This window comes from Thalassophryne amazonica, chromosome 12 (assembly GCF_902500255.1).
Source record: "Thalassophryne amazonica chromosome 12, fThaAma1.1, whole genome shotgun sequence".
Taxonomy (NCBI): Eukaryota; Metazoa; Chordata; class Actinopteri; order Batrachoidiformes; family Batrachoididae; genus Thalassophryne; species Thalassophryne amazonica.
This window is the reverse complement of record NC_047114.1, coordinates 32,431,015-32,489,756: the sequence shown is the minus strand read 5'-3', so window position 1 is coordinate 32,489,756 and position 58,742 is coordinate 32,431,015. Positions and strand designations below refer to the sequence as shown.

Here is a 58,742-nt window from a genome sequence, read left to right as displayed (position 1 = left end):
TCGGCAGAGACCGCTGCTCCCCTCTTTTAGCTCCAGGTGATGGCGTAGTATGTGGGCCTGCAGATTTAAAGTGTTTCCGAAGTTCTTGACTTTCATTTTGCAGATTTTGCACACTGCATAAGTCAAATAATAAAATCCAAAATGTGCCCAAACATTTGCCTTCAGCAAAGACAGTGCTGGCTGAATTAGCTCTTTGTCCGCCATGCTAAGCTGCAGCTCACGAATGTTTGAAGCACGCCGGACCCTCCCCTCGGGGGGATGCTGTAGTACGGAAGCTGTTACCTGACAAACAGCACACGCAGGAAGTAAGCAAGAAAATGTTTAAAAAAAATGCTTTTTAAAAATCGATTCTTGAACATTTTGGATTGATTCAGAATCGTAATAAATAAGAATCGCGATTCGGATGTGAATCGATTTCTTTTTTTTTCCGGCGCCAATACCAGTTATGGAACACTGTGGATCTGACAGTGCTGGTTTAACATGGCTTAAATATGCTAATTTAACTCTAAGTGTTAGATATCACACACTTGATTGATGTGGCTTTGTTTCTGAACGTGGGTAACTGAACTTTGACCAGAATATTTGTTATGGTGCATGTGTGGATGACGCTGATTTGGCTTATTCCACAATATCAATTCCATTATAACTTGCTGCTGTCAGGCCACCCTCACCCTTGTGCTGCCAAAAACAATGCTGCTACATTGTTATTGTTATGAATGTTATTAATTTTATGATGAATTTAATTACTTCTTTACAGACATGGTGCAGCTGTTGGTGATTAAAGAAGAAATGCTCCCAGGAGTTGAATCTGAGTGTTGACCAGACAGACATGAATGAGGTGCAAGAGGAACTTTGGACAAGTCAAGATGAACAGCAGCATCCCAGGCTACAGGAGGAGGGTGATGGCACTAAGTTACCTTTCACTCTTGTTCCTGTCAAAAATGAAACCGATGAAGAAAAACCCCAATCAACAGAGGTTCATCAAATCCAAATAGAGGAGAACATAGAGGCAAAGCCTCTGGCCAGCAGCTCAGCTGCATACAAAAGACTGACAGCACAAGCTGATGAAGGTGACTATGAAGAACCAGAAACAGTGAGAAACTTGTGTCATTATAGTTGGTTACAACCAGATACAGATAGTAGGAATTCCTGCAGTTCTGAAACTGAAACTGATGATAGTTACGAATGGAAGCAGACCAGGAATTTTTGTTCAGATTTAAACTATGTGCAAAACAGCGATGCCTTTGAAAGTGATAGCAAGTTTAACATTTCTAGGAAACAGTTTAACTGCTCTGAATGTGGAAAAGATATTGATTACATGAGCTATTTAGAGCAAAACAAGAGAATTCAAGCAAGTAAGAAAGCCTTTAACTGTCCTGATTGTGTTAACAGGTCAAGCCAAAAGGACATTCTGAACTCAAATACAAGAAATTATACAGAAAGGAAAACATTTTGCTGCTGTGAATGTGGTAAAAGATTTGGAAGACAGAGGAATCTGGATAGACACAGGAGAATTCATACTGGGGAGAAACCATTTGGTTGTTCTGAGTGTGGTAAAACATTTGGACAAGAGAGTAGTCTGAACATACACATGGCAATTCATACCGGTATGAGACCGTTTGGCTGTCCAGATTGTGGTGAACGATTTGGACAAAAGACCAATCTGTACAGACACATGAGAATTCATACAGGTGAGAAACCATTTGTCTGTTCGGAGTGTGGTAGAAGGTTTGGACGAGAGAGCAGTCTCAAGGTACACATGAGAATACATACAGGAGAGAAACCATTTGGCTGTTCTGAGTGTGGTGAAACATTTGTACAAAAAAATGGTCTGAACAGCCATAGGAGAATTCATACAGGAGAGAAACCATTTGGCTGTTCTGAGTGCGGTAAAGGATTTGGTGAGAAAACTGATCTTAAAAGACACATGAGAACTCATACAGGAGAAAAGCCATTTAGCTGTGCTGAGTGTGGCAAAAGATTTGGACGAGAGAGCAGTCTGAATGTACACATGGTAGTTCACACAGGCAAGAAGCCATTTGGCTGTTCTGAGTGTGGTAAAAGATTTGGAGTAAAGAGTACCCTGAATGTACACATGAGAATTCATACAGGAGAGAAACCATTTATTTGTTCTGAGTGTGGTGAAAGATTTGGAGTAAAGTGTAATCTGAATGTACACATGAGAATTCACACAGAGGAGAAGCCATTTCATTGTTCTGAGTGTGGAAAAAGATTTGGAGAAAAAAATGACCTGAAAAGACACATGAGAATTCATACAGGAGAAAAACCATTTAGTTGTTCTCAATGTGGTGAAACGTTTGGTGTAAAGAGTTATTTGAAAAGACACATAAGAATTCATACAGGAGAGAAACCATTTAGTTGTTCTGTGTGTGGTAAAAGATATGGAGAAAAAAGCAGTCTGACCAGGCATATGAGAATTCATACAGGAGAGAAGCCATTTGGCTGTTCTGTATGTGGTAAAAGATTTGGTGACAAAAGCAGTCTGAACAGACACATGCGAATTCATACAGGACGGTGGGTTGGAGTTCCTACTGGACATTTGCCTCAAATGTCCTCGGTCCCACTGTGAAGAGGGTTTGCGGGGAGAGATCTCTGTATGAGGACGTTTCAGTGAAAACGAACCCTAGCTAAAAACTCCACAAAGCAAATATGGAAAAGTCGGAAAATGGCAAATTGTACTGGCCGGATGTCTCCCAGGATAAAAAGGTCCCCAAATCATGCCTAGGCACCAGGGTGTGTGAGGAAAGTAATGGTGCAACTTCTCTTAGTGCTGCAGGGAATGATCTCCCCTGCGAGAGCACTCAACTGGATAACCCATCAGATCAGCATAGCTCTGATCCTGGACTCCAGCAGCAACAGCCTCAAAGGCCAAAAAGACATCTACGAAAATACGCCACTGTTACTTGGACCATTGAAGAGAAGAAAACAATCTTCTACTGCTTCGCTTACTCAAGACATGAGAAGTGGGGCAGGAGAAAAAAGGCAGTATTTGAGGAGAAGATAAAAGAAGCGGATTTACCAATGGACAGTGGGACATTCATACAGGACACCTGCAACAACACTAGCAAGACAGGCCAGGGAAAAATACAGCAAAAGAGAATACAGGAATACATAGACAAAGAAGAATCTATGCGGTGGCTTACAAATGGAGAACTTGGTTTTGATGGAGAAAGAATTATAGTTGGAGCGCAAGATCAGGGACTACTAACAAATGGCTTCAAAAAAATGGCAGGAATTTCACAGAATGATCAATGCCGATTCTGTCATGCAGCTGTTGAGAGTGTAAACCACTTAGTATCAGCATGTCAGATCCTCATGGCAGACAGACATTACACAAGCCGGCATAACAAGATCTGTAAATATCTACATTGGAAAGTATGCAAGGAACTGGAGGTGGAAGTAGAGGGACACGTTTGGGAGTATGAGCCAGCACCAGTCTCATCCAATGGAAAAGTGACTGTCTTTTATGACAAAGAGATCCCAGCAGGAAGACATATCGAAGGAGGTGCAGTAAAACCTGATATTGTCATTTGGAACAAGCAAGAGAAGACAGTAAAAATTATTGATGTGACAGTCCGCAATGACTATGGCCTGAATAGAGCTGAAAGGGAGAAAATCACGAAATACCAAGACCTTAAAAATGATCTACGAATAACGTGGTCATTGAAAGAAATTGATATCATACCAGTTGTGGTGGGAGCAACAGGGCTTATGAAGAAGAACCTGAAGAAATATCTTGAGGCAATCCCTGGTCACCCAAGTGCCCATGAGGTGCAGATAGTTACCATCTTGAAGAGAGCCCTCGGATACAATGCCAGTAATGATTAATGATTAGGATGCAACTGTAGACCCCAGGTTTGGGGCCCATTGCACTCTGTAAAAAAGAAATTGAAGAGAATTAATAAAAAAAAAAGACAGTTACCTCGAGGCAATCCCTGGTCATCCAAATGCCCATGAGGTGCAGATATCCGACCTATAGACCCTTCGTTTGGGGCCCATTGCACTCTGTAAAAAAAAAAGAAAAAAAAGAAAGAAATTTAAGAGAAATAAAATTTAAAGATTGCAAGAGAAATCAGAAAAAGTATTGATGTAACAGTCCCCAATGACTATGGACAACATGGTCATTGAAAAAAAATAGATATAATGCCAATTGTGTTGGGGGCAACAGGGCTTATGAAGAAGAACTTGAAGAAATACCTTGAGGCAGTCCCTGGTCACCTAAGTGCCAGTGTGGTGCAGTTTTCCGCAATTAAGGGAAAGGTCACCATCTTGAAGAGAGCCCTTGGATACAATGGCAGGAATGTTTAGGATGCAACTATAGACCCCCAGGTCTGGGGCCCATTGCACTCTATTAAAAATGAAAACCAAGAGAAATGGGAAAAAAAGAGAAACCATTTGTTTCTTAGCCTTCCAAATTAAATCTTTAAATACAATTTCACCTCTCAATGGCTTTTGGAGATGGCTAAATTTTTGACTGGCAAGTTGCTGAAAGCTGTTCGACTGGATGTATACAGTGGGGCCAAAAAGTATTTAGTCAGCCCCTGATTGTGCAAGTTCTCCTACTTAGAAAGATGAGAGAGGTCTGTAATTTTCAACATAGGTACACATCAATTATGAGAGACAAAACGAGAAAGAAAAAAATCCAGGAAATTACATTGTAGGATTTTTAAAGAATTTATTTGTAAATTATGGTGGACAATAAGTATTTGGTCAATAACAAAAGTTCAACTCAATACTTTGTAACATAATCTTTGTTGGCAATGACAAAGGTCAAATGTTTCCTGTAAGTCTTCACCAGGTTTGCACACACTGTAGCTGGTATTTTGGCCCATTCCTCCTTGTAGATCTCCTCTAGAGCAGTGATGTTTTGGGGCTGTCGCTGGGCAACATGGACTTTCAACTCCCTCAACAAATTTTCTATGGGGTTGAGGTCTGAGACTGGCTTGGCCACTCCAGGATCTTGAAATGCTTTTTACGGAGCCCCGTTCATTCTTCCCTTAACACAGATCAGTCACCCTGTCCCGTTTGCAGAAAAACAGCCCCAAAGCATGATGTTTCCACTCTCACGCTTCACAGTAGGTATGGTGTTCTTGGACTGCAACTCAGCATTCGTCTTCCTCCAAACACGACGAGTTTAGTTTTTAATAAAAGTTCTATTTTGATTTTATCTGACCACATGCTGTTCTCCCAATCATCTTCTGGATCATCCATATGCTCTCTGGCAAACTTCAGACGGGCCTGGACATGTACTGGCTTAAGCAGGGGGACACACCTGGCACTGCAGGATTTGAGTCCCTCTCTGCGTAGTCTGTAGCAGCGTATAAGCAAGAAAATGTTTAAAAAATGCTTTTTAAAAATTGATTCTTGGACATTTTGGATCGATTCAGAATCTTAATAAATAAGAAATACGATTTGGACGTGAATCGATTTTTTTATTTTTTTTATTTTTATTTTTATTTTTATTTTTTTTGTCGGCACCCCTAATTAATACAGGTAACAGGTGGAGGACAGAAGAGCTTCTCAAAGAAGAAGTTACAGGTCTGTGAGAGCCAGAAATCTTGCTTGTTTGTGGGTGACCAAATACTTATTTTCCACCATAATTTACAAATAAATTATTTAAAAATCCTACAGTGTGATTTCCTGAATTCTTTTTCTCATTTTGTCTCTCATAGTTGGAAGTGTACCTATGTTGAAAATTACAGACCTCTCCATCTTCCTACGTAGGAGAACTTGCACAATCAGGACTGACTAAATACTTTTTGGCCCCACTGTACATTGATTCATTTTGCCAAATGCATATCTTTTAAGTAATTGTGAAATGTACAAGTCTTTTAATAACGACATTTGTAATTAGTGGGGAAAAAAATGGTTTGAGTTTAATAAACTTTCTGTTGACATTCACAGAGGCAGTCGTGTATATAACCATAACAATTGTGTGACAAAAGCATATATTTTGGTAGATTTGCAGCCAAAGCCTCAACCTGTTGTATATAAGAGGGCATATTGGACATAATTAGATTAATCTATTTCAGTCAGACAACAAATGTTTGAGAGAACAGCAGCACATGATTGAGTATAGCATCGAGTCTCTAACTTCTTCACTCCCAGCACTTGTAATATTGCTCAATTTTGATTACATATACACATTTTCCCCAGTCAGAACCCATAGGTGGATGCTGAAGTGGAGTTGAGGCTGCCAGCAGTCAGTGATGTTGATGAGGCAGTGGTGGCATACATAGGCAGAGGGAGAGGTTTGGAATGTGCATCTTAAATCTGCCCAATTTGAAGTGAGTGTTGAGTAGACAGTGTATGTGTGTAATAGATTTTATGGGGTATGTGCAGCAAAGCAGCTTGAGTTGCCTACCTGAACTTGCTCCATTTCAGTAACAGGTGGACAATGACACAATTTTTGATATTTTGTATTTGACAGATGAAAGTGGCCCTCTTCAGAGTTTTTTAAATCACAACTGTAGAAGCCTGTAACTACTTTAGAATTGCCCAGGTGTCTTGGCTTACACCAGTGCTTCTCAATTATTTTCTGCTACGCCCCTCCTAACAAGAAAACATTTTGCGCCCACCCCCATTCTCTGCCGTGACTATAAATAGTGTCATTTGTCAATAAAATTGTTATAAGTACACCTCTGCATAACATTGTATCCTTATTAACATTAAAGAAAACAAAAAAGAAAGAACTTTAGATCAACTTTCAGCAAATCACTTTATTAGCATTGTTTTTTTAGTCTGTAACAGAAAAAAAATTGCATCACTTTGCTTGAAATTAAAAAAAAAAATCCTTAAACTATAAACATTTTTTGATTGACTGCCATTTCATACTGGAAAACAAAATTAAATAAAATCAATAAATAATAATAAATTCAAATTGATCAGAACACTTACTCAGGAGCGCAATATATAAAACACTTTAACAGACAAAACAAAAATGAATAAAGCAATTTGTGCTGATTTTTTATGATTATTTTTTTTTATTATTAGTTTTTTTTTTTGTAGCACTTGCGTCATCCAGCATGACAGAAACCATGTCTACTGCTGCTCAGCTAGGCTTCCTGATTTGCCAATTTTTGAATCATCATCTCTGGGCAAAATGTTTTTCTTCTAGCCCTTCCATGAGAAACAAAAAATTAGATCTTTATTCCAGAAAAACATTGCTACTATTCCTTATGTTATTCATTATTGGAAGCAGTTCGTGTCTGATATTAACTGGACTACTCGTATGGACTTTACCTCATAAATACTTTATTACAAATTTCGAGATGTATGCTTCAAACGTCTCCACAAATGCTACCCCGCAAAGCTGTCTCTTCACAAGGACATGGACTGCAGCTGCTCTTTTTGTTCTCAGGCCAATGAAACTGTCATTCATCTCTTTTGGAAATGCTCTATAACTGTTGCATTTTGGAAAGATGTCATTCGCTTTATACAGTCTAATATACTCTGTAACGTCTAATGTACTCTGATGTGCTTTTTTGTTTCTATCATGTATGTAACTCTAAAAAGAAAGAATATTATCTCATAAATTTCTTAATTTGCTAAATTTCATATTCACAAATGTAAATTTTCAGGAAAAAAAGCCCCTGTGTAAACTCTACTTGCTTGAATTACATCATTACAAAGATTCGATTCAATCATCGCCAAATCCTAAAGCTGTGAAGACTCTTGATATTCTAAATTATTGTAAGTGCTGACAGATTATCTATTTTATATTTATTTATTTTGTTTTTCTTTATTCGTGTATTGACCCCTGGCATACCTTTGTACTTTTGTACTTTGTGTAATTGATAAACTTTAATAAAAAAAAAATGCTGCTGCTCAGCTCCTCTGCTTTGGTGCTATGATGCTGATGGTGTTCACTGGTTTACTGAAGCAGCATTCACAAAGCGGGATGATTATTGGCAATATTCGGCTCGTTTTCGCTGACAAAAACTCAAGCGGCTTATTGGTATGATTGGGGTGTAATGTCTTTAAGTGACACCTTTATTTATTTGGCTTCATGCTATCCGCTGCCACCATTTTAAGACACAGCGGTCTTTCCTTGTCTCCCACTGTAGTGTGAAAAAAACCTACATAGGGCTGTTCCATTATGCTAGAGTCGTCAATAGTCCCTGCGCACACTCTTGACAATGAGAGCGCCACTGCCCCCTACTGTAGTGAATGTGCAATTACACCTTTTTCTAATACAGAAAAAAGTAAGTCCCTTCGGCTCCTCCCTTGTTTTGCACTTGGGGTCACCACAGCAAATCCAAGGTGGATCTGCATGTTGAATTGGCACAGGTTTTACACCGGATGCCCTTCCTGACGCAACTCCACATTACATGGAGAAATGTGGCAGGGGTGGGATTTGAACCCGGAACCTTTTGCAATGAAACCAAGCGCATTAACCACTTGGCCACCACCCCTGCTAAAAAAAACAACAAAAAAAAAAACCATGTTCCCCACGGTCACACATCGCAACTCTGGCAATCATGGAAGTTTCAAAAGTTCCTACCTGTTTACATCCAGGTGACTGGGGTTTTCAATGTTAACTTTAAATGGCCACAAAATCTGTAATCTGGATCAAACTTTGTCAGTCGATAAAGGATACCATCCTACATAATGCTCTGAAATATGAAAGAGATTTGATCTTTTTTCACAGTTATTAATTTTCCTGTCTTTGACCTATGGCCTTGAAAATTTAATCAGTTCTTACCTATCAGGATATGAATCTTGAGTAAAAAATTTCATTGGCAGAGGTGTAAAGTAAATCATGCTTCTCAATCTGAAAATTTGTAAAATTATCTTCCTTAAACTCAAACTCAAAGCAAATCTCTACAACTTGATATAAATTAATTAAAAAAAATATAAAAGCCAAGATGGTGGTTGCATAAGTAATGGGCTCCTTTTGTTATGTGTCGACGCGGGTTGAGGAGCGGACCTGCGTCTGACGGAACCCAGCGCTAAAATAACCAGAAAGCGGTTCCAATAACAATTTATTTTTCCACCCTCTGGTGCATAACAAAGTGTATGAACAAAAAATGCGTCAGTCTGGTGGAGTGAAGGCTGGCACGCTCTCCAGCGCCTTAAAGGATCGAAGCCCGGCGCTTCTGGACCCACGTATTCCGCCAAACACCCCCCAGGTGGACACGACAAACCAACTCTCTGCGAAGGATAGAAAAGGTGAGGTAATTCAGCAGCTACAACCAATATCCTTCAAAAGGCACACACTATCAGCAACACATTCAGGTCTGTATTTAAGCTTTATGTAAATGAGCAGCTTCTCACAACAGGTGGAGGATCACCAGTCCGCACGCCACGGCAGTGAGAAGCGAGCTGCACAATTCTCATCACAATTCAAATATACTGCGTAACAAAATACCAAGTTACTATCAACAATTAGTCAAACAATTAATCACCTCTGATGTGTGCTGACAGCATGTGTCCCTCACCCTTCCTTCTTCACAGGCACGATGTGTCAAACCCAGGCGCGGTCCTCAGCGTCTCACAAACGAACATCACAAGGTCAAGTTCCCGGCAATTCTGCTTGAATCACACATGGCTTAAATGCAGAACGCCATCTCATTATCTGCTTCAGCTGAAAGTCTTTAAGGTTGCACGTGAGCACCATCCACAGGTGCTGCACATAACGTTGATGAGGGTGAAGGACTCTTCTGCCAGCACCTTCGCCACAGACAAATCAGTTTGCATACCACCTGGAGAGCAAAGAAAAGAAAAGAACACCAAAATGTCCTGCCACACCCCCCCCCAACACACAACACCTTTGGTATTATACCTGTAAATGATCAGTTTCATTGCCTTTTTTTATACAAGTCAGGGGATGGATGTGTTGGACTTTGTTTACAGCAATTATGAAGAAATACAAACAGTATGGTACTCTATGATTAATCTGTATGGACTAGACAGTTGTCAAACACTGTGCAGGAAGGAGAAGATTTAGGAAAGCCACCAAGGCACCCAGACAACCCAGAAGAAGTTATAGACTTCTCTGGCTGTTTGCGAAATTGTACATAGTGCATGTTTTGCATTTTTTTATCACCAGTTATACAGCTTCATGATGAAATGGTATAGAGCAGGATTTTCTTTAAAAGAAAACCTGAAAGTTCATGGAGGAGCATTTGGAAGAGGAAAGATTAAAAAAAAAAATGGCTTCAGACAGACAACTTATATTTGATAATCTTTATTAGGGCAGTAGCGTAGTTATTATTTGTAATATTGGAGAATGATGATTAGATACACAAATTATTTCTCCATCGGCAGTGGTTTTTATTATGGGCCATGCGGGCCACCGCCCTGGGTGCCATTTATGGGGGGCACTGTGGGTACGAGCACTTAAAAAATATAAAATAAAATCACCACCGCAAAATGGTTTTCTTGTCACTGTGTTGAATTGGCAAATTGGCGCCCCCTACAGGCAGCTGCTGGTGCCCCTGTTTGCTGTCAGAGAGAGGCAGTGGGTGACAGACGGGAGGGATGCGCCACGTGCGGGAGATAGGTCACCTCTGGGTTTCTCTGACTCGAGTTGGTCGCGGGCTGAGTTCCAGTCGAGAGTGAGAGAGAGAAGTCTATTCACACCCCTCCAGTGGCCTTTTTCTTTTTTTCCCCAAAATAACGACTAGTGAGAAATCTAGTGACTTTTCCTGGTGTTATTGGAGACTGATGTGAAAATACGAGGTCTGTCAATAAAGTAACGGTCCTTTTTATTTTTTTCAAAAACTATATGGATTTCATTCATATGTTTTTACCTCAGACATGCTTGAACCCTCGTGCACACGCGTGAGTTTTTTCACGCCTGTCGGTTACATCATTCGTCTGTGAGCAGGCCTTGTGGAAGGAGTGGTCCCGCCCCCTCATCGGATTTTCATTGTCTGGAAATGGCGGAATGATTTGGACGTTTTTTCCATCAGAATTTTTTCAGAAGCTGTTAGAGACTGGCACCTGGAAACCATTCGAAAAATTTATCTGGCTTTCGGTGAAAATTTTACGAGCTTCACAGAGAATAAGGACTGTTACTACAGCTTTAAGGACGGCTTTAAGGACGCTCGGCGCGCCGCGCTCCATTCCGCCATCGAGCGGCACAAACCACCGGATCATTTCTAAGCTGATGGCTCTGTGGATACGAGACTGTCGTGTGCACTTTCTCTGGTTATCACAAGAGCTGGACATCAGCCATTTTCTGGCAGATTTCAGTTTTAACAAGAGATTTTGTCATGGAAAGCTGTGCGGAGGCTTCGCGCGTCACGACCGATTCGCTGATGAAGCGAGACAAAGGAACACCTCCGTTTTGGAGTGTTAAAAGACAAGTTGGGACATGCCTATCTCGGCTTTCAGTGCTTGCCAGTCGAGTGAGTATAAGACAAATTGTGGAGAGCACTCCTTCCACAAGGCGTGCTCACAGGCGAATGACGTAATCGACAGGCATGGAAAAACTCACGCATGCGCGCGAGGGTTCAAGCTTGTCTGACGTAAAAACATATGAATAAAATCCATATAGTTTTAGAAAAAAATAAAAAGGACCGTTACTTTATTGACAGACCTCGTACATATTTCTCCTCGACCACCCCCCATCTCCACTGTCTGCTCACAGGGAAAAGGAGACAGACATCCAGTAGCAAGTTACTGTATTTCATTGGCTGAGAGGTCCTGAGTGAGTGCTTCTGATTGGCTCCCATAGATGCAACTGCACATTTATTTTTCACCACATATAATTCTATTCATAAATCATTTTTGGCCCACGTGCTGTATTTTCTAGGCAGTTTTTTTTCTTTGTCAAAAATAAATCACTGCGCTAAATACCAGAGTAAATACAACTAAAGCAAAAAAGAAAAAAACCCAAGTAATTTTCTTTATTAAAAATAAATCACTCCACTAAATACCAGACTTTAGAAAACTAAAGCAAAAAAAAAAGAAGAAAAGAAACAAACAAAAATAAAAAAGTTTAATCTTGGCAGATCTCGATACACTGTCAACTTTAAAAGTAGATCTCGGTTCAAAAAAGGTTGGGTACCTCTGCTCTAATGGGGGGGGGATCAGTGCACTGAAGTCATCTTGGTGGTGGTGGTTTATTAGCCTTCTTGCTGTGATGCTTGCTAAGTTGGTTTGCTTATATTACAATAATTCAGTCTTAACAAACACAAGATCTAATTGTACTCAAAATGGTCAGAGTATTTGTCAGGCTTTTTAAAATGATTATTTTACACACTGCTAAATGGCATAAGCTAGACTTTGTCAGAGGGATGCACTAATAATAATTGTAAATTATTAATGAGACATTATGAGGTAAATTGGCTGCAGTTGAGATACAGGGAAATAAAATAATTATTTAATTAGTGTTAACATAAATTTCTATTATTTTTTGGGTGGATTTTTTTAGGGGAGAAATCTCAAATATTAAGGTAGTAATGTGTGTAACACATGCTTCAGTAGAAGAATGACTCATGCTTGTAACAAAACTGTTCCAAGTTCAGTTATTATTTATGTCCATCATTTGGGTTAACGTTGGGGCCTGTAATTAGCCCTGTATTTTCATATCTGTAGGTAGTTTCAAAAACAAACATTTGCTGTTTGCTACAACTCTATTTTGTGACAATGCATAGTTTAACCAGTCATAACTAAAAGTGTACCAAGAATCGAATTCGAGACAGTAACCAAGGAGCTAATTGTTCCTCTCTGAAAGATATAAAGATATGTAGCATGTAAAGGCCCTGTCACACCTTGACGATTTGGCCAGCGTATGCCTACCTTATTAAAAAAACGCTCGCATAAGTCCAGTAAATTTTTTATAAGTTAAGAGCAAGTTGACAAACGTTGAAGTTCGTTCAAACACGCTGCCGCTCATTGATGTCCTGAAAAGCTGAGCTACTCAAAAAATTCTGGACATGCTGAAAATTTTCAATGAGTGCCAGAGTGTGACTCGTACGTCCCGCACATGCTGGACATAAGTTGTAGGTAAGTTATGTGATTGTTGGCAGACGTTTCTTGTAATTTATTTATAAGTCTAAATCCGTCCATTAATGCTGGCCACTGATTGGCCCGAAAGCTGCGGCCCTCGTGCAGACGATTGTTTCATTCACACACCGAGTATCTGACCTGTTCATTTCAGTCCAATTCACCATCACAGACGGACATGAATCCACGTAAAGCTCCTGATTTTTGAAAATGACCTTGGAAAATCCTTTAATTTGTGGTTGGAAATGTAGCATTTTAAAGCAAGTCCCTCTGGTTTTTCCTGCTACAGGTGCGTTTCTCATGTCAGTGCTGCGCCGTGAACACTCCAGTGTTGCCACAGTTACTTTGAAAAAGTAATCCAGTTACTGGTTACTGATTACTCCTTGAAAAGTAACTTAGTTACTTTACTGATTACTCAGTTGTAAAAGTAACTAAGTTAGATTACGAGTTACTCTTTCTTGACCTCATATTTAACTGTTGACAGCACTGTAACAGTAAAACTTGCTATTTCTAACCTACATTGTTTATAAATGTAACTATTAAATTCTTTCTAACATTTAAATTCTCTCTAAACATTTTACTTGTCGAAATTATTATTATTATAAGTAGTATTAGTTGTAGTAAAAAAAAAAAAAGGCTTCAAAACTGGACCTTTAATCTAGGGGTGTTGCGGGGGGAGTACATCCTTGCCCCATGCCCCCATTCCATCTGGATTCACCCCTGCTTTGGCGTTTGAGCACAAAGAATGGATAAGATTTATTTATGCAGAAAACATGACCAGATTTACAGGTAAGAAAGTTTTATTGCGTTTTCACATCATGTGGTCCTCAGAGAGTTTAGGTGCATTTGAGTGGAAAATAGTGTTAGTTGTTGATGTCGCGGAGGATCAGCAGTTTTTAACGAGCAGATACGGAGTGGCTCAGCTCAGAATTCTAAATAAAGGAGAAAAAAAGCATAAAAATGTCTTTGTAAAGCTCAGTGCAGGTGTGCTGTTGTCACCACGCTTTAAGAGGTGAGGATGAGTCGTAGCTGCTGCAGAAAACCGCGGATGAAAAGCTCACAGCTCGCTTAAAGTGGGCAAGTCAGTAGAACCCTGACCTCCTGCCCATGGACCAAGTTTAATGCTGCTATCGACCCACAATGCAAAAATAATAGTAACGCACAGTGACTTGGAGAAGTAACTTTAATCTGATTACTGATTTGGAAAGATTAACGTGTTAGATTGCTCATTACTAAAAAAAGTGGTTAGATTAGAGTAACGTGTTACTAAGTAACGCATTACCGGCATGACTGGAACACACAGAAGTGCTGTGATGATTTAAAGCACTGTCGCTGTGGTGTGATCATCAGATGACCTGCTCGATCGATCAGGGTGATCACGCCTGATTAATGCGCTGTTTAAACATTTAAAGTGCTGTGCCTGTCGGCGATCACCACAGATCACGCCAACTGATCACACAGCACTTCCTTCGGATCTCACACCCGATTGCGGTCGACTGGTGCTTTAAAAGTTTAAATCATCACAGCGTTTCATTATTCAGGTCTGTGATGATCAGCAGATGATCAGGAAGCAGCCGGCACTTTAAAAGTTAAGAATCACAGCCCTCCATTAATTCACGGCAGCATTTTCCACAGCCAGTTTACTCATCATCATTCTGTACACAATGAAAATGCTCCACCAAGATAAAAAAAAAAAAAAAAAAGTTAAGGGTGCAGTACCGGCCAGCACCACTGGGTTGAAACGGGGCTGTCAGCAGACACTAGGTGATCATCAAGGTGTGACAGCTGCATTAATTTTTTAGACATACAACAACATGCACCAGAGTTTTTGATATGGTCGGCATACGCAGGCTAAATCGTCAAGGTGTGACAGGGCCTTAAGGGCATGTTTAATCAAATTTGCAATTCATAGATGTTTTGTATAACAGTTATATTGTAACCTGTGGTCTTTCAATGGCAATTTCAGGGGCACTTCTAAATTATAAAAAATAATAATAAAAAATTGGCTGTTTGTGCACAGTAGTAATTCAGTGTAGAACTGCCACTGTCCATCGGAACCCATAGGTGAATGCTGGGGTAGGGGTGACGCTGTCTGCAAAGAAGCAATGTTGATGCAGCAATAGTGGATTTCACAGGCACAAGGGAGTGTGAGGCATGATAAGAGAACATTAAGCAAGGCAGCTTGAGTTGTCTGTTAGAACTACACTGAACAAAAATATAAATGCAACACTTTTGTCTTTGCTCCCATTTTTCATGAGCCAAACTCAAACATCTAAAACATTTTTCTGTTGAGGTTTATCACACAGCACAATGCCATAGATGTCGCAAGTTTTGAGGGAGCGTGCACTTGGCATGCTGACTGCAGGAGTGTCCACCAGAGCTGTTGACTGTAAATTGAATGTTTATTTCTCTACCATAAGCCGTGTCCAAAAGTGTTTCACAAAATTTGGCAGTACATCCAGCCGGCCTCACAATCGCAGACCACGTGTAACCACACCAGCCCAGGACCTCCACATCCAGCATGTTCACATCCAAGATCTTCTGAGACCAGCTACCCAGACAGCCGCTGCAATAATTGGTTTGCAGAACCGAAGAATTTCTCCACAAACTGTCAGAAACCATCTCAGAGAAGCTCATCTGCATGCATCGTCATTGTAACCAACTTCAGTAAACAAATGCTTACATTCGATGGCGTCTGGCTGCTGAAGGAGATGTGTTGTGCTGCGTGAAGCAAATGGTGGTCACCCCCCCCCCCCCCATGAAGCAAAACTGCACATTTCAGAGTGGCCTTTTATTGTGGCCAGCCTAAGGCACACCTGTGCAATAATCATGTTGTCTAACCAGCATCTTGATATGCCACACCTGTGAGGTGGGATGGATTATCTCAGCAAAGGAGAAGTACTTTAGACAGATTTGTGAACAATATTTCAGAGAAATAGGTCTTTTGTGTATATAGAAAATGTTGGTTGAGTTCAGCTCATGAAAAATGGGAGCAAAAACAAAAGTTTATATTTTTGTTCAGTGTAGCTCATGGGTTTACTTAATTTCTTGGAACAAGATAGCAATATGTGGCTTTTTTAGTCGCTGAAACAGTTTTAAAATGCCATGTTTAAATTTTTAGGTCTGACGTTTTCACAAGATATAGAAACTACAGTCTAAGGTTTTAATTACATAATGTTGCCCATATGACTTACATTTAACCCCCTACCCAAGATCTGAACCATTTATTTTTTTACTGTATGGCCCATGCATGATATATACATGCTACTCGAATCTCTAGAGAGGTGTGGCAACTGTAATAGAAGACAAGTGTTTGGTGTGGCTCTGTGACACTGTATTTACAGTCACTGATTTTCTGTAACCGCTTATTCCAGTCAAAGGCCACGGGGGGCTGGACCTCATCAAACGTAGTCACTGGGTGAGAGATCGAGTACACATTGGACAGGCTGTTAGTCAGCAGACAAACACATTCACAGTTGCGATCAGTTCACCTAATCTGCATGTCTGTGGATGTAGGACAAAGCCGGCGTACTGAACTGAATGCACATGATCGTGCAATCTCAACACATGAATGACCAGGTGGGGAAGCGATCCCAGGACTTTCTCGCTGTGAGGCAACAGTGCCAACCACTAAATGCTGCCTGTGTGTATTTATAGTGTTTATTCAAACTGTTAGGGTCTTTTTTCAAAACTTTTTTCTCCCTTCATTTTTTGTTATTTGTGTTTTGGTGTTCTACGAGGGGTGATTGAAAGGTTTTGAGGCTGACCAAGAAGAAACCACATCCGAATGAATGCAGTGTTGTATTTTTCAACATAATCTTTAAGCCCATACACAGTTTCTGGCATCACGGCGGTGCCTTAATGCTGTTCGTATAGAAGGTCTTATCAGTGTTAGAGTTCCAGCAAGATGCCTTTTCATGTTTGGAAACAGATGAAAGTCAGAAGAAGCTAAATCAGGAAAATAAGATGGCAGCCATTACAATGACCAACGTGTGGACCGAAGCATTGTCCTGGTGAAACAACACCTCGTCGGGCATTCCACACTACTGCTTTATTTTCTCCAGCAGTTGTGATAAAAGGGAAGCATAATAAGCCCCATTGATGGTCTGTGCCTTCTGGAGATAGTGCACCACTATGATGCCTTCAGCATTCCAAAAGACAGAGGCCATGATCTTTCCAGCAGGTGAGACAGCTTTGGCTTCCTTTGGGGGGAACCTACATGTTCCCATTGCTTCAGCTGATGTTTGGACTCCAGTACTTAGTGATTGACCCAGGTCTCGTCCAGGGTCAGGACTCATTGCATGAAGTTATCCAGATCTGCCTCAAAAAGCCAAAGATTCTCCCTGGACATCTTCAACCTCGGGCCTTTCTGATCGGCTGTGAGAAGACTTCAAACCCATCATGCTGAAAGTTTCATCATTCCAAGTTTTTCTGTTAGAACCAAATGAACACTCTCCTGTCTACAGTGATGGCTATGTAATGCTCACGTACAGTGAGGACACTGCACCCAGTGAGTCAAAATTTCACACATTCTCAAGAGAAATGATGGATTCTCAGAATGCAAAACATGGAGAATCACACCCTACTTTTCCTGGGTTCAGGTTCAAAACTTATCACCCCCCACGTGTATATAAGATATGGCAAAAATATGAAAAAGATTATATACTGCTTCTTCTCATAATGAGCGTGAATTTAGGTTCATAAATGTATATTTGCTCAAATGAAAGCTCACGTTTCTATTTTCAAAAAGAAAAAAATGGGCATATATTAAATATTTTTTCTCAGCCAATAAATAAATAGAAATCATCAACAACAGCAAGACCCTGAGACTGTGCTCCCTTTAATGTTCTTATTTTTGGTTTGTGGACCCCTTTTGCTCCCTTGTGTGTTGTAGAGAAGCTTGAATCTTCGACTGGACTGGGTTGCTTGATGTGAGGACGTTTCGCTTCAAATCACAGAAGCTTCCTCAGCTAAAATTCTTGCTCTGGTAGTCTGACTTCTGTCTTGACTCTTGTAGAGAAGAATAAACCAGAAGCCAACAAAAGCTGGAGTTTTTAACCTAACCAGACCCCTCCTACCGAGAGGCCGACTGCTATAGGCTAGTGACTAAACAATAGCTCTAATTAGCACCTATTGTGCTCTAGTTAGCACTCTCCTAATGATGGGATGGAAGCCTCCCCGATGGCTCCCTTGACGACTCTCCTGATGATGTGAATGACTCATTACCATGAACAAAAGACTGAAACTGCTTTGATCTGAGTACCCCATTGTAAACAGGGGACAAAGCGTGTCTGAGACCCGCCCCCCCGGTTAAGGCTGGGTTTCAACTGTTTTACAAAGAATGCTGACTTGACACCTCTCTCAAACCATTTCTTCTCTCTGGCTAACATTTTAACTTCCTTGTCCTCAAACGTGTGGTTAGTGTCTTTCAGGTGGCGATGAACTGCAGACTGAGGTCCACTGGCGACCTCTCTGCGGTGCTGGTATAGCCTCTTGTTTAAAGGTTGCTTAGTCTCACCTATGTAGTGTTCATTACAGTTTTCCTGACATCTGATATAATACACTACATTGGTCTGTTTGTAACTAGGGATCCTGTCCTTAGGGTGAACTAAGTTCTGTCTCAAGGTGTTAACCGGTTTAAAGTAAACTGGGATTTTGTGCTGTCTGAAGATCCTCTGTAGTTTTTCCCCTACTCCTGCTAAATAAAGGAGAGACACTCTTCTTCTTGTCTCCATCTCCTGTCTATCTGGTCTCTTTGTTTTCTGGGACTTCTGCACTTTGTCCAGGGACCATCGTGGGTACCCACATACTGTGAAGGCTTTCCGTACAAGTTGTTCTTTAGCCCTTCCCTCTGCAGTTGTGGGCACCTGTAGGGCTCTGTGTTGAAGAGTCCTGATCACCCAGAGCTTGTGTTCAAGGGGGTGGTTTGAGCCAAAGAACAGATATTGGTCAGTGTGAGTGGGATTTTCTGTAAACCCCTGTCTGGAGCTGCCTGTTTTCTCCAATCGTAACATCACAGTCCAAGAAGGCTAAATGGTTGTTTCTGGCATCCTCACGTGTGAACTTGATATTGGAATCCACCGAATTGATGTGTTCTGTAAAGTCCTCGACCTCCTGTTGCTTGATCTTAACCCATGTGTCATCAACATATCTGAACCAGTGACTGGGAGAGATGCCCCTGAACGACGTCAAGGCTGTCTTCTCCACTCGCTCCATGTACAGATTGGCCGCAATGGGGGATACCGGAGACCCCATCGCACAACCATGGATCTGCCTGTAGTAATTCCCCCTAAACAGGAAATACGTGGTGTTAAGACAGATCTCCAAGAGTTGGCAGATGTGGTCTGGTGTGAGTTTGGTCCTTTCAGGTAGAGACACATCCTCCAGCAGTCTCTGCCTCACAGCTGAGATGGCCTCAGCAGTGGGGATGCAGGTGAACAACGAAGTCACATCAAATGACACCATAGTTTCATCTGCCTCCAGCTGCAGGTCCTTGATCTTGTTCACAAAATCTTGTGTGTTCTCCACATGGTGGTCTGAGTTACCCACTAGAGGAGCCAAAATCCACTTGAGGTGCTTGGCCAAATTGTATGTGATGGAATCTGTGCTACATACAATAGGCCTGAGTGGCACATCCTGTTTGTGGATTTTGGGCAGTCCATAGATGCATGGAGTGGTGTCCCCCGGGTACAGTCTGTAGTATGTCTGCCTGTCGATGAGTCCCTCTTTCTCCAGGTTTTGGAGGTAGCTAATGGTTTTCTTCTTATAGCCACTCATGGGGTCTCTCTTCAGACGTTCGTATGTACTGTAGTCACTGAGCAAGTTGTTGATCTTGGCCTCATAGTCCGATGTGTTCAGGACCACTGTGCATCTGCCTTTATCTGCTGGCAAGATAAGGATGCTTTGGTCCTTCTGCAATGCTGCCAAAGCTCTCTGTTCTTCTCCTGTGATGTTGGACGGAAGGGGCTTAGCACTGTTAAGCACTGCTGTGACTCTTAGTCGGAGGTCCCCAGCTTCTGACTCTGACAAACTGTTATGTTTAATGGCTGACTCTACTGCAATGATGTAATCTACTGTCGGTATATGTTTCGGGGTCACTGAGAAATTTAGTCCTTTGGTGAGCACATCCTTTTCCCTTGTGTGTTGTTTTGTGTTCTTTTTTTAACTTGTGTTTTGCATATTTTGTTCTGTATACACATTTGCATTTCAACATTCTTCTTCTTCTTGTTCTTCAAAAAACAAAAAACAAACAACAACAACAAAAAAAACCATAACCCCAGGAAGCAGTAACTGCCACGCTGTAAAAGGCAGAGTCAGGATGTTGGTCATATGTTTTCTCTTTCCGAGATAAAGATTATAATTGGTTTGAGACTTTGTACAGGTAAATTATTGATTTACGTTACTGATTTAACTCACCCCCACTCATGAACAGACAGTTACATTCCTCTAAGTGGAGGAATCTGTCTGTTCATGAGTGGGGGTAAGTTAAATCATTAATGTAACTCTCCCCTGACCCAGAGGGGACAGTCCACCCTTTTCCAACATTGAACCATGGTCTCAGATTTGGAGGTGCTGATTCTCATCCCAGTCATGTCACAGTCCACTCACCAAACTGGACGCCCATCCGGTCCTTGACTACACCTTGAAATTTCATCCATGAAAATCATGATCAGGATTGGTGATATGGGGCAGCCCTGGCGGAGTCAAAAACATGCGGGAAATGGACCCGATGTAATGCCCAGTATGTGGACACAGCTCCTACTTGGGTCATATAGAGACCAGTTCAAGCATTGCAGTGGTTCCGGTACCCTATACTCCCGCAGCACCCCCCACAGGACACCTCGAGGGACCCTTTTGTATGGCTAGCATACTGGCATAGTATGTTACTATACTTTATACTCTTTTAAATTCATTTTATTAGGAAACGGAGCGGGACGTGGCCTCAACTTTATCTGAATTCTGGGTCTTTTAGTGAAGCTTAGGGCTAGTGGCTGGTGATCACCTTAGTATTTCTTCTGTTTTATTGTTGCTTAATGCTGACAAATTATACTGTATTTGTTGTCTTTCTGATGCCTGATTCAGTTTTTTTCTCTGTTTGAGGTGTGGTTCTATCCAGAGATGGGTGTGGTGTCTGTTTCTGCAACCCTCCTGTCCTGTGCACCGGCAACATTTCTTGTATATTTGTTTTTGTAAATTGTTTTGTCAATTGTGTCGGTAGCATGGCCCAAGCAGAGGGTCACCCCTTTGAGTCTGGTCTGCTTGAGGTTTCTTCCTCAAATCATCAGAGGGAGTTTTTCCTTACCACTGTCACCTGTGTGCTTGCTCTGGGAGTTGGTAAGGTTAGACCTTACTTGTGTGAAGCGCCTTGAGGCAACTTTGTTGTGATTTGGCGCTATATAAATTAAATAAATTGAAATTTAAATACTTATTTAACTGTGTTTAGGTGCAATGATGCAATAGTGCAGTGAGCTGTCATCACCTGGTGTGGTGAGTTGACATCATAGCGCAGTGAGTTGATGTAGACCCATATTACCACATCTGCTACACCACCAAACTGCCTTGGGTCTTGGAAGGCAACCACTCACAGGCAGGCAGATAACCAGTCCTCTCACAAATAATCTATCTGCCTCATTTAGATGAAACATGGGCATCGAATGAGATGACGGTCCAGAGATTAAATCTTGAGACTAGACTGTTAAAATCTGTGTCCCTAATCTTGGAACAGTTTTGACTGTGTTGAGTGCTTGGTCCGAAAAGTAAAGGGTAAACAAAGTCAATGTCCATTGGATTCTATGACGTGACATATGTAACCCTGTAACATGATAACTAAGCGTGACACATGATGCAAACTCTTTGTCTTTAGAACCCTATTAACTCAACCAATAATTTGCATAAATCTTTTACAGAATTAGACCAACTTTAACTTTTGACCCCTGTTGTTGTCCATTCGGCTGCTCCCATTTTGTTCGGGGTTGCCACAGTGGATACAGCCGGATCCGCATAGGTATTTGGCACAAGTTTTATGCCGGATGCCCTTCCTGACGCAACTCCAGTGTAACCTGGAGAAACACACAGCCGCTGGTGTTCCAAAGAGGTCTCCCATCCAAGTACTAACCAGGCCCTGCACTGCTTAGTTTTTGAGATCTGACGGGATCGCACTCACACAGAGCAGACCGGCTGCTAACTTTTGACCCCTGTACAATGTGAAATTGACCTTTGTCACCATTCTTGCTATTTTTTTACCCCATAACTCCATAGCATTCAGTCACAGATCGTCCAAACTGTACCTTCTTGGTATCTCTGTAATCAGGCGACTGTGGTATAATTTTCACTATGATGGAAGCATCTTTTAATTTTAACCCCTGTGTAATTCTTCAATTGACCCCTACCTGGCCATGTATTGAATGTTCAAGTGGCCACCCTGCCTTTTCAAAAGGGTAATGTCTAAGGTGTATTTGTGTTAAATTTGGTGCTTGCATCAACATTTGAAGTATTTTTTTTTCTGTTATCCACTGCACTGTTAGCTGAAATGACAAAATTCTGAAGAACAGAAAATTTTATATCTGGAAAATCAGGTGTCTGACTTGCAGCAGTATTCTTGGATGAACGATGTCATCATCTCTGGACTAAAAGTCAAACCAAGGAATTTTTCACAGGCTGTGATGGGAGTTAGCGCTGAGGACGATATTGGACACAAGGAAACTACAGAGGAACGGGTGACTGCATTCCTTCACAGTAAACATATTGATATTAATAAAGAAAATATTGAGGCCTGTCACACTCTGCCGGCTCAGGCCCGGAAGGATAAGACTTCCATTCCAGCTATTATCAACCGTTTTGCAAACAGAAGGCATAAAGTCAAATTACTCAAGCAGGGCTAGGAAGCTGAAAGGCACAATCCAGTCCACTTTATTTATAGCACATTTAACAACAAAGACATTTCCAAAGTGCTGCACATAGAATCAAGATAGATAAGACCCCAATAATCATGAAATAAATTAAAAATAAGTAAAACAACAATAAAAGGGTGATTCTTTAACTACGGGCACTAATGGCACTAAAAAAGTGTTTCATCCCTCATGATACGAAGCATCATGAGGGATGAAACACTTTTTTTCTTTTCTTTTTTTAAACTCACCCTGACCAAATGTCCAAAATATCAAGTGAAGAATGCATACTCAGTCCAATATTTATTTTCCTTCAGTTCTTGATGGATTTTGATTCTGATGGTTTTGTTTGCTTCATCTAAATGCTGTTCATAATTTTTCCACACACAAGTTGGAAATTTTAAATTGTTGGGAAAGGACTGACGTTGTGTGGTGAAAACTGTAAAATTTACCCATAATGCTGCTTCTGCTTTGGTTTTTGGCAGATTTCGAGTCTGATGGGTTTCTTTGATTCCTCTAAGCACTGTTCACAATTCTTCCTCATGGATATTTGGGGAAAATAGACACTTTTAATGGTGAAAAATTTAAATTCATCTGAAATGCTTCTTCTCCTTCAGTTCTTGATATATTGTGATTCTGATAGTTATGATAGATTCATCTAAGCACTGGTCACAATTATTCCTCAAGAAATTGAGAATTTTGGGAAAATGTAGACTTTATCCTGAAAACAGTGAAATTCAACCAAAACGATTCTTCTCCTATTTGTGATGCACTTGTGTGATTCATCAAAGCACTGTTCACAATTCCTCCTGTTAAAATTTTGAATTTTGGGGAAAATACAGATTTTGTTGTTGAAAACACTGAAATTCAGCCAAAACAGGGAATTGTCCCAAATTGCATGGTTTCATTCATTTATCTTGTATCTCTTTTATTGTGGATTTGTACACGTTTGGCTTTTCTTTTTTTAATGTATTGACCACAATGGAAATAAGCGGTTCCATTTATTGTGTTACTCATGTGTTCTTTGATGTATATACTTTGGTATATGTATTAAATTCAGTCAGTCAATCTGTCTGTAACAGGCTTAGAAGTATATGCGCACGACATTAAAAATAAGTGTTTACCATCATGTTTCAACAATAATCCATTTTTGTTCGCATTATGCTATTGTTTTTTTTTGTTGTTTTTTTTGTTTTGTTTTGTTTTTTTGTCTGTAGATATTGCTTTTGGGGAGCTCTTATTTTGTTAATCACATTGTCAGTGTGCTTTGAAATTTTGCGTCACTTCCTGGAGATTTGTTACACTCAGGTAGTGATGGCAATTTCGAGGCCTCATGAACCAATGAGCCTCTTCAACACAACTGGCTGAAAATTGACACACTGCTTCGAGGCGTTTGATACAGTTTGAAGGGTGACATCTGCTGGATTGTTTTGAGAATTACCCTGAGCGAGTGCTGTGACAAATGTTTGCAGTAATTCATGACTGATGTGGTTTGTCCTTGAAAAATACTAATAAAAAATGTCATCTTCATTATTGTGTCTTTCTTAATGTAATAAATAGTCCCTACAGATGCACACATACTGGTTATGAAAGCCTTTATTGTAGACTATATGTAGATTCATCAGTCCTCAAATAATATTTGGATGGAATGTGACGGGAAAAGTGAGAAAGGCATGTGCTTCTGCAACTTGTGCTTATCATACTGTAATTTGTAAATTAGAATAGAGGGGATAGGAGACGGTGATTGTGCAACTATCAACAATTTTTATTCAAAAAAAGAATCATTTCAACAGTGCTGGGCTTTAATCGGCTCCTCTTCTGCCTCACCACCTCTCCAGCTTTGGAGAAGACCCGCTCGCCAAAATCACAGCTCTTCAGTCAATCAGCTCAGTCTCTGATCTACCTATGAATATATAGTCTAACCTATAACTTGTGTTGATGTACTGTGTGGAAATGTTGTATATGAATGGATGCCTGTTGTGTGTGGTTAGGTCCTATGTGTATGTAGCTAACTATACTAAATGAACTCTAAACTAGACCTAAATATAAACTAATGCTGTCCCTGTCACGTAGTAATTGGCAATAACACTGTCGCTTGCAGTCTCCTCCTCTCACAAACCCACAGTTTGTGCCGCGATTCAGATCTCATTTAAATACTGGGCGGGTCGTATTGACACGCCCAGATTATTCGACTTTCCCGCGAAGCTCGACACCTGGTGTGACGTAACGAGGCCTCGCTCGCAGTGGTCACGTGATGGGGGCGTGCTCGAAACGCTGCTCACCGACACTTCTGGTTCACAAGGCTCGATGCTGTGTCGAGCAGCCTGACTCGAGCTTAACATCACTACACTCAGGCCCTGATGTGGAGAGGTAAGGTTGTATGTTAATGTTAAAACGGATGACACGAAACAAAGGCGTAAAACGTATTTCGTACGAGTCAGAAATGTGTCTCCTTGTTTGCCATTATGTTTATTTGAAGCTAAGCTAACGGGGTGGTGGTTTGTCGTGCGGTTCGTTTCTCCCTTTGTCCTTTCAAGGTCTGTTGCCTGAGCATAGATAATTAAACACTAACGCAGACATCCAGCTACTTTCCGTAATATTTATGTCCGCCATTTTGGGAGAGTGTGTTTTGTACATGGAAGTCCGGTTGTTAAGCGGTGACGTAATGCATCACGTGATAAATCTGTTTACGGGTCCAAAGACCTCCAAGTTTACAATTAAAGTTACGTCTGTTTGATCCTTTTAAGGATTTACAGTTTAAGTTTGTGTTTACATTGTGCGCAAACCTCCTTTCTCCGCCTCCACCTCCGTTAACTTCATTCGTCTGGTTCTATGGTCAGAACACTTAAAACTTTTTTTTTTCTTTTACTTTACATATTTTATTATGCACAGGTAAAATATACATGTCTGTTAATAAAAAAAAATATTTATTACAATAAACAGGACGTTAAAGTGTAAACTTCACTTTCTCCCCGAACGACATGAACAGGAAGCGATCGCAGCTCGCAGCAACTCCCATTGAAAATAATGGAGAAACAACCTGAGCCTCTGACATTTTTTACATAAAACAAACGCGGTAACGATGTCTAAAACCCAGTTAATATATCCAGGAGAGTTTTAGGCACAATATACAAAGAGTTTTATGTTGCGATGTTAATGCTGTTGGTCCGTGTGCAGCGGTGTAAGTGAAGCCTGATCAGATCGTCTCAGTGCAGTTCTCAATGTTAATGACAGCGCGTCTTTTTTGTTTGGGGCCGGAAGTTGAAAATCACACGATGCGTTACGTCACACTTAACAACCGGATAGAGACCTGGAATGGACGTCACGTGACTAGCGGCGTGCTGCACGGCGGCCATGGAGAGAGCCAGTTAAGGTGCCTCTTAAACAAGCACGAACTCCAAAAACAAATTCTCAAATACTAAAATGAACTGTATAAAAGCCTTAATGTAATTATTTAAAACAAATGTCTATTTTAAAATCGTTATGTCGCAATTTAATATCGATATACGGAGACTATAACTCAACGCAATAAGTTCTTTTCATTACGCGTAAGCTGCGTTCACATGCATACAGATATGGAAACAAAAATGTTATATATATATATATATATGCTTGCAGTTGTTTAATATGATATGTACATGGTGGTCACAGGCAGCATTTACATTTTAACAGTGTGGCTGGAGGGGATGGAGGAGGTACTTTTTACCCTGAGGGTCAAAAGTCCTAAATTCTGAATGGCTTTAATCTACTTGGAATAAAATCCTAGTAAAAATCATATATATGTTGTTGTCATTAAAAGACAAGCAATAATATTACAGTGGAAAAAGCAGCAAGGTAATGGACTTAGAGGGCTGAAATTTTCTGTGGCAGTTGTCATGGACACCCAGACTTGGACTATAGTCAAACAACAGACTTTGACTTTATTAATGTTGTGAAAGTCCTACCATCGACATTAACGCCTGTCCGATTGTCCGGGACAAGTGTAAAATGTGATTGGACAAGTAAAAGTTCTAAATCGTTGTCCGACCGGACAAGTGGCATTTTTTTTCTTGGTTTAAAACGTTCAAATCCTTCTCGCACCTCGCGAGAAAGCGTCTTCGGTTTTTCCTGCCACACTCCACGCAGCGGACAATCGGAAAACATGATAACACCGAGTTCTTCCCAGACAGACACACTCTGCCGTTGCTCTCAGGTCGTTTTTAAAAATTCAGCCAGGCTGTTTGTGCAGAAGTGGCCGCCCACCCCCGCAGACGCTGCAGCGGAAAAAAACCCCGTCAGTATTCACATAAAACGAGCTCCTTCTGGATGTATAGCTCCAGAAATTCATTTATAGGCTTTATTTTACTGTTGAAAGTCTTCATGTTTCCAAAGTTTGCTCAAATACGGTGTGTGTGTGTGTGTGAGAGAGAGAGAGAGAGAGAAAGCGAGGGAGAGAGAAATACGTGTATGTGGGATGAGTCACGTGTGTCATTGTGACATGACCACATAGTTTACAAGTTATACAGAGAATGTTGCACATATAGTGAGTCAGGCTCCAGTTTTTGATTTAGGTTTTATGGTTAACTGGTTATGCTAATTGCTTATTTGCAGCAATAAAATACCTCTTTTTTCACCATATATGTATTTTATAACATTTATATGTTTCAATGTTGTTTTATGGCAACTCAGCACTTTGATAGAGCAATGCCATTTGAAATAATTATTTTTGTTCTTTATTATAAACTGTTTTATTCTTTATTATTTTATATTTCAACAGCCAAGGGACATTTGACAATTTGTTGATTTTCAAGTATTTTAAGTTTTCAAATAATGTTCTGTTGTTAAATAAACTGATGAAGGGGGTGTTGGCCAAGTGGCTAATGCGCTTGGTTTCAGTGCAGAAGGTTCCGGGTTCAAATCCCACCCCCTGCCACCTTTCTCCATGTAATGTGGAGTTGCGTCAGGAAGGGCATCCGGCGTAAAACCTGTGCCAATTCAACATGCAGATCCACCTTGGATTTGCTGTGGCGACCCCGAGTGCAAACAAGGGAGAGAAGAAGGAGAGAGAGAGGGAAGGAGAGAAAAATTGTTTCCCTGGCACATTTTTTAAAAATTCCCCGCTAATCCGATTAATCGATTAATCGTGTCGAAACCCCATCAGATTAATCGATTACCCAAATAATCGTTTGTTGCAGCCCTACTGCTGTGCTCGAGTATCTGACCGCTGAGATCCTCGAGCTGGCCGGCAACGCTGCTCGGGACAATAAGAAGACTCGTATCATTCCCCGTCACCTGTAGCTGGATGTCTGCAACGACGAAGAGCTCAACAAACTGCTGGGCAGAGTGACCATCGCTCACGGCGGCGTGCTGTCAAACATTCAGGCTGTTCTGTTGCCCAAAAAAACGAGAAGCCCGCAAAGTCCAAGTAAACTTGTCCTTTGAGCTGGTACAGGCTGGACCCCAAACAATCCCCCTGGCAGATCTATGTGCAAGCTTTCTGGGGTGTGCCATGAATCATATGAATGCAGTGTGTGCACACAATTAAAATGAAATTGTCATTTCAGCACTAGAAATACATTCGCGAGTGCACAAATTAGTCATAACTGGATGTTTAACTTAACCAGGAAGGAGTTTCATGAAGAAGGCCATATTTATAACACATAAAGTAGATATCAATACCTTCAAAATGGAATCAGTTTGAAGAGTTTTATTTACTGCCCACATGAGCTTTTCTTCTAATAAAATTCAACCACAAAATGTTTTTTTTTTTTCAGATTTCAGAGGTTTCTCCCACAATAACTGTTTACCACAGATATGCCAAATTTACATATTTCATAGCCAGTATAGCTGGCATTAAGGAGCCAAGAAATGGAAAGTCTTCTTTGAGTGTAATGGTATGCTTCAGTGTCTCAAACATGGATACTCACAATAGTCAGTGTAATATTTTCCATATTTTGAGCATACATAAACTTCAAAGTTTAGTGTCAATGTCTGTTGTTTGACTATAGTCCAGGTCTGGGTGTCCATGACAGCTGCCACAGAAAATGTCAGGCCTCTAAGTCCATTATTTGCTGAGATATTCTACCTTAAACATGGGTCCAGAAATGACGGCCATAATTTTTGCCTAAAAACGGCAGACCCCATGCAAACTAAATTGGCCATATCTCAGAAACTACTTGGCCTACAGGCCTCAAACTTCAGATTTGTTGTTCTGAATAGTCTGTGAATATTTGATTAAAATTTAAAGAAAATCTGAAACAACGTGCATGAGGCCCTCTTGAATTGACATGGAATGACCCATGCAGCTGTTATGAACACACACAAACACGGCAGAGTGATAATTTTGACACGTGCGTGCTGTGCACTCGTGCGCATGAGGAACACAGCGCTCCCTCTCACTCTGGTCCCGTGTTTGGCATCCAGATGTTTGGACATGGGGCAGTCTTCAGCGCCTTTTATGACCATCTGACAGCAGTCTGTGTCATCTCTCTATTGTCTACATACGCTTTGGATGCCATCGTGCAGGTGTGTAATCTGGCTGCATTCTGACACTGCTGATCACGCCTCTTTCCCTCCTGACTGCATCTGATTGTGGTAATATTTGCCGTTTCAGCCTGGTTCCTGCACATTCTTGGTATGTATGACGGGGGCTTTAATGTTTCAAATCTGCAATGATTAAACCATTACTTAAAAAATCTAATCTTGACCTTAGTGCACTGGTGTCCAAAGTATTGCAGAAAGGGCCAAAAGGGTGCAGGTTTTCTTTGCAGCCACTGACTCCAGCAGGTGATTTCACTGATGAACTCCTCCCATCTGCTCAAAGTGAGCTTAATCAGTGAAATCACCTGCTGGAGTCAGTGGCTGCAAAGAAAACCTGCACCCTTTTGGCCCTTTCTGGAATACTTGGACATCACTGCACTAGTGTCTTGAAAATTATAGGCTGCTGTCAAACCTATAGTTTTGTTCTGAAATTCTGGAAAAAATAATTTCACAGCAGCTTGTGGACCACTTTACTGAGAATAATTTCTTTGAGCCACTGCAGTCTGCATTTAGAACAAGTCATTCAACTGAGACAGCTCTCACTAAAGTGGTAAATGATCTTCTGGTTGCAATGCATTCAGAAACCACTACGGTTCTATTGCTGTTAGATCTTAGTACTGTGTTTGATACGGTGGATCATCGTACTATATTCTACTTGATAGGCTGGAGAATTATTTTGAGATTACTGGTAATGTCCTTGCATGGTAGACATTTTACCTAACCAGTTGCTCTCATTGTGTCCTGTACAACAACTCTACCTCTAACCTTGGTGACATGAAGTATGGGGTAACACAGGGGTCCGTCTTAGGCCGTTCTCCCTTTATATAGCACCCTTTGGACACATACTGTGACTTTATGGGATTACTTTTCATTGCTATGCTGATGACACCCAGTTGTACATGACAATAACTGGTGGTAATCTCATACACATCAAGTCTTTAGAGGATTGCCTTGCGTCAGTAAAAATGTGGATGTCCAGTAATTTCTTACTTTTAAACGCAGACAAGAACTAAGTGATGGTTGGTTCCCGCGAGACATCAGCATCAATTTGTCCAGCTAACTCTTAACCTAGGCTCATGTATCATACATCACACTGACAGTGTGAGGAACCTTAGGGTGATTTTTGATCTCACGCTGTCCTTTGACCTACACATTAGAGATGTCACAAGTACTGCTTTCTTCCACCTGTGAAACATAGCGACGATTTTTCCCATCCTGTCTATGGCTGATGCAGAGACTTTGATCCATGCATTTGTCTCTTCTAGACTGGACTTCTGCAATGTTGTTATTCTCTGGTTTACCGCAGTCCAGCATTAGGGGTCTCCAACTGGTTAAAAATGCTGCTGCCAGACTTTTAACAGGAAACAGAAACTTCAATCACATTACACCCATTTTGTCATCTCTTCACTAACTTCTTGTCTCTGTGAGGTCTGATTTTAAGGTTCCATTGCTAACCTATAAAATTATTCATGGACTAGCACCTCCCTACTTAGCTGACCTAATTAAACTCTACATACCGGCCCAGGCTCTGCGTTCTTAGGATGCAGGACTACTTTGTGTCCTTAGGATGAATAAAAAGTCTATGGGCCACACAGCCTTCTCCTGTCTTGCCTCTATTTTGTGTAATAATTTCCCTATGGAAATAAAATAGTAAGATTCTGTAGAGACATTCAAGTCCAGACTTAAGACGCATCTATTCTTCCTCTTGTTTGGCTATCAAACTGGCATAGTATGGGTCTTCAGATTCAGACATCTTTATTGATCCCTCAAAGGGCAATTCATTTCACACCCAATTACCTCAGACAAAAATACAGTAATTAATCCACAATTATTACTAGTTGAACGTAGTAATGGCACATATCAGAATTAAAACAACCACACATATACATTTGATTGTTTAAGTACACTAAACTTTGAAACAGTCCGTCATCCGAATTGAGGCAATGTGTTGGGGGTGGCGGCAGCAGCACGTGGCTGCACAGCCAAGCTTGGGGGGGAACATGGAGCTGCTGCAGCTAAAGCTGCGCTGCCTCCCGGAGGGGGAAGGGAGTGGCGTGAGCGGGGGCCGGGATGGAGTGGGGGTGGGGACAGAAACACAAAGGCAGGGTAGGAGTGGAGGCGTGCGTCTATGCTTCTTATCCCTATAGCTCATCTTATTACCAACTATACAGGCCTTGGCCTCACTTCATCTAAATTCTGGGTCCTTTAGCGAAGCTTAGGGCTAGCAGCCGTCAATCAAATTAGTATTCTCTCTGCTTCCCTGTTGATTTAGTGCCAGTGAACATATACCTTAGGTGTATTTTTTTTTCCAGCCAACTGATTCTGCTCTTTTTCTCTCTGTCCGAGGTACTGATGATGTCGTACAAGACTGACAGCTGCATACCATAGGACGCTGAACTGACCATGGGATGTCACGTTTGAAGCTGATGCAGCACACTGCAGTCTGCTTTTGACCTGATGGGGATAAAGGTCTGAATTCTCTGACAGTTGGCAGAAAAATAACGCTGCACTCTGATATATACTCACTGCGTACACATTGCAGATGCTAGTGAGTTTGAGTAAGGGTGCTAAAATGAAGTATTAATGCAGTGTGTCATGAAGGGCCACGTAGGTGCAAGATTTGGTAGCAGCTTATCATCTCTGCAAGTATATCCACTGATGCTCTTCTCTCCTTAAATCTGTATTTTCTAAACCTTATCAAACCAAGGACCACCTAACCAATTTAAAAAATTATGATGGACCACCTAACTCCCCAAACACCCAAAAATAACACTAATTTACATCTGAGTTAATAGTGAAAATAATATCTACATATATGTTAGTATCTATTAGACTTCTTTGAAGTCATTCTTTTAAACACTTTGAGAAACATTTTTCAGTTAATTTTTCAGTTAGTATATGATATTAATTTAAAATGTGATATTTTACTTATATTCACACGACCACTAGGGGTCAGTTACATACCACCAGTGGTTTGTGGCCCACTCTGACTGTTTTGGTCCACACTGCATAAATGATCACATGACAGTATTATCAGGCTACTCTTTGCATCTACAGTGTTTGCTGTTTTGTGAAATTGCACCATTATCATGTTAACATTTTACTATGTACATGCAATACAATTTACTTGCTAACTGTTAACATGCTAAATTTAGTTTGCCTTTGCTGTACATTGTTTTTTTTGTATTTATTTTATTTATTTTTTAAAAAGGACAGTTCAAGTTAATGTGCATCACCATACAGTGATGTAAACAAGCCAGATTATAGCCTTTGGATAATTTCCATCTGTTGTCCCTGGTTGAAGTTCCACAGCGTGTTTTTGATTGTGAAAGGACACCGGAACACCTAGAGGAAACCCACCTTCTTGCTGTGAGGCAGCAATGCTAACCACTAAGCCAGTTACAATGAACTGAATATTAAATATATAAGTGTATTAGAGTGTCACAGACGACTAGCCTCACATAGGTGGTCTTGTATACATTTTTCTAGATGCTATGTGCACACATTACACATACCCCTGGCTCCTACACTGTTCAGTGTGTGCATGGACTGGGTGTTTAGTAGGGTTGTGGAAACCAGCGACTTAGGTGCATTTGTTAGTGAAGAAATGCTTACTTACCTCAACTTTGTACATGATGCTTTGATCTTGTCTGAATAAATTTTCACCCTGATTACAGCACTTTTATAAGGTGAGTGAGGAAGCAGAGTGTTTGTAATGGTCCTTGATCAAGTTCTAAGATCCAAGCATTCAATGTCTTCCTGGACGAAGCCAAAAATATTGTGTCTGTCTCCAGTTGTAGGTTGAGAGATGACATGGAATTGCTTACAGTGTCATGAAGAACCGCTGGAATGACTTTGTCATCTGTGGCTTACAGAGATTCAGGTGACACACTTGCCAGAGTTTGTGTGTTTCATCACTGCTGTTATTAACTGTGTTTTGTGCATAAACTGCTCTGTGCACTTCCACAACCACAGTGCCACATAAACCATTGCAAGTTGTGCTGCAATATTGTCGTCAGGATATCAATTGCCTAAAATCACAGATGTGTTGTTTTAGAAATTACAAAGTTGTTTTAACATGTTCAGCTCTGTTCCTGAGCTGTGGGTTTGTGAGCAACAGAAAGTACAATACAGCAGAGATACAGATCACTCAGTTTTCAGTTCTGTTGTTAGTCATGACTCCACTTGTGTTTTACTCCTGGGGGAGGCTGACAACAATTTGGTCCCTAAATGAGCCAGTATGTCTGTTATATGACTTCAAGTGAGATGATCAGGTTCAGAAGATAGAGCCACGAAGATTTGGGGGGAGGCACACCTTTGATTTATCATGTCAGTTAGCACTATTACCTTATTCAACAACATATCAGATATCAGACTGTTTCTCCTGTCGTACAGGCAGAATTATGAATTCATCTTCTTTTGAATAAAACTTGAAAGGTCTTTGGCCTTAAATCAACAGCGACATCAATAATACTGTAAAAGCCACATATACATGTATATGCATCTAAGACCTTGAAGTTGAACTGTCCACATGTTTATATTTATTAGATTTAACATGTTAATATCTTCTAAAACTGACCTAAAGATCACTAAATTGATTCAAATTATTAACTCATTTAATTGACCTACATCTGTATTTAGTATTAGTTTTCGCTTTCTGTCAAAACCAGACAGATTGCCTCTTAATTTGAATAATTTTTAAATACTCAGTTGTACTGTATATGCAGCTTTCTTCATAATTTGTCAATTTATAAAAAAGATTTTCTTAAAAAGAAGACCTGAAAGCTCAGCTACAATTTGCCAGAAGGTACATCTGAGATTCAAGCCTAGATTTGATGTTTTGGTCAAAGAAAATTCTCCTCTTTACCACTTCATCATCAAGCTGATAACTGAAGATCCAAAATGCAAAACATGCACAATGCACAATTTATCCAATCACAGCCACAGAAGCCTGTAACTTCCTATGGGTTGTCTGGGTGTCTTGGTGGCTTTCCTCACTCTTCACTCAGTTTTTGAGAACTGTCTACTCCACACAGATTTACCATAGAGTGTCATACTGTTTGTATTTCTTCATAATTGATGTAAATAAAGTCTAAGACATATTCAGTGACTTGGAAATGTTCATGTATCCATCCCCTGACTTGTCTGAAGAAAACTGGAAATAAAATGGATTATTTACAGATATTATACCAGCACATTCTATTACTTATATAACTGATGATCTGGCCTTTTATATTTGTAATTAATTTGTAATTTGTGGAGATTTGCTTTCAGTTTGAGTTTAAGGAAGATAATTTTAGAATTATGTTTTTAGGATTTCTTTTTTTTTTTGTATTTGAAATGGCATAAACAAATTAAAATGTGTGAAATACCAAGTGTTCCAATATTTTTGGAGGTCACTGTATGACTTTTTTCCAGTCACTGGAATTTTTTTAATTTTATTATGTTTTGTGTGTGTGTGTGTGTGTGTGTGTGTGTGTGTGTGTGTGTGTGTGTGTGTGTGTGTGTGTGTGTGTGTGTGTGTGTGTGTGTGTGTGTGTGTGTGTGTGTGTGTGTGTGTGTGTGTGTCAGTCAGAGAGAAAGATTCTTCTTTCCCAGTCACAGGTTTGTAACTGAGCATTAAGGCCTGCATTCTGAACATAGTCTTGATGTTGTCAGGTCAGACTCACCACTCTGCTACTTTATTTTCATTGTGATGAGTTTAGTACTTAATTTTACTGTGGATTTATTTACTTCTTTGCAGACATGCCACAGCTGTTGGTGAATAAAGAAGAAATGCTTCCTGAACAGCAGGAGTTGAATCTGACTGTTGACCAGAAGGACATTAAAGAGGAACCAGAACACTGGATAAGTCAGAACGGACAGCAGCTTCACTGGTTGGAGGAGGCTGGTGTCACTAAGTTACCATTCACTGTTGTCTCTGTGAAGACTGAAGAAGATGAACCCCAGGCATCAGTGGTTCATCAAACAAAAACTGAGGAAAGCACAGAGGCAGAACCTCAAACGAGCAGCTCAGCTTCCCACAGAACAGCGATATCACAAGTGGATGGCGAGGACTATGGAGAACCAGAACCAGCCAGAAACGTACATCGATATAGTTTACAACCAGATGCTAATGGCAGGAGTTCAGACAGTTCTGAAACTGACACTGATGATAGTTTTGAATGGAAGCAGACCAGGGCATGTAGTTCACGCTTAAACTGTATAATCACCAATCACGCCTCTGTTACAGACAGCGGCTATAACATCGCTGAGAAACAGCTTAATTGCTCTCAGTGTGGAAAAACATTGAGTCATATTGACTATTCAGAAAAAGGCCAGACATTTCAAGGAAGTGAGAAAATCTTTAGCTGTTCGGAATGCAATGAAACGTGGAGACAAATGGGCAGTGCGAACACACACACAAAAACTCATACAGGAAGGAAATCATTTAGTTGTTCTGTGTGTGGTAAAAGATTTGGACTGAAGAACAGTCTGAACGTACACACAAGAATTCATACAGGGGAAAAACCATTTAGCTGTTCTAAGTGTGAAAAAAGATTTGGAACGAAGGGCAATTTGAACACACACATGTTAATTCATATAGGAGATAAACCATTTGGTTGTTCTGAGTGTGGTGAAAAATTTGGAAGAAAAGGCAGTTTGACTGCACACTTTAGAATTCATACAGGAGAGAAACCATTTGGCTGTCCTGAGTGTGGGAAACGATTTGGGCAAAAAGGCAGTCTGGATACACACATGAGAATTCATATAGGAGAGAAACCATTTTGCTGTTCTCAGTGTAACGAAAGATTTGGTAGAAAAAGCTATCTGAACTCCCATATGAGAATTCACACAAGAGAGAAACCATTTGCCTGTCCTGAGTGTGGTAAAGGATTTAGACAAAAGAGCAGTCTGAATGTACACAGAATAATTCATAGTGGCAAGAAACCATTTGGCTGTTCAGAGTGTGATAAAAGGTTTGGACAAAAAAGTAGTCTGAATACACACATGAGAACTCATAAAGGAGAGAAACCATTTGAGTGTTCTGTGTGTGGTAAAAGATTTGTAGCAAGAAGTGATCTCAACAAACATATAAGAATTCATACAGGCGAAAAACCATTTGGTTGTTCGGAGTGTGGTAAAAGATTTGGACAAAAAATTGATCTGAACAGACACATGAGAACTCATACGGGAGAGAAAAAAGAACCTGAAGTAATACCTCAAGGCAACCCCTGGTCACCCAAGTGCTCATGAGGTGCAGATATATGCAATTAAGGGAACGGTCACCATCTTGAAGAGAGCCCTCGGATACAATGCCAGTAATGTTTAGGATGCACCTATAGACCCCAGGTCTGGGGCCCATTGCACTCTGTAAAAGTAAAAAAAAAAAAAAATATCCAACAAATAAAATAAGAGAAACACTTTTGTTAGACTGATCTATTCACTCTGACTGCTCATGACCTTTTGGAGGTAGCTGAAAGAGGTGTAACCCTACATGTACATTTAATAGACATTTTAATATAATTTTGTCACCAGAAATAAATGTAAGTGGTTCTAAAATGTATAAATATGTTAATAACTACATAGAATTATGGTTCAGAAAGCACCGTGGTAGTTTAGAGTTTTGTGATTGTGCCTTATTACAAAGCCATACCACAGTGTGTACAGTATTGTCGTTTTTGGCAGCATGACACTAGAGAGCATCCATAGTGAAAGCTGGGCTGAGACAAAATGTCAGCATCACAGCTGACATTTCCTGCAGTCTTGACAGAACAAGAAGCTAAATGAGATTCACATTCCTCTGCAAGTGCAAGATTAAACAAACTTATTCAGGGTCGTTCCTTCTGAAATCACCTAGTTTTTGAAAAAATTCCCAGGTCAACCCGCAGCAAAATTGGAAATTTTTGTGAATTTTTCACATATCATGAAAATGGTGTTTTCTACCACCTTTGCACATTAATAATGAGCTGGGTAGAACATTGGCATCTGGGGTGAGGAACTTTGGCATATTATGACATTTTTTCATGATTTTTTTTTTTAAACAACTATAAATTTTTTTAAAAACACTGGTGTAATCATTTAAATGTGTAAATATGTTCCATTATATCACAAACCATCATACAAAAGTTCCATAGCCATAGCTAGTATATTTCTTTGATTTTGAACTAATCAAAGATACGAATGACATGTAAACTTTTGGGGTTTTCTACCATTTTGAGGCCTTTGTGGAAGGCAGATCACAATAGATACACCAAAACTTCCAACATTTCCAAACTACACCAAACGTTAGCCTAACATGAGCAGTTTCAAAGCTGTGAGGCATATGGGGAGCTCATTATTGACATGCAAACCTGGTAGAAAACACCATTTTCACGATATGTGAAAAATTCACAAAAATTTCCAAAGGATGTAACTTCAAAAGTTTGCAAGATACAGACCAAATATTTGTCATTTCACCATAACTTTGTAATAGGAATAACATCAAACTGACAGAACAGAACTGAGGGGTGACCTGGGAGCCTCTGGGTGACTTGAGATGGAATGACCCCTTCAGTCAATGAACACTTTTGAACACACTTAAAAATAAGACATTTCTCAAAAGTTCACTCTTAAAGATTTTTTACAGTGTGCACAAATCCAACTGGATGCAGAAAGGAAGTGATTCCACAACTCTAAAACTAAGGCCCCTTTGGAAGGTCCAAAAAAAATAAAATCCCAAAATGCACAAATTGAAATAAATGATTTGTAACACTTCTGACTCTGATGCTCCTCTGAACACAAAGAGGAAATGTGTCAGAGAGTACATACCACCATCAAGGCTGGGTAATGTTTTATTTTTAGCATTAATGTGTGTTTGAAGCACTGCTTCTTGCAATGGTATCATTAAGGCCACCTGCATGTCCGTGTGTATTTCATTATGGCAGCTCTGCTGGAAACCTCAACTTGTTGATTGTGTGTTATACAGCATGTATGATTGACAGGCTTCGTAAAGTTCACTGTAACAGGTTTTCAGAAGCTGAAAATGTCTCTGTAAAAAGAAGTCCAAAAAAAACCCCTCAAGAATCATAAAATTGAATGGGTTCTTCCTCTTGGTTAGATTGATATTTGATCAAGTTTCATGGAAATCACCTAAAAACAAATGACAAATGGTTCACAAATTAAACTAAAGTTCAAGTGAAACCTCTTTCGATGAGGTAATAACAGTTTGTCTTCAATTTTATTTTTCTGTGTTGTCAAAGGCAGAATGCAACTCGGGGCCCCACACGTAATGCAAATGTGTACAACTCGCAACTCCTGGCGGAACAGCTTGTATGAGCACACCACGAAACTAACTCAAAAGCTCTGATTGCCAGTCAGGAACTTAATCAGTGGCTACGTTTACATGCCGTTAATATTCAGGATAAGGTCAATATTCCGGTTTCTGAATCATTAGGAAAAACCCGTTTACATGCTTAAGCAGAGTTACTCCTGTATACATGGTCATTGGTATCATTTGGAATGTCCCCATCTAAACAGCGACGCACGTCTTCCACCGGTGCTTGATTTGGTCTGGCATTTGTGCAAATCCTGCTTTGCGTAACTTTTCGGCCACCTTCTTGTAAATGTCGCTATCTCTGTACTTTCTACCGTCAATAAAAGACATTATATTCATGTCTTTCACAATACTAATGAAGTACTCGGTTTCCTCCTTGCTCCAAAAGTGTGGTGCTGTGCTGCCGTATCTGGATTTCCCCATGCTTGTTTACCTCTGCTTTTGTGGATTGCGTGTGCTGCATACAAGTAGTTGGCGTACTCAAAAGACCAAGATTCCTTGCGGATAGGACATGCGCAGAACACAAAATAATGTTCCTTTCTATGGGGATATTCCGATGCGCGTTTATATGACCTGTTATTTGGGTTAGAAAAGGAGTAACCCAGGGGTCATATTCTGGTTTTTATAAACTGGAATATGAGCATATTCGGGTTTTTGCGGGTGTTTACATGGCCGTGCGCAACCAGATTATTGCTAATATTCCTGTTATGAAAGGGTTATTGGCTGCATGTAAACGTAGTCAGTGAGCTACCATTGCTGGCTGGTGAAAGGTGCAGGAAAATGCCTGATATCAGGAAAGACATGGACGAATTAAAAAAATAATAAAACCACACACCATATAAAAACGTCGCATTATATTGAATCACATATCAAGTGGGCAATAGAAATATGATCCATCTGTTCCTCTGTAGATGACCCATGGTCACAGACATACAGTCATGAAATGACATGAATGAGAAGCAGTTCACTTGTCTCATCATGTCCACATCTGCTGGCGCATGTCCAGCCTGCCCGTGTGCGTCCTGCCCGACACGCTTGTCTTGTGGACGGTGCGCCACAGGACTGACACTGTGTCATGTGGAACAGAGCTCACGTGGGTGATGTGACAGTCAGATTGCCCGCTGCGTGTTTATGATCTGACAGTCTGTTTCAGCCTGGGGGCAACCTCTCTTATGGGCTGCAGTGTGTGCGCTCTCTGCAGCCTGTTGCCACAGTGATGTATGTTTTTATTTATGGCCACGTGATGACAGCAAGCAGACACACTCGTTTCATAGTGGCTAGTTGTCAGTCCATATCCGTCCAAACACAGTACGTGTTGTCCAGCTGGGAAGTTCCGGACAACAGATCTCCACAGCAGCTTCTGTCAGTGTCCACACCTCCTGTCAGTTCAGCTCACAGACCAAAGCCACACTCTTGGGGCACTAAGACAAATTTCACTGCCAGCACGACAGTGATTGTCTGCTGAAAGTTGTCATTTTAATTATGCGAATGGCCACACATTTTCTAAGTGTCATGCGAGCGGTGTTAGATGTGTGTGCGTGTCACCTGGAATTTGGCCAACACCTGCTGCAAGAGGGTTCGATGGGCTTGCACAGCGCACACTCTGTCTTTCAGCCGCTGGTGTGCACAAATAGTTGTAGCAATAGGTGTACGAGGCATTAGCAGCTACGATTTTACACGTTTTGCATATGATTCCTGCTTCATGCACAGTTTATGCGCAAATCAACCAAATTCGCACTATGTGTGACGGGGCCTTCAGTATGTGTGTCTGTGTATTTCTGTGTGGCCGATGTGGATACAATATACTTATAAAGACTGTGTCAAGATGAAATTTGGTAAATGAGGTTACCTCACTAAGATTTCAGAAAAGCTTGACATTGGGCACATTGCAATTACAGTTGCGGCCACTGGGTGCCAAGTCACTGAAGCTGTTGACAGCAGGTGCTGAAAGGCTGTGTGGATGGTGCAATTTCATTTTGTGTGTGTGTAGAAATACAAATATGATTAAAAAATAACCTGAACTTGTTCCTTCAGTTAAACTGATCCATGCACAATTTAAGGTTTTGAAATAACAGTTTGTGGTGGACAGAGTCAATATTTCTGGGTCTATAACAGAAAAAAGCTTTGCTTGCTGCGTGTTTCTAACTTGAGTAGGTATGGGTATCGAGGACTGGTTCTTTTTGGGTATCTTTAAGAAATGATTCGATCCATCGACATCAATAGCCTTTTTGCTTAATGATTCCCTTATTGGTCCTTCAGATCGGCCGTTGTTTTTGAGGGTGTTTGTCAGGAAAAATGATCATTTCTCTATGTTGATTACAGACCCTGCAGCAGGTCTGTAATCAACCTTTTCTGCAGCAAAGCTTTGCTTTGAACCTTGAACCAATGAAGCAGTGCTTTGATCCGCTGCTTTGTTGGATCTTTGCTTCGATCCTCTTCAGAAGCGGCAACTCTTCTTATCCCCTCTCAAAGCCATTAAAATCTGTCAATAGTGAGTCTGTCAGGCTCCTGGGTTGTGGAGTGGTTTATGTGTCCTGTCTGTCTCTTTTTCTATAGTTCTGCTTGGGTTTACTCTGTCCTGTTGTTTCTTGCCTTCTTCTCTTCGCTCTTGGTGGTGGGTGTCTCCTTCTGTCTGGCCACACTCGATTCTGGGAGTTTCTCAAGACACCTGTTTTGAGTTGTAGTTAATCACATGGGTGCTTTTTAAGCTGCACGGTTTGTCTCTGTCCTTTGCCAGATTGATGCGCCTTGTGCCTTCTTACCAGCTCAGTATTTGTATTCCTGCCTTGCTTAGTTTGCCTCATCGGTTTTTGATGACGACCTGCTTGTATCTCGACCACGCTCTTTGCCTGATGTTTTTGATCCTGTTGCTTTGTTTGGACTGCTTATCTGTGTACCGACCCCAGCCCGTTCTTCCAGTAAACGTTTCACCGTTGAGTTGTACTCCTGTGTTTTGCATTTGCGTTCAACCCTTCAAGCCTGTTAGAGTCACTTTTGTGCGGATTAAAGTGACTAACTGGGACTCTTGTCTTGTGAGAAAGAAATGAGAATTGTCTTCCGTTACATTGCTCCAAATGCTGCGCCGCTGAGTCAAGTTAGAAAGATAGAGTCCGCTCGGAATTAATAACTTCAAAGCGAATCGCTGTTTAAATCAAATGACATCTCTTTCCAAACAGTGTAATAGAAACAATAAGCTGAAATCGATCAAAATGTTTTTTTTTCCATCCAAAACATCCTGGCTGACGTGCAGCACCCCAAGACTGTGTGGCTGCAGCCCTGCAGATTCCAACAGCCAGCTGAGCTCAGTTCAGATGTATGGAGAGACATCCATGCCATTAATGTCTGAAAGTTTCTGACAAAAACTACAAATTTTTTTCTATCTATGTCCAGAGATCAAGGATCCACCATGTAAAGTTTATTTATGTCCAGTGACCAATTTCATATTTGTTTACTTTAAGACTTAATAAAATGTTGCTGACATAGAAAACCTGTAAAGGCTACTTGTAGGACACAGAAAAGAACTTCTCTCTTGCAGGAGAGCCAGCTGTACAATGGACTAAAACAGTTTTTATAAAGCACAACATGGGCGTGACAAAGGCAGACCATTTACGCAAAATCGTTTCCTTATTGGTCCGTGTGTTGGGGGGGTTTGGCTGGACATTTTTGTGTTCTTTTCTTTTCTTTGCTCTCCAGGTGGTATGCAAACTGATTTATTGTCTGTGGAGAAGGTGCTGGCAGAAGAGTCCTTCACCCTCATCAACGTGATGTGCAGCACCTGTGGATGGTGCTCACGTGCAACCTTAAAGACTTTCAGCTGAAGCAGATAATGAGATGGCGTTCTGCATTTAAGCCATGTGTGATTCAAGCAGAATTGCCGGGAACTCGACCTTGTGATGTTCGTTTGTGAGACGCTGAGGACCGCGCCTGGGTTTGACACATCGTGCCTGTGAAGGAGGACGGGTGAGGGACACATGCTGTCAGCACACATCAGAGGTGATTTGATTGTCTGAATAATTGTTAACAGTAACTTGGTATTTTGTTATGCAGTATATGTGAACATTGATGAGAATTGTGCAGCTCGCTTCTCACGGCCGTGGCATGCGGACTGATGATCCTCCACCTGTTGTGAGAAGCTGCTCATTTATATAAAGCTTAAATTCAGACCTGAATGTGTTGCTGATAGTGTGTGCCTTTGAAGGATATTAGTTGTAGCTGCTGACTTACCTTTTCTATCCTTCGCAGAGTCGGTTTGTCGTGTCCACCTGGGGGGTGTTTGGCGGTGACCGTGGGTCCAGAAGCGCCGGGCTTCGATCCTTTTGGGCGCTGGAGAGCGTGCCATCCTTCACTCCGCCAGACTGACGCAGTTTACGTTTGTACACTTTGTACTGCACAGAAGGGGGAAAAATAAAATTGTTTTGTTTTTGGAACCGCTTTCTGGTTGTTTTAGCACTGGGTTCCGTCAGACGCAGGTCCGCTTCTCAACCCGCGTCGGCACATAACACCCTGTGGGCATTCAGGGGAGGTCCCGCCCACCTGCCCATAACCCATGTGATAAGGGGACATATGATTTATATTATAACCTGAATCTCTTTTTTCTAAGTGGTAAAACTGGTTCATCCCAGTTTGACATGCACATTCAAACAGATAACAGACTAAAAGTATATCAAACTAAGACTATAATCATTTAAGTAAAGTAATTACTTAATACCAAAACAAATAGCAAAGAAAACAAAATAATAGATAAACACACTAATATACAGTTGTATGTAAAAGTTTGGGCACCCCTAATGATTTCCATGATTTCCCTTTATAAATCATTGGTTGTTTGGATCAGCAATTTCAGTTAAATATATCATATAGCAGACAAACAGTGATATTTGAGAAGTGAAATGAAGTTTGTAGGATTTACAGAAAGTGTGCAAAATATCTTTAAACAAAATTAGGCAGGTGCATGGGCACCCCAACAGAAAAAATACATCAATATTTAGTAGATCCTCCTTTTGCAGAAATAACAGCCTATAAAAACACTTCCTATAGCTTCCAATGAGAGTCTGGATTCTGGTTGAAGGTATTTTGGACCATTCGTCTTTACAAAACATCTCCAGTCAGGTTTGTTGTTGGTTTCTGAGTATGGCCCGCTTAAAATCACACTACAGATTTTCAATAATATTCAGGTCTGGGGACTGAGATGGCCATTCCAGAATGTTGTACTTGTTCCTCTGCATGAAAGCCTTTGTAGATTTTGAGCAGTGTTTAGAGTCATTGTCTTGTTGAAAGATCCAGCCCTGGCGCAACTTCAACTTAATCACTGATTCTTGAACATTGTTCTCAAGAATCTGCTGATACTGACTGGAATCCATGTGACCCTCAACTTTAATAAGATTTCCAGTACCTGCACTGGCCACACAGCCCTACAGCGTGATGGAACCACCTCCACATTTTGCTGTAGTGTTTTTCTTGGAATGCTGTGTTTTTTTCTGCCATGCATACCACCCCTTGTTATGTCCAAATAACTCAATTTTAGTGTCATCAGTCTACAGCACCTTATTCCAAAATGAAGCTGGCACGTCCAAATGTGCTTTAGCAAACCTCAAGCAACTCCTCAAGCGTTTGTGGCATATGCGCAGAAAAGGCTTCCTCTACAATACAGCATCTCCTTGTGCAAAGTGTGCTGTATAGCTGAACGATGCACAGAGACACTATCTGCAGCAAAATCATGTTGTAGTTCTTTGGAGCAGGTCTGTGGGTTGACTATGACTCTTCTCACCATCCTTCGCTTCAGTTTATCTGAGATTTTTCTAGGCGTGGCACTTTGGGCCTTAACTAGTACTGTGCTGCGGTCTTCCATTTCCTCACTATGTTCCTCATAGTGGAAACTGACAGCTGAAATCTCTGAGATAGCTTTTTGTATCCTTCCCCTAAACCATAATGTTGAACAATCTTTGTTTTCAGGTCATTTGAGTTCTTTAGAGGTTCCCATGTTGCCACTCATTAGAGGAGATGCAAAGAGGGGAAACATTTGCAAATGGCCACTTTAAATACCCTTTCTCGTGATTGGATTCACCTGTGTCAGGAGGTGAAGGGTAAATGAGCTTACCAAACCAATTTTGTGTTCCAATAGTTAGTGCTAAATGTATTCAAATCAATAAAATGACAAGGGTGCCCAAATTTATGCACCTGCCCAATTTTGTTTAAATAATTACTGCACACTTTCTGTAAATACTAGAAACTTCATTTCACTTCTCAAATATCAGTGTGTTTGTCTGCTATATGATATAATTATCTGAAATTTCTTATCCAGGCAACCAATGATTTATAAAGGAAAATCATGAAAATTATCAGGGGTGCCCAAACGTTTGCATACAACTGTATCTAACAGGTTAGCAGTGATTTTGGTAAAGTCAGGCTCTGCCAAAATGGTGACATCCAGAGTCAACCTATACAAATCTGCTCTTCAGAAAATGTGAAATGGGTGATGTCACAGACGGTGTGTCCATTCTTTTTGACAGTCTATGGAATCTACAGTATCTAGTCAGGGTTAAAAATGAGTGATGAGTAAAGAACACCAATCAAGATCAAGCTTGGTGATGGGTATCATAGATCAGCAATCAAAGATGACAAATAAAGAGTAAACATCAAGACTAAAGATCAAAAATCAGGATCTAGGAGTATTAGAGAAGACATCAAAGGAATAACTATCACTATCAAAGCTAAAGGGATAAAAAGAAAATGGCAACAGGGACGTTGCCTGTTGGACCTTGGGGCAGGTTTGCACTCTTAAGTGCTATTGTAGTTTTCATCATATATTTGGATACAACAAAAGTATGCTGTGTGTACTGCATATTACAGCTGATTTAATGAATTACAGGAATGTCTCCTGATCTCAGGCAGACTTTCTGTTGTTGATGTGAGTAAATAAACCCACAGCAGGACCTGAACACAGACCAAAGGTTTTGTCTTGCTCAATTCAGATTTGTTGTAATGCAGTGTGTGTCAGCGGGCTCTTACGTCCACACACAGTGCTGTGTGACCGGTGCTGCAACACGGAGGTATGCTGAACTTTCCTTCTGTTTACTCTGTAGAAACACAGTTGTTAATGCTATTAAAAATGACTTATTTGCTTTGTAATATAAAGTTACTGCATGCGTGTCCTCTCTTAAATCAGCTGTGGCTTTCTGTTAATAAAAGTTTATGTTTTCACAGTGGAAAAATGGGTAAAGAGTTGGGCCTCAGCTTGTGCCTGATGCTGCTTTTCTGTTACAAGGGCAACACAGAGACAGAAAATCTTTGTCCTGCTGCATGCCAGTGTTTCATGTCCACACAGGTACTGTGTGCTGATGAACGAATGGCATCTTTACCCCAGAGCATCTCCAGGCAAGTCAAGGACTTTATTGTTATGACGACAGCCGTGTCATACGTGTTCCCCAACAACCTACTAGGCAGCCCCCAACTCACCAGGCTCATCTTCTTTAACAATGCTCTACGAAGCATTCATTCTCAAGCCTTTGAGAATCTAACTGAGTTGGAGGAGTTGGAGATCAGCGGGAACCCTCGGCTTGAGCATTTGTTCCTGGGAACCTTTTCAAAGCTGGGCAACCTGACGAAACTGTTGCTCAACTACAACAGGTTCAAGACCGTGCTCCCAGGCATGTTTGACTCTCTTCAAAGTCTAAGGAGTCTGCAGCTGAAGGGCAACAACATCTCACATCTGCCCACATTTCTTTTTGTGAAGCTCCATAATCTGAATCTTCTAGATTTATCCCTGAATAGCCTTGAAGAAGTGACCAAACAGACATTTTTTGGTCTGGATAGTCTGAACAGTCTGAAAATTAACAACAACCTCTTACGCAGTCTTTCATTTGATACGTTCTATGGTGTTTCTCACTTGACAGAGCTTAGCTTGGAGGGAAACAAAATAGCAGAACTCCCTGACAACATCTTCTCAGGTTTAAGCAAATTAAAGGAGTTGAACCTCCGAAGAAACGTACTCACCACTTTTGGCGATAAGGTGTTTGGAATCGAGGCCTCAAATTTGAAGGAACTCAACCTGAAAGGCAACAGACTGGTTGAACTCTCCTCGATCAGCAGTTTGACTTCTCTAACTGACCTCATCTTGTCCTCCAATCAGCTCTCGACACTTCCTGATGACATTTTCAGAAATGTTACAGCTTTGGAGAACCTGGACCTCTCTGAAAACCGGCTCACCTTGCTGCCCGAAACCATCTTCAACAGTCTTTTCAGCATTAGGGCCATTGACCTCCACAAGAACAATCTACATGTGCTTGATGCCCAACTGTTTAAGGACCAGCAACTGATTCAGCAGCTCTACATGTCAGAGAACCAGCTGCAAACTCTCCCATTGGGCCTGTTTGATCACTTTGGCCTCCAGCACATGGTGAGACTGCACGGAAACCCCTGGAAATGTGACTGCAACATGTGGTACGTTCATGACTGGGTGCTTAAAAACAGCCAAGATGTAGAAATGCTTGATCGAATGCTCTGTGAGAGCCCTGATCTTTTGAAAAGACATGCTGTTGTATCTGTTGGTAAAGACCAGCTGGTGTGCCAAACATCTAAACATGAGACTCATGATTTGGGCAGTTGTATCCTCAGTGCTTCAAATGACACCATGACCGTCAAGTGTCAAGTGCAGAAATGTTCTCCACTGATGGTGAGGGTACAATTTCTGCAGGATGATGGAACTTTAAATGAGCATGTTTTGAAAATGGAGTGGCCTGAACATTTGCAGTGTAGCAATATGACAAATCCATTTTAGCATTGTTCAACTGTCATTCCGTTTGTAAATCTCCTTGTGAGTCACACTATGTTTGCAAATATACAATGCTGACATTTATGCATCATGTTTTCTTTCAGATTATGAGTCGCATACAGTTCGTTTCACATATTTAAACAGCTAGATGGCTCATAGACTGGAGTGTTTAGTCCAGGTGACAGGATTCCTTGAATGGAATATTGCTTGTGTCTGATGTCACACTGCTTGACTTTATGGTATTTGGTTACAGCGATAAATGCTGTGCCCATAAAAATTATGTTACGCCGTAAGGTGTCATGCTTACAACCTCCTAGAGGTACAGATACTGTATCTGGTCGTGCAACAGACAAAAGTGGCATTATCCAGTCTGTCCAGTCACAGCAACAGAAGCCTATAATTTATTCAGAGTTGTCATGGCTGTCTTGGTGGCTTCCCTCACTAGCCTCCTTCTTGCCCAGTCACTGCTGACTCCAGATTTACCATACAGTATATATATTTCTGGATGAATAATGTAAATGACATCCAAAACTTGTTCAGTGATGTGGAAATGTTTATGTATCTGTCCCCTGAATTGTCCAAAAAACTAATAAGCAAGAGCTTTATTAATCCCGAAGGAAATTGTTTTCCAAAGTGCGGAAACAGTAAACATTATTTTGTTTTTTTGTTTGTTTTTTACAGTGAGAACAATGAGTACAACATATTTATGCAAAATGACTGAAGACACTTGCACAAGATGTTACTGTATTTGTGTTAAAATAATCAATTTCATTTTCAATTTATTTGCATTTATATAGCACCAAATCACAACAGAGTTGCCTCGAGGCGCTTCACACAAGTAAGGACTAACCTTACTAACCCCCAGAGCAACAGTGGTAAGGAAAAACTCCCTCTGAGGAAGAAACCTCAAGCAGACCAGACTCAAAGGGGTGACCTTCTGCTTGGGCCATGCTACAGACATAAATTACAGAACAATTCACAAAAGGAATATACAAGAAATGCTGTTGGTGCACAGGACAGGAGTGTTTTCAGCACAAATACCACACCCATCTCTGGATGGAGTTGCACCTTAAACAGAGAGAAAAAAAAAAACAATCAGGCATCAGAAAGACAAGAAATACAGTATAATTTGCCAGCATTAAACAACAAGAAAAACGGGATACAAAGGTGATTCCCGGCCACTATCCCTAAGCTTCACTAAAAGACACAGAATTTATGTAAAGTTGAGGCTGCGCCACGCTCCGTTTCCTAATAAAATGAATTAAAAGAGTAAAAAGCGCAGAACTATACTATGCCAGTATGCTAGCCATACAAAAGGAAAAATAAGTGCGTATTAAGTCTGGACTTGAAAGTCTCCACAGAATCTGACTGTTTTATTGATGCGAGGAGATCATTCCACAGAACGGGCACGATAAGAGAAAGCTCTATGACCCGCAGACTTCTTATTCACCCTAGGGACACAAAGTAGTCCTGCACCCTGAGAACGCAAAGCCCGGGGAGGTATGTAAGGTTTAATTAGGTCAGCTAGGTAGGGAGGTGCCAGTCCATGAACAGTTGTATCTGTAGTTTAGTGTAATCTGTATATTTAGTGTGTTCTCTTACTTATGCCCTGTGAAAATGGAAAGACTGTGTGTGATCGGAGGACCTATCTTTGTGGCCAGGATGGGGGTGGGATTCGAACACCAGACTGCTCAAACTGAAGACCAAAACTCTACCAGGTCAGCCAAAGGGGAATTCTCCGCTAGCCAAACTAGTAGGAACATCTTTTCAATCTGGACTTCACCTTGCTACATGTGGATAAAAAATAGCTTTAATTCCTAAATAGTTAAAGTGATATTTTTGTTAAAACTCTTGACTTAGTAACCTCTGTTTAGTTTAACTGGCTATCACAACCGTACAAGTAACTGTAGCTTTAGGGGCTATTAGGACCCCACAGTTAAAAGGTTCATAAATTGCATGCAAACAAAAGTTTTATTTTACATGACTGCTTGAACAAGCCCAGACAAATCCCACTGTGCCGACATTTAAGAAGAGGTCATCTTGTATAGGCCCATGAGACACACTGATGCTGATGCCTATCCCCAGATTTCACAGTGTGAGTGGATGAGGTTAACGACTCTCCCTTGACATGACTCTAGTCCGTCACAGATAACTTACCAAGCCAAGGCACGTATGGTTTTAAAGTGTTAGAAAAAAGGAAAAGCATTTGGATGACTGATGTTCATCCTTGGTGAATTGAAAATCCACTGTACTTAGCAAAAGGTCCAAAACCTTAGAGATCCACAAGCACCATCAGAAGGTAATATTGTTGGCTGCTATTGAAAGTTACACTGTGTAGTAGAGAAGCTTGAATCTTCGACTGCACTGGGTTGCTTGACGCAAGGACGTTTCGCTTCTAATCACAGAAGCTTCCTCAGCTAAATTTCTTCCTCTGGTAGTCTGACTTCTGTCTTGACTCTTGTAGAGAAGAACAAACAGAAGCCAGCAAAAGCTGGAGTTTTAAACCTAACAAGACCCCTTCCTACTGAGAGGCAAACTGCTATTGGCAGTGACTAACAATTGCTCTAATTAGCACCTATTGTACTCTAGTTAGCACCCTCCTAATGACAGGGCAGCTGTCCCTCCATTGATGGGACTGACGCCTCTCCTGACGACTCTCCTGATGACGTGAATGACTCATTACCATGAACAAAAGAGTGAAACTGCTTTGACCTGAGTACCCCATTGTAAACAGGGACAAAGCGTGTCTCAGACCCCCTCCCGGTTAAGGCTGGGTTTCAACTGTTTCACATATACAAAGCTTCCTTCACTCCCCTCTCAAACCATTTCTTTTCTCTGGCTAAGATTTTAACTTCCTTGTCCTCAAACGGGCGGTTACTGTCTTTAAGGTGGAGATGAACTGCAGACTGAGGTTTACCGGAGCCCTTTCTGCGGTGCTGGTATAGCCTTTTGTGCAACAGCTGCTTCGTCTCACCTATGTAGTGTTCGTTACAGTTTTCCTGACATCTGATAGAATACACTACTTTGCTCTGTTTGTAACTAGGGATCCTGTCCTTAGGGTGAACTAATTTCTGTCTCAAGGTGTTAACAGGTTTAAAGTAAACTGGGATTTTGTGCTGTCTGAAGATCCTCTGTAGTTTTTACCCTACCCCTGGAGAGACACTCTTCTTCTTGGCTCTGTCTCCTGTCTGTCTGGTCTCTTTTTCTTTGGGACTTCTGCACTTTATCCAGGGACCATCATGGGTACCCACATACTGTGAGGGCTTTCCAGACATGTTGTTGTTTTTTAGCCCTTGCCTCTGTAGTTGTGTGCACCTGTAGGGCTCTGTGTTTTAGAGTCCTGATCACCCCAAGCTTGTGTTCAAGGGGGTGGTTTGAGCCAAAGAGTAGATATTGGTCAGTGTGAGTGTGTTTTCTGTAAACCCTTGTCTGGAGCTGCCTGTTGTCTCCAATCGTAACATCACAGTCCGAGAAGGCTAAATGGTTGTTTCTGGCATCCTCACATGTGAACTTGATATTGGAATCCACCAACTTGATGTGTTCTGTAAAGGCCTCCACTTCCTGTTGGTTGATTTTAACCCATGTGCCAACGACATATCTCAACCAGTGACTGGGAGAGATGCCCGTGAATGATGCCAAGGCTCTCTTCTCCACTAACTCCATGTACAGATTGGCCACAATGGGGGATACCGGAGACCCCATTGCACAACCATGGATCTGCCTGTAGGAATTCCTAATTTGTCTGGGTGCATCTTTATAACTACCCCCACTGCCTGTGAAAGTAAGCCCTTTCTGCACTAAAAGGTTGTGAAACTTCCTGATTTGCCACTCCTTACTTTTTAAATGCTCAGACATTTGAATTTTAACTATGAACTTTGTGATCTTATTATGGTCCTCTTCCCACACTAAAGTTTCTAACCTTTTGTGAAGACTATCAAAATCACTTTGGAGGTCTAATATTTTAAAGTGAAGCTTTCTAATTCTAATGCCGTGTTCACACCGGGCGTGACAAGATCAAATCAAATCCAAATCAAATCAATTTTATTTATAAAGCACCAAATCACAACAAACAGTTGCCCCAAGGCACTTTATACTGTAAGGCAAAGCCATACAATAATTTCGGAAAAACCCCAATGGTCAAAACAACCCCCTATCTCATGGTGTTAAACTGGCTGATAGCAGCTCCTTGCTGCTCACAGATACTGTAGTTAAAAACTGAATTTGTACCGAACCGTGATGTCTACACACTAATATGAACCGAACTGTGACTTCAGTCTACCATGTTGCCCCTGGTGTCAGAGTTGTACTTCATATTGTTCAATATTCAAGTGCACTAAAAGACAAACACAGTTTGACAAATTATTATCTCAAGCTTGACTTAGCAATTGAAAGGATTATAGCAAGTCATGTTTCAACAGTATTGTTCAGTATTTGAATGGAGCGATAGTCATACAGCCTGCATCTGTCTTAGAATTAAATCAAATCAAATCAGTTTTATTTATATAGCGCTAAATCACAACAAACAGCTGCCCCAAGGTGCTTTATATTGTAAGGCAAGGCCATACAATAATTACAGAAAAACCCCAACGGTCAAAACGACCCCCTGTGAGCAAATACTTGGCGACAGTGGGAAGGAAAAACTCCCTTTTAACAGGAAGAAACCTCCAGCAGAACCAGGCTCAGGGAGGGGCAGTCTTCTGCTGGGACTGGTTGGGGCTGAGGGAGAGAACCAGGAAAAAGACATGCTGTGGAGGGGAGCAGAGATCAATCACTAATGATTAAATGCAGAGTGGTGCATACAGAGCAAAAAGAGAAAGAAACACTCAGTGCATCATGGGAACCCCAGATTGGAGTTTTATGAGATGCTGTCAATTGCACAAAAATGAACTTACTCGTAAAATGGTCAAAATATTGAAGGCAGTCTGGCTTCATGCGTTGCTGACAGAAAAACTAAATAGTTAGCACGCTGCACAGTAAATTCATCCCAACGTGAATGACGAGAGGTAATCCAATTTGTTAACATTTACACTTTATCTCATGGTGTTAAACTGGCTGATAGCAGCTCCTTGCTGCTCACAGATACTGTAGTTAAAAACTGAATTTGTACCGAACCGTGATGTCTACACACTAATATGAACCGAACTGTGACTTCAGTCTACCATGTTGCCCCTGGTGTCAGAGTTGTACTTCATATTGTTCAATATTCAAGTGCACTAAAAGACAAACACAGTTTGACAAATTATTATCTCAAGCTTGACTTAGCAATTGAAAGGATTATAGCAAGTCATGTTTCAACAGTATTGTTCAGTATTTGAATGGAGCGATAGTCATACAGCCTGCATCTGTCTTAGAATTAAATCAAATCAAATCAGTTTTATTTATATAGCGCTAAATCACAACAAACAGCTGCCCCAAGGTGCTTTATATTGTAAGGCAAGGCCATACAATAATTACAGAAAAACCCCAACGGTCAAAACGACCCCCTGTGAGCAAATACTTGGCGACAGTGGGAAGGAAAAACTCCCTTTTAACAGGAAGAAACCTCCAGCAGAACCAGGCTCAGGGAGGGGCAGTCTTCTGCTGGGACTGGTTGGGGCTGAGGGAGAAAACCAGGAAAAAGACATGCTGTGGAAGAGAGCAGAGCTCAATCACTAATGATTAAATGCAGAGTGGTGCATACAGAGCAAAAAGAGAAAGAAACACTCAGTGCATCATGGGAAGCCAATGAAGAGAGGCCAATATGGGTGAAATATGCTCTCTCCTTCTAGTCCCTGTCAGTACTCTAGCTGCAGCATTTTGAATTAACTGAAGGCTTTTCAGGGAACTTTTAGGACAACCTGATAATAATGAATTACAATAGTCCAGCCTAGAGGAAATAAATGCATGAATTAGTTTTTCAGCATCACTCTGAGACAAGACCTTTCTAATTTTAGAGATATTGCGCAAATGCAAAAAAGCAGTCCTACATATTTGTTTAATACGCGCATTTCTCACAGTATTACTAGAGATCAGGGTAATGCCATCCAGAGTAAGGATCTGGTTAGACACCATGTTTCTAAGATTTGTGGGGCCAAGTACAATAACTTCAGTTTTATCTGAGTTTAAAAGCAGGAAATTAGAGGTCATCCATGTCTTTCTGTCTGTAAGACAGTCCTGCAGTTTAGCTAATTGGTGTGTGTCCTCTGGCTTCATGGATAGATAAAGCTGAGTATCATCTGCGTAACAATGAAAATTTAAGCAATGCTGTCTAATAATACTGCATAAGGGAAGCATGTATAAAGTGAATAAAATTGGTCCTAGAACAGAACCTTGTGGAACTCCATAATTAACCTTAGTCTGTGAAGAAGATTCCCCATTTACATGAACAAATTGTAATCTATTAGATAAATATGATTCAAACCAACGCAGCGCAGTGCCTTTAATACCTATGGCATGCTCTATTCTCTGTAATAAAATTTTATGGTCAACAGTATCAAAAGCAGCACTGAGGTCTAACAGAACAAGCACAGAGATGAGTCCACTGTCTGAGGCCATAAGAAGATCATTTGTAACCTTCACTAATGCTGTTTCTGTACTATGATGAATTCTAAACCCTGACTGAAACTCTTCAAATAGACCATTCCTCTGCAGATGATCAGTTAGCTGTTTTACAACTACCCTTTCAAGAATTTTTGAGAGAAAAGGAAGGTTGGAGATTGGCCTATAATTAGCTAAGATAGCTGGGTCAAGTGATGGCTTTTTAAGTAATGGTTTAATTACTGCCACCTTAAAAGCCTGTGGTACATAGCCAACTAATAAAGACAGATTGATCATATTTAAGATCGAAGCATTAATTAATGGTAGGGCTTCCTTGAGCAGCCTGGTAGGAATGGGGTCTAATAGACATGTTGATGGTTTGGAGGAAGTAACTAATGAAAATAACTCAGACAGAACAATCGGAGAGAAAGAGTCTAACCAAATACCAGCATCACTGAAAGCAGCCAAAGAGAATGATATGTCTTTGGGATGGTTATGAGTAATTTTTTCTCTAATAGTTAAAATTTTATTAGCAAAGAAAGTCATGAAGTCATTACTAGTTAAAGTTAAAGGAATACTCGGCTCAATAGAGCTCTGACTCTTTGTCAGCCTGGCTACAGTGCTGAAAAGAAACCTGGGGTTGTTCTTATTTTCTTCAATTAGTGATGAGTAGTAAGATGTCCTAGCTTTACGGAGGGCTTTTTTATAGAGCAACAGACTCTTTTTCCAGGCTAAGTGAAGATCTTCTAAATTAGTGAGACGCCATTTCCTCTCCAATTTACAGGTTATCTGCTTTAAGCTGCGAGTTTGTGAGTTATACCACGGAGTCAGGCACTTCTGATTTAAGGCTCTCTTTTTCAGAGGAGCTACAGCATCCAAAGTTGTCCTCAATGAGGATATAAAACTATTGACAAGATAATCTATCTCACTCACAGAGTTTAGGTAACTACTCTGCCCTGTGTTGGTATATGGCATTGGAGAACATAAAGAAGGAATCATATCCTTAAACCTAGTTACAGCGCTTTCTGAAAGACTTCTACTGTAATGAAACTTATTCCCCACTGCTGGGTAGTCCATCAGAGTAAATGTAAATGTTATTAAGAAATGATCAGACAGAAGGGGGTTTTCAGGGAATACTGTTAAGTCTTCAATTTCCATACCATAAGTCAGAACAAGATATAAGGTATGATTAAAGTGGTGGGTGGACTCATTTACATTTTGAGCAAAGCCAATCGAGTCTAACAATAGATTAAATGCAGTGTTGAGGCTGTCATTCTCAGCATCTGTGTGGATGTTAAAATCGGCCACTATAATTATCTTATCTGAGCTAAGCACTAAGTCAAACAAAAGGTCCGAAAATTCACAGAGAAACTCACAGTAACGACCAGGTGGACGATAGATAACAACAAATAAAACTTCCAATTTGGATGGACAAGACTAAGAGTCAAGCTTTCAAATGAATTAAAGCTCTGTCTGGGTTTTTGATTAATTAAAAAGCTGGAGTGGAAGATTGCTGCTAATCCTCCGCCTCGGCCCATGCTACTAGCATTCTGACAGTTAGTGTGAGTCGGGGGTGTTGACTCATTTAAACTAACATATTCATCCTGTTGTGTGGGCCGCCAGAAGAGGAGGTACTGCTGGCCCACCACCAGAGGGCGCCCTGCCTGAAGTGTGGGCTTCAGGCACGAGAGGGCGCTGCCGCCATGGACACAGCCGGGGGTGACAGCTGTCGCTCATTACCTCTTGACAGCTGTCACCCATCTACTCAACATCATCTCACTCCATAAAGACCAGACGTCATCTCCACCTCGTTGCCGAGATATCATACTTCATAGGAGGTAATACTCTCAGCCTTTTTGTGAGATTTGTAACTCTGTTATTGTGAGAATTTGCAGGAGAACCGGTCGTTTGTGAGGAGGCTGTGCAAGACGGCGCTCCTTTTCAGCTGAGACCGCTGCAACATATTGAATGAGAGGTGGAGGTGGCATTCCCACCGTTGTTGTTACTGGGTGTACACACACCCACACTTGACTGTCTTTGTTCTTCGCCAGCAGTACCAGATCCGACAGTCGGGGACGGTGATCACCTGGGAATTCGGGACATGGCGGCTCCAGTATTCACCAGGTTCTGGGGCGGCAGAAATCGTGTGGTTCCGGCTCTTCTCAGGACAGACGTCTTCTATCCTCGAGCCTGCCCACACGTCACCTCTGTGTATTGACTGTTATGATATTCTGTGATTGTCTGTATGTTCGTTGTGCACATTCACAACATTAAATTGTTACTTTTTGGCTCATCTATTGACCGTTCATTTGCGCCCTCTGTTGTGGGTCCGTGTCACTACACTTTCCCAACAGGATATTTCGGCGTCACCCGGCTGTTGAACGACCAATGGGAGAGCAGGGAGCGCAGGCGTCTGCAGGAGACGTGATTGGTGAACTGCAGCACATTCTCACCGCCTTTACGGCTCGGTTGGATCAAATGACTGAGCAAAACATCCTCCTGAACCGCAGGGTGGAGGCTCTCTCCGCACAGATGGCGGCGAGCGCTCAGGGCGCTGCTGCAGCTCGTCCTCCTGCCGACCCTGTGCAGGATATAAATGTTCCAGTGGTGGTTCAACAACCCCTCCCACCATCCCCTGAAGCATACATAAGCCCTCCTGAGCCGTACGGAGGTTGTGTGGAGACGTGCGCGGACTTTCTTATGCAGTGTTCGCTCGTCTTCGCACAACGTCCCGTCATGTACGCGTCAGATGCTAGTAAAATAGCTTATGTGATTGCTCTGCTTCGGGGTAAAGCACGTGCCTGGGCTACGGCGCTCTGGGAACAGAACTCACGGTTGTTATCAGCATACACTGGGTTTGTGGGGGAGTTCAGAACAGTGTTTGATCACCCTAACAGAGGAGAGACCGCTTCAACTGTGCTGCTGTCAATGAGACAGGGACGCGAGAGCGCAGCCGCTTATGCAGTCAACTTCCGCATCGCGGCTGCGAGGTCCGGCTGGAATAACGTTGCGCTCCGCGCCGCCTTCATAAACGGACTGTCGTTGGTTCTGAAGGAGCAGCTGGTAGCTAAGGAGGAACCGCGGGATTTAGATGGGCTTATCGATCTCGTTATACGGTTAGACAATCGGTTGGAGGAACGCCGTCGGGAGCGAGGCGAAGGACGTGACCGGATACACGCCGCCCCTCTCCCTTCCGGGTTCGATAAGGCGCCGCCCTCCCCACGCTCCACAGCCGCAGCGCTTTGTGGGGCAACAGCTCCCCCTGCTGACATTGTTAGGGAAACGCACAGGGCCAAAATGGGGAGGCTGATCCGTGGAGAGTGTTTTCTCTGCAGCTCAACTGAGCACACACAGAGAAACTGCCCCAAACGGCCAAAACAACAACAACCGCCCTTAGAGACTGGGCTAAGGAGGGGTCAAACCATTCAAGTGAGACACACACAAATTGCCACACGACTCCCAGTCACAATCCTGAGCGGGGATTTAACCCTTCAAGCCCGAGCACTGGTGGACACGGGGTCAGAAGGGAATCTGCTAGACAGCAGATGGGCAAGGGAGGTAGGGCTCCCTCTGGTGGCGCTTCCTTCGCCATTGCAGGTGCGGGCACTAGATGGCACCCTCCTCCCTTTACTCACACACAAGACACAACCAGTAACTCTGGTAGTGTCTGGAAACCATCGGGAGGAGATTGAGTTTTTTGTGACTCCTTCTACCTCCCGCGTGATTTTGGGCATCCCATGGATGTTGAAGCACAATCCCCGGATTGATTGGCCGTCTGGGGTGGTGGTTCAGTGGAGCGAAACCTGCCATCGGGGGTGTTTAGGATCCTCGGTTCCTCCCGGTTCACAGGCTAAGGAGGAGGTCAAAGTCCCTCCCAATCTGACAGCAGTGCCGGTTGAGTACCACGATCTTGCTGACATCTTCAGCAAGGATCTGGCACTCACCCTTCCCCCGCACCGTCCGTACGATTGTGCCATTGATTTGGTTCCAGGCGTTGAGTTCCCGTCCAACAGGCTGTACAACCTCTCACGACCTGAGCGCGAATCAATGGAGACCTATATCCGGGACTCATTAGCTGCCGGGCTGATCCGGAACTCCACCTCCCCGATGGGGGCAGGTTTCTTTTTTGTGGGCAAGAAAGATGGCGGACTTCGTCCATGTATTGATTACAGGGGGCTGAATGAGATTACGGTTCGCAACCGATACCCGTTGCCATTGTTAGATTCCGTGTTCACCCCCCTGCATGGAGCCAAAATCTTTACTAAGCTGGATCTTAGGAATGCGTATCACCTGGTTCGGATCCGGAAGGGAGACGAATGGAAGACGGCATTTAACACCCCGTTAGGTCACTTTGAGTACCTGGTCATGCCGTTCGGCCTCACCAACGCCCCCGCGACGTTCCAAGCCTTGGTTAACGACGTCTTGCGGGACTTCCTGCACCGATTCGTCTTCGTATATCTGGACAATATTCTCATCTTTTCTCCGGATCCTGAGACCCATGTCCAGCATGTACATCAGGTCCTGCAGCGGTTGTTAGAGAACCGACTGTTTGTGAAGGGCGAGAAGTGCGAGTTTCACCGCGCGTCTTTGTCCTTCCTGGGGTTTATAATCTCCTCCAACTCCGTCGCCCCTGATCCGGCCAAGGTTGCGGCGGTGAGAGATTGGCCTCAACCAACAAGCCGTAGGAAGCTGCAACAGTTCCTCGGCTTTGCTAATTTCTATAGGAGGTTCATTAAGGGCTACAGTCAGGTAGTTAGCCCCCTGACAGCCCTGACCT

The 58,742-nt window shown here is 41.5% G+C and overlaps 3 protein-coding genes across 6 annotated transcripts in view; all 3 read left to right on the top strand.

The window, feature by feature from the left end:
- Positions 1 to 3,047, top strand: part of LOC117522500 (gastrula zinc finger protein XlCGF57.1-like) — a 20,087-nt gene extending 17,040 nt beyond the window's left edge. The window contains exons 3-4 of one of the 2 annotated variants that reach the window (XM_034183930.1): positions 758 to 1,691; positions 2,364 to 3,047. In XM_034183930.1, the coding sequence (XP_034039821.1) occupies positions 830 to 1,691; positions 2,364 to 2,590 (1,089 nt within the window). In that variant the 5' untranslated portion in view covers positions 758 to 829 and the 3' untranslated portion in view covers positions 2,591 to 3,047. Of the gene's footprint in view, positions 1 to 757 lie in introns of both variants that reach the window. The other variant, XM_034183929.1, reaches the window with a different exon arrangement.
- Positions 3,048 to 31,480: 28,433 nt separating this feature from the next.
- Positions 31,481 to 38,440, top strand: LOC117522511 (zinc finger protein OZF-like). 3 transcript variants are annotated; one of them, XM_034183949.1, is made up of 4 exons: positions 31,481 to 31,853; positions 33,179 to 33,267; positions 34,960 to 35,042; positions 35,128 to 38,439. In XM_034183949.1, the coding sequence occupies exons 3-4, from the start codon at positions 35,033 to 35,035 to the stop codon at positions 36,618 to 36,620; spliced, it is 1,503 nt and encodes a 500-aa protein (XP_034039840.1). In that variant the 5' UTR covers positions 31,481 to 31,853; positions 33,179 to 33,267; positions 34,960 to 35,032; the 3' UTR covers positions 36,621 to 38,439. The 3 variants fall into 3 exon arrangements, with proteins under 3 accessions (XP_034039840.1, XP_034039839.1, XP_034039838.1); XM_034183948.1 differs by having other exon boundaries at positions 34,956 to 35,042; XM_034183947.1 differs by lacking the exon at positions 34,960 to 35,042 and having other exon boundaries at positions 35,128 to 38,440.
- Positions 38,441 to 45,689: 7,249 nt separating this feature from the next.
- zgc:153913 (carboxypeptidase N subunit 2) lies at positions 45,690 to 47,526 on the top strand. The gene is made up of 2 exons (XM_034183945.1): positions 45,690 to 45,728; positions 45,883 to 47,526. Exon 2 carries the CDS (start codon positions 45,890 to 45,892, stop codon positions 47,453 to 47,455), a length of 1,566 nt encoding a protein of 521 aa, XP_034039836.1. The 5' UTR covers positions 45,690 to 45,728; positions 45,883 to 45,889; the 3' UTR covers positions 47,456 to 47,526.
- Positions 47,527 to 58,742: the final 11,216 nt, after the last annotated feature.

Excerpts from the sequence above, each read along its gene's own strand:
- LOC117522511 (XM_034183947.1), top strand. The coding sequence starts at position 33,234 with ATGACTTTGTCATCTGTGGCTTACAGAGATTCAG. Across the intron at positions 33,268-35,127 it reads TGTGGCTTACAGAGATTCAG|ACATGCCACAGCTGTTGGTG; the intron begins GTGACACACTTG and ends ACTTCTTTGCAG.
- zgc:153913 (XM_034183945.1), top strand. The coding sequence starts at position 45,890 with ATGGGTAAAGAGTTGGGCCTCAGCTTGTGCCTGATGCTGCTTTTCTGT.